At 53.9% G+C, this 69,541-nt stretch overlaps 2 protein-coding genes, 1 long non-coding RNA gene and 1 other non-coding gene across 9 annotated transcripts in view; 1 reads left to right on the top strand and 3 right to left on the bottom strand.

Annotated features, from left to right (window-relative positions):
* The window catches only part of CSF3 (colony stimulating factor 3), a 7,600-nt gene extending 3,216 nt beyond the window's left edge, over positions 1–4,384 (top strand). Inside the window, exons 3-5 of the mRNA XM_032788931.2 lie at positions 312–419; positions 1,347–1,493; positions 1,956–4,384. Of these exons, the coding sequence (XP_032644822.1) occupies positions 312–419; positions 1,347–1,493; positions 1,956–2,129 (429 nt within the window). The 3' untranslated portion in view covers positions 2,130–4,384. The remainder of the gene's footprint in view (positions 1–311; positions 420–1,346; positions 1,494–1,955) is intronic.
* Positions 1–4,444, bottom strand: part of LOC142045810 (uncharacterized) — a 20,976-nt gene extending 16,532 nt beyond the window's left edge. Inside the window, exon 1 of one of the 2 annotated variants that reach the window (XR_012654684.1) lies at positions 4,377–4,444. This is a non-coding gene — a long non-coding RNA (uncharacterized LOC142045810). Of the gene's footprint in view, positions 318–4,376 lie in introns of those variants that run through there. The other variant, XR_012654683.1, reaches the window with a different exon arrangement.
* A 12,677-nt stretch (positions 4,445–17,121) lies between these two features.
* Positions 17,122–53,560, bottom strand: MED24 (mediator complex subunit 24). 5 transcript variants are annotated; one of them, XM_075059701.1, is made up of 27 exons: positions 53,482–53,544; positions 52,745–52,883; positions 47,467–47,549; positions 46,847–46,885; positions 43,660–43,733; positions 41,377–41,600; positions 40,601–40,712; positions 39,650–39,800; positions 39,047–39,160; positions 37,866–37,913; positions 36,284–36,366; positions 35,013–35,099; positions 34,391–34,502; positions 33,490–33,632; positions 31,550–31,587; positions 30,732–30,814; positions 27,456–27,634; positions 27,041–27,140; positions 26,048–26,223; positions 25,330–25,594; positions 24,821–25,002; positions 24,215–24,308; positions 23,685–23,784; positions 20,381–20,461; positions 19,655–19,803; positions 18,420–18,760; positions 17,122–18,293 (listed from the first exon to the last, which is right to left on the bottom strand). In XM_075059701.1, exons 2-26 carry the CDS (start codon positions 52,872–52,874, stop codon positions 18,644–18,646), a joined length of 2,964 nt encoding a protein of 987 aa, XP_074915802.1. In that variant the 5' UTR covers positions 52,875–52,883; positions 53,482–53,544; the 3' UTR covers positions 17,122–18,293; positions 18,420–18,643. The 5 variants fall into 5 exon arrangements, with proteins under 5 accessions (XP_074915802.1, XP_032644810.1, XP_032644809.1 ...); XM_032788919.2 differs by having other exon boundaries at positions 17,122–18,760; positions 53,482–53,560; XM_032788918.2 differs by having other exon boundaries at positions 17,122–18,760; positions 53,509–53,548.
* On the bottom strand, positions 31,119–31,226 carry LOC116829930 (small nucleolar RNA SNORD124). The gene has a single exon (XR_004374838.1). It is a non-coding gene; the product is annotated as a small nucleolar RNA SNORD124 (small nucleolar RNA).
* Positions 53,561–69,541: the final 15,981 nt, after the last annotated feature.

Here is a 69,541-nt window from a genome sequence, read left to right as displayed (position 1 = left end):
TGTTGACTCATATTCAATCTGTGACTCACCCTCAGATCCTTTTCATACCACTGCCTAAATCCCCATTCTGCAGTTGTGCATTGGATTTTTTTTTCCTTCCTACGTGTAGAACTTTGCATTTGACTTCAGTGGGTAAAGTTACTCGCAGGAGTGTTTGCAGGATTGGGGATGGTGTCTGGAACCCATCCCGGCCATCGCATTCTCACCATATACTGGGGTCCGGGAACAGCAATCGCCAGCTCTTGCCGAGGCAATCCTTGGCTTATAATTCCCACCTCCTGACTGTACCTTTTCTTCTCATCCCACCTCAGTGCACGACCCTCCAGCTCTGCAATGAGGAGGAGCTGATGCTTGTCAAGCAGAAACTGGGCATTTCCCAGGCCCCGCTGGATCAGTGTCACAGCAAGACCTTCCAAGTGGTGAGTGTGACCGCAAGGGACTACAGCAAGGGTGGGGGGAGGGCAGGAACGATCCTTGGGCTGCGTCCTAAGGGCCCGAGCTTGTTCTCACCGACAGAGGAAGCCAAGCTCCCAGTGGCAGCCGCAGGGTTGGACTGACTCTAGCAGCAGGTCTCTGCCTGTGTCAGGAGTGAGGATCAGCTCTGACAGGGTGAGAGGAGCAGCACCCTGCTGTGCTTCCCAGCCCGGGGGCGAAGGTTCTCAGCTTTGGCTTCTCTCCAGACATGGCAGCCTCCTCTAAAACAATAAGAACAGTGGAAGCACTTCAACCCTTTTCCTCTGCCAGCTTCCCAGAGCCCAAACGCCTCTCATGGCTCAGCTGCCGGCATCTTGGCTACATCCAAAGCTGGGCTCCCAGGCCGCGGCCTGGCTGTTAAACCCAACCCCAAGAACAGTCCAGCCCCGGGCGGGGGCAGCGAGCTAGAAAGAGGCGGCTTCCTCACAGCCCTGGCAAATGCTGCTGCAACTCAGCACTTCCCGCCCTCGGTGATCCCCAGCACTGGCCCGGCGGCGAGGGAGGGAGAGGCCCAGGTTCGTGCTGTCTCACTGAGCTTCATGGATCTGTCAGCCGGGGCTCTGGGGAATCACCAGTCCTTGCAGGGTCTTGAGCTCAATAGTCACGTTTTCCAGCCCTGCTCTACATCCATGACTCGAGGGGAGCCCCTGGCAAGGAAGGAGCCCCAAGGGAATCTCCGACCCCTGGGGGGGGGGGGAACGGCTGCCCCTATGCAGTTACAAGTAACCCATTCCGTGCCGCACGCTCACCAGAGCCAAGGTGTTTTGCTGGGATAGACACTGCACAGGAAACTTGATGCCAACCAGGTCACTAAAGAGCTAACATCCCCACTCAGGCCTCCTCTCTCAACTCCTTCCTTCTCGTGCCCACAGGATGCCTGCTTCAGCCAGATCCGAGACGGGCTCCAAATCTACCATGGCCACCTCGCCCTCCTCCTCCAGCTCCTGCCGACTCACTCCAGCCAAGTGGATGCCCTCCGGCTGGACGTCTCGAACCTGTCCACTAACATCCAGCAGCAGGTACACCGCTTTGCCTGCTCCCCCGGTGGGTGGGACCAGGCCCTCGGGGTGGGGAGGGGGCAGGGCCCCTGGATGCAGCCAGAATCCTGGAGGCCTTCACCCAGATCAAGTGGGTCAGGTGGCAAGCCAGCCAGGGCAGGGCCTGGCAGCAAAGGTGAAGCCAATCCCTGCTTGCCATCGCCCTGCTGCATTCCCAGGCCTGACGCGCTTGGCCGATGCCGACAGCCTGTGCGCAGGATTGAATAGGTCGGGGAGAGCGACCCACCCTCAGCCTCACAGCTGGGCCTCCAAGGGTGCGGAGAGCTCGCCTCCATGCTGGCCCTGACCTGTGTCTAGATTGAGGCTTCAGGCTCCTTTTGCCAGCACAGTCGCCTCAGAGCAGGCCCAACCTTCCCCGGTTGCGTCAGGCGCTGGCTCCGCTGGGCTTCTGCTAATGCTCCTTGCCGTCTCCTGCTCCCTTAGATGGAGGATCTGGGTCTGAACACGGTGACGTACCCCAAGGCCGAGGGCCAGGGCACCCTCCCCAGCCTCTCGTCTGACTTTGACAGACAAGCCAGCGGATTCATCATCCCCGCCAACTTCAAGCGCTTCCTGGAGACGTCCTTGCGGGCCCTCCGCCACCTCACGCTGGTGTAAAAGGCACGGGGACGCACTTCCCCCACCGCAGCCTCCGGCCCAGTGTCAGCGCCTGAGAAGCCCCGTGCCTTGGGGAAGCTCTGGGCTTTGATATCTAAGGGGGAGCTTTACGGAGGGGGAGGGTGTCTCTGAGCCAGGGGAAGGGCAGCGTCTCCCAGCCGGGGATACTCTGCTCATCCAGCCTGGACTCTCCCTTATTCCCAGCCCATCTCCCACCACCACCACCACCACCACCTCCACTCTGCAAAGCAACCACCAAGGCTCTTAACTATTGGACTGGGATATTAGCAGCAGCTGCCCCTCCCTCTTTGGGTCAGTGGCAAACTCTGCCCCAAACCCTTGTTTACTATTCCCCAGGGTTTGAGGCTGGCATGGTTCTCTTTTAGGGTGACCAGATAGCAAGTCTCAAAAATCAGGACGAAGTTGGGGGGGGTAATAGGTCCCTCCATAAGACAAAGTCCCAAACACTGGGACTGTCCCTACAAATTCAGGATATCTGGTCACCCTACGCTATTTAAAGGTTATTTATTTCTCATTTGTGAGCTTCACCACTGGTTGATGCATCCACGCATGCAGCCCCAATGCAAACACTGCCCGGCTTATTTAATATTTATCACTATTTAATATATTTATAGGGGTTTGCAACCTGGTGGGAGAAGTATTTAAGTGCATCTGGTTTATGATATGTTTTTAAAGTCAAAATCCATTCCCTTTATAACGAACCGCGGGCATCAATCTCAAATGTTTTGCAGCATCAGCAAATCTAGAAGCAGGGCTTGGGATGCTGGCCGTGCATTTTTGTGTGCGTGCCCAGTGTACTTACTGTTTAATATTTAAACAAATGAGTGTCTCCAGTACCAGATGTTTGCTCTTTGGTAGCTGGACCAAGCACATGGCTGGGAGCCAAAAGTTCCTGGCCCAACTCCCTGTGGGATCTTGGCTAACAATCAGTGCCTCAGTTTCCCCATCTGTCAAATGGAGGATGCTAATGTTTACCTACCTCACAAAGCTGGTGTGAGGCTTAATTTTCCCTTGTCCAGCCAAGGGCAAGGTCTGAGTGAGTAGGATGGTAGAGCACCTGCAGAGAAGGGTTTGCTGGGAGCACTCGGCCACTGAGCGTGGAGAAGCCTGCGCTCTGGAAAGCCTCCAGAGCTTTGGATTAGGCCCCAAGCACGCAGTGCACAACACAAGCCACTTCGCTTCTGGCTTGAGCACAAGCCTGCCGGGCGGGTGGGCGGGCAAATGGATCAGGGCTCCTGGGTTCTATTCCTAGCTCACCCACCAACTAGCTGCATGCCCTTATGCATGTTGTTTCCCTTATCCTTGCCTCAGTTTCCCCATCTATAAAGAGGGATAATCCCCTTTATCCTCAGATGAAGGCACTTTAAAATGGCATTCTCCTTCCTGGCTTGTGGGCAGTGCAGAGACAGAATTGGCTAACATTGTTTTTGTTATGACAGCGCATTAATGCAAAACGGATTATTATTATTTAACAGACTTGGCAGGAGGGCAGGCTCCTTAATTAGCAAGGTCCTTGGCTGGGGAATTGTTTATGCACAGCCATTCTCACTGAATGACAGGGAGGTTTCCAGCTCACCCTCCCAGAAAACCAGCTTTTCTGTAACTTTTCTTATTTATATTTTTCAATCCACTGTTCCTCCTCATTCATCCATGAGATTTACATTTATGTCAAACTGATTTTATTTATTATAATTTAACTTAATGATTGATATCTTAATTCTTACTATTAACTATTATCACTCCTTTAATTTCAAATGATTTTTTGCTGAGAATGGCTCAGACCTGACCCCTACCAGACTTCTGCCCGGCTCAAATTCCAGCTACCCTGAATCCACCCAGTGTGGATTGGACTGGAGGGACTGGCATTGCCTGTATGTTTCAAAGCTGTCACCAACAGACAGCCCACATGAATTTCAATATAGATCACATTGTACTAGAGTAGCAGAGACTGTGCAATTCTACCTCCCCCGATGATCCAGATGAAGAATGTCCATTCTTGAATGGTTGGCGTTTAATTAAAAAAACCAAAGGCAAGATCTTCATTGACAAAATTCTGGAGTTTTGCCTAACTAGCTTGGCGAAATGCCCAGCAGAGCCCGATATTCTGTAATTATCTTGAACTGGTTTATATTGCAACGTGTTCTATTTATTACTGTGACTGGGCTTGGCTCAGCCCAAATCGATTTGTATTTTTATTTAAAACAGAGAAATAAAATATTTTGGTACCTTCTAAAGCAGATATGTTTGGCTGAATGTATCAGGAGGCGGGGTCCAAGCGCTAGCCAGTCCCTTATCTAGGATGATGGCAGAGAGGCCCCCCACGGGGTTAGTTAATAATTCTCTTCACTTGTTCAAAGTGCTGAGCTTCACGCCAGCCTATAGAGCCCACAGGCCTGCCGCCCGACATGGCCCAGCCATGAAGAATTAATCGAATACTAAACGCAAACTGCACCTGAGCGTAACCAAAGCACGAGACGCAAGGCCTGTTCGAAGTTTAACCCTTCAGCCCATGAGAGAGCTGGATGGGGATTTTCAAAGGGGACTAAGGAGTTGGTGCCAGCCCCCAATGGGATTTTGACACCTTTGAAAAAGTTCAGGGAGAGCTCCAGCCCACATGGAAGGGAATTCAACAGCTCAAGGACCGGTCTGGCTCCAGGCACCAGTGCACCAAGCACGTGCCTGGGGTGGCAAGCCGTGGGGGGCGGCTTCGGCGGTAATTCAGCAGCGGGTACACCGAAGGCGTGGGATTGGCGGACCTCCCACAGGGCACCACCGAAAGCTGCCTGACTGCCATGCTTTGGGGGGCATAGGAGCCTGAGGAGATACTACATCTCAGAAGCAGGGAGGGGAAAGCTGTCACCAGACCAAGGAGCACTTGAAGGAGATAAGAATCTTTCTCACATCCTCTGCAGTACCCCAAATCCTTGTCCCCCCTCCTGAACACCCCTGCTCTTGGAGCATCTGCTCAGAGAAGGGGTCCCTGGATCTGGAGCGGGTGCTCCCATGGCTCCATGCAGCGTGACAGGGTGAGAAAGGCAGAGCTCTGGGCCGAGGAGCTGGGGGGAAGCGTGGGAACAAGGCTCTCTCATGTCCACCAGGGCAGAGAGGGTGCTGGTCCCGGTCCCACTCCCACCTCCTGTACATGGTGCAGTGCTCAGCTACCCGGGCTCAGGACAATGGGCTCCACTAGATCAGCTGGGATTGATAGGTTCAAACCTGATGCTCCAGGCATTCAGCCCCTACTCTTCCCTGTCGCCAGGCCTGGGGTCTGAACCCACCAGGTGCCAGGGCCCTCAATTCCCATCACGGTCAGGGAGGGCAGAGGGAGGCAGCACTTCCCAGGAGCCCTCTGGGCTGAATGGCACCACAAGCCTAGGGCCCCCCGGCTGCCGCAAGCCCATCTCCACCTGTGAAATACTTGCCTCGAGTCCAACAGGCTTCAGCTCAGGCCTTCGAGCTCAGCGCTCCCTCCACTCTATATGGGCTGACCCTCAGCTCACCATAATATCATCACAGCACCCAGGAGCTGGACCCCCTCCGGCCAGGCGCTGTCCAGACGCCGAACAAAACCATTCCGGCCCTAAAGAGCTGATCAGCTAAGTACAAGACAAGAGATGAAGATAGCCAGGGGAGTGCAAGAAACCAGGGAGACCGTACTGGTCAGCGTGGCAGGTAGGGAGCTTAGCCCCAGCAGCCTCACCCAGTTTTTGCAGACCTCCTTCACGCCTCGGAGAGTTTTGCAGGGGAATTTGAAGGTGGGTATCGATCGGGTGCTAGTTTGAAAAGATAACAAGTGGGTGACAGAGGCTGATCGGAGGGGGCAGTCGACAGCTGGATGGCGAACGAGAGGAGGGGACGGGGGAAGCTGTGAAGACGAGCAGCGATGATTTGATGTGATGGAGAAGGGGAAGCTGGGGTGGGATGCAAAGAGAGGGGAGACATGGGCAAAGCAACGGGTGAGGAGAACGATCGGACTGGATACGAGCAGGGCCAGACTTCGTGTGCCTACGGCAGCCCGCACTGGAAATGCCATGGTCAGGGCAGGCTGCAAATGGGAGAGCAGATCCTCCCAAGACTGGTGGGTAATGCTGAAGTTAAACTCCCCAACCAGCCACACACTGTGCTCCTGATCCCCCTGTCACGGAGTCCCCAGGCAATGCTCTGGAACTGCTCCCCACAAAGCCAGTCAGGACTTTGAGGAGCCTCCTCTCCCTTGTTCAGGGCAAGAAGCTCACATGTCTTCACCTCCTGGGTCTCTCCTTGGAGCATTCAGCATCCTCTGCCACTTTGTGCGCTTCCCACAGCGAGCCCACCCCGGCGGGGTCCTGGGGAAGCCACAGGGTCCTGCACCCCCTCTTTGCAGTCAGACGTGACTCTCAGCCAGCCAGTAAACACAGAGGTTTATTCGATGGCAGGAACAGGGTCTAAAACAAAGCTTGTAGATACAGCGAACCGGACCCCTCAGTCGGGTCCATTCTGGGGGGCAGTGAGCCAGACCCCCACATCTGCCCTCACTTCCCATCCCCAGCCAGCTCCAGACTAACAACCCCCTCCAGCCCCTCCTCTCTGCTCAGCCCCTTTCCCAGGCCAGGAGGTCACCTGATCCCTTTGTCTCCAACACCTTCAGTTGGCACCTTTGCAGAGGAGGGGCCCAGGCCATCAGTTGCTAGGAGACTGAGTGCCAGGCATTTAGGTGCACTGGCCCCTTGCTCTGCAGCAATCACACACCCTTATCCCACCACCTAGATACTTAAGAACTGCCCAGAGGACACTGAGGCACCAACACAGTATTCAGAGAAAACATTAAGAACATTCCCAGTTCGTCACACCCCCACACTGGTCATTGAGAAGCAAAAAAGAAATCTCACAGTCCCCTTATTGCATTCCAGTTCTCTGGCTCCCAACCAGCACCTAGGGCCAGCACAGACAGAAGTGATTTAAAAACTCTGCTCACATGTACAAAGTGTTCTACTGACCCCAAAGGATCAGCCCCATTACCAGGGCAGTCTAGGTTTGGCTCTTACCCAAAATACCAGACTGCCAGCCAATCCTTTAGGGTCTAGAACTAAAGATTTATTAAAGAAAAAAGAAGAGGAGAGATGTTAAACGGTAAAACAGTCACATGCACACAAAGACTTCAAAGTCCATAGATCAGGTTCTTAGCATTATTGGTGAGTTCGCTGACTTGAAATTCCCTCTGGAACCCACCCACAGCTTGGATGGGTCATTCAATCCTTTGTTCAGAGCTCCAGTTTGTAGGAAGGTTACTCCAGAGGGAAGAAGCAGGACTGAACTGAAGACAAGAAGGAGGCCAGAAGACAAAATGGAGAAGATGCAACTGCCTTTTATAGTCTTTTGCCATGCAGTTTGATTTCCTTTGTTCCAAATACAAGCTGCCCCGCACATGGCTTGGAAGCCTTGGAGTTCTGTCCATTGGCACGCCCCCTCCCGCCCCCCACTGGTCAGCTTGTAGCTGATGGTCCTTGATGGGCCAATCAAGCAGGCTAGAAAGTGCTGATGCCAAACTGTCTGGGGGTGTCATCCAGAAGCATAACACAAGTTTTGAAATACAGGTATAATCCACAGTACAAAGGTGATACAAACACAAATGAGATCGTCATATCTGGCAGATAACATTTCTGCAGATATCTTACATGGCATATCTGGCATAACTCACTGCAATTTTACAATATTGGTATTCATAATATCCTAAAGTGTCCCTCAGATTCCATTCAGCGTCACATAAGGCGTGCCCCAAATCTCCACTCAGTGCAATCAGAGCCAGCCAATCCAGCGACTCGAGAGCTGAATCAGAAGCCAACAAAAAAATAACAGGACAGGCTGGTCCGTGCCCCCCAAGGGGTCTGCTTCCCAAACCAGTCCCAGAGGCACCTCCATTAAGTGCAGGTATGGCAAGTGACCTGGCCTCTGCCCCCCACCCCACCTCCTGACAGCAGAATGACTGCACCTAAAAAATCACCCGCATCCCCTCCAATACGCTTAATGGCTGGATCAAACTGTCGGGGGTTGAAAACAACCTTCAGGGGACTGGGAGGCTGATCTGGAACGATGTCCTATTCTGCTGCTTGGCTCAAACCCTAAATAATCAATCAACATCACCAACCACAGTCTGCAAAAGTCTGGAACCAGCTCCGGCACCAGGATTGGTGTGAAAACCATGAGGTTTTCTTAAAAAAAATAATATAGCACGAGGTTCTATTTAATTGACCTGGGTTTTAACTCTAGGTGCACTCGGATCATGTTTTCAAGCTACTCTCCACACCACAACAGTTAGAGGACTTGGGCCCAGACATGAGGAACCTGTGAGCATCTGGACTTTTGACTTTTTTTTTTTTTTTTTATGAAAGGTGAGGCTCTCCCATGGTCTCTCATCTTCAAGGACCGGGACTTTACGTGAAACACCAAATGTTGGGTGATTAAACACAGCAGTTTAATCACAATGCCTAGCTCCTGGGCTGCACCCCCCCAATCCTAAAGCACATCACAAAAGCAGAGTCAGGATCATTAGCCCTATTTTTATAGATGGGGAAACTGAGGCACAAAGGGGGGGGACACACAGGTTAGGAGACTGCTGCAAAGGTGTGACACGTTATCTACAGCCCCACCACGCAGAGGGGCTTTGGACTCTCTGGGCACTGCACAGTTAGGCTGGGCAGCAAACAGGCCTCCCCAGCCATTTCTGCTCCCCCTTGGACACCGGTATGAGCGGACTCCTCAGCAGCAGCTCTGCCTCGGCCGCCTCAGGCCTCAGCGCAGCTCCAGGGGATTAAACTATTGCAGGCCAAAAAAGTCAGCAGGGTGGGACGACCCAGAGCAAGAACCAGGGAATGATCAAGAGGGAGATGATATCAGGGCCAGGCTGCTGCCCGGGCATGTAGATCCCAGTCCCCTCGGGAAGGCCGCCGGGATGCACATCTAGCAGAGGCGGGAGGGTTTTTCCCCTGGGAAGCGGAGAGCTTTCCACTATTGCTACACTTCTGCCTGACCATGGCTCAAGATAAAGGCAAGAGGGGGACTCCCCTGTCATTATTCACCAACTCCCAGCTGTTGGGAGAGCTCAGAGAGACCCCAGGGCTGATTCTATGGCCCAGCTAAAGACAGCCCCTCCTGTACGGTCTGGACCACCTGCCCTCCCCCAGGGCCAGCCGGAGGGGATGCAGATAAGGGGATTGCTCCTCTGCCTAAGCCTGAGATCACATTTGCATTTGAATCTGAAGCAGACCTCCTAGGATAAGTACCCCCAGGCCTAATGCTAACAGAGGTTAAGGCCAGGAGGTCTCCCTCAGTAGGACCCGCTTCTAACACAGGCACCCTGCCCTGAGCCCAATTCCGTGTGTTTGGTTAAAGCATCTCTGCCAGAAAGGCAGCCAGGGCTGGAGCCACTGTAGCACTGCGTCCCGCTGAACGGAGCCGTCCGCCCTGGGAATCAGGACAAGCGACGCAGGAAGCGCGGCTACGCCAATGAGACGCTACCCTGGGTAGCTGCAAGCCCCATGCGAGAGCTTGGCAGCTGCGACACAACACCATCCAAGACCGCCTGGCCAGAGCTGTCCTGCCACCCGGGGGAGCCCGTGAACTCCGCCATCCCCGGAACCGACAGCTAGGGGCGGCTCTAGGTATTTTGCCGCCCCAAGCACAGCAGGCAGGCTGCCTTCGGCTGCTTGCCTGTGGGAGCAGTGGACCCTCCCCAGGCATGCCACCGAAAACACCCTGCCTCTGCCCTCCCGGCAACCGGCAGGGCACCCCCCCATGGCTTGCCACCCCAGGCACACGCTTGGCGTGCTGATGCCTGGAGCCGCTCCGGCTGACAGCCAACTGCAACCAGACATCACCACCACCACCGAGGAGTGGAAGAAGATCGTCATGGTGGAAGTCACAGTGCTGTTCGAGAACAGGACCCCGGCCTTCCACGATGCCCAATTTCGAAAGGTAGAGAAATACACCCTTGTGGCCAACACCTTGAGAGCCAAGGGTTCCAGGTCCAGACACACGCACTGATCGTCAGAGCCTTAGGCGCATGGGACCCCAGTAACAAGCTAGTACTGAGCGAATGCAGAAGGGGTCAGCGCTACGCTCAGCTGATGCGGCAATTCATGGTGTTGGACGCCATCAGCTGGTCAAGGGACATCTACATAGAACACATCACCGGCAATACCAGGAAGGACGAGCTGGAGGCCAATGAAAAGCGCAGTGAGGAAAGTATTTGTTACTTTCCTGATGGAGTGTATTTTCTAAATGGAAAAGCAATCTAATTCTCAGTTACTGAGGGACAATCTCCACTCATTGATATATTTTTCTTCCCACAAGCAAATCTCTGTACAACTTTTCATGAGGGATGTACCAGAGTACTTGGATTCTAATTTCTAAACTGTATTGTTAAATCTCTTCACACAAATTTGGTTTTTGCTGATTACGTACTCTATGTATCAAGTGACTTTGTATTTGTGGATAATCTAAGCACCTTACCTAGATGTACAGACACTCTTTCCCCAGCCTCTGCATTTTATAATATTTAACATTAGCCTGAATAACATTTTTAAATCTAAACCCAGAATCAAGCTCCTCCAGGATTCACATGACCTTGAAGGTGCCTACAATGGCTGGGCTCCTATGTTGTGGCAGTGAAAGTTCCCAGCTACCTTTCTGCCTCTGACCATGAGCGCTCCAGCCCCAGCTCCACCCCACCACAGGCTGCTGGATAAGCCCCAGAGTGACACTCGAACCGGGGTGGATGGGCTTTCACCTACTTCCCTCCGGGCCAGACCCAGTGAGCATGCACCAATCTCACAGAGCGGATGAGACCCCTGGGGCGAGCTTGCACACACCAGGTAGCAGTGGCAGCAGGAGCAGCTGCCACCCAGTGGTTAGCTTCTCAGCTGGGATGTGGGAGACCCCTGGTTCATGTCCCTCCTCCCCCAGAGAGGAGAAGCAATTTGAACTGGGCTCTGCCACCTCTCAGGTGAATGCCCCAACAATGGGGTGAGGGGATCATCCAATGCAGGGCTCCTTCATGGACTCCTGCTGGAGCTGTTCCACTTTGGATAATAAATCATAAAAAGCCATTGGAGCACTCTTTCTAAGAAAATTAGGGAGAGTCCAGAGGAGAGCAACGAAAATGATGAAAGGTTAAAAAACTGTGGTCCTTCAGTTTTGAGGAAAGACGACTGAGGGTGACCTGATCACGGTCTGCAGGTATATTCATGGCTGATATAAAGAGAGTGGTAGGAATTAATTATTCTCCGTGTCCACTGCAGGTAGGACAAGTCACGGGCTTAATCTGCAGCAAGGGAGATTTAGGTGAGATATTAGGAAAAACCTTTCTAACTCTCAGGGTAGCTAAGCTCCGGAACAGGCTTCCTGGGGGGCTGTGGAATCCCCATCACTGGAGGTTTTTAAGAACAGATTGAGCAAACATCTGCCAGGGATGGTCTGGGCTCACTTGCTCCTGCCTCTTGAGGTCCCTTCCAGCCCGTTCCTATGACATTAGTGAACTACTGAGGAATACTGATGCAAACAGGAAACATTTCTGCAGAAGAAATTCAGCCCCCAGCCCTGTCAGGTTCCTGTGCTACAACAGCTTTTCCATCGATTGCAACATCTCTCTCGGAAGCCTCCCACAAGGCCCTTTAGCACCTGTCAGTGCACAATGGGCACAAGTTGCTGGGTCAGCACCATGGCACACACCTCTACTGCCTGGACTAAAGGAGTAACTCCATCAGCAGGCAGCAGTGGTAGACTGGTGTCCTCAGAGAACAAAGTCATGTGGGGAGGGACATAACATACAGTTACCTTACAACTACTCACAGCTCTACCACGTGGCTCCTTAAAACTGCAGGGGGAAGGGCTTGGCCTGGTTTCAAATAATGAAATTTACAAAGTAACCCACCAGTAGGTCATGCCCCTGCCTTCTCTTCTGCTGTCACTTTCAATTTCGGTCACATCACGGGTTGGCATGACATGTGGGGGACTCCAGCCCAACAAATTCCTCTTTCACTACTGCTGTGAGGGGGATTTATTTCAGGAGTGGGCTGGACTAGTATGATGGTCACAGATCCTTGTTTTTCATCAGTGGATATTCAAGCACTTCAACAAAGGCGGTCAGGCTCATTATCCCGATTTTACAGATGGGGAAACTGAGGCAGGGGATGTCTGGGTTGTCAGGTACATTACTGACTCTCTGCATAGCTTGCGCTGTCACTTCAGCTCTCTAGGCCTTGCTTTCTCGTGTTAACACACACACATAAGCTTCATCACTCTCAACAACCAGCAGCTGTCCTGTGAGAGCTCAGGAGTCAGTCCCAAGGTAACATTACACGTTACCCCTCACCTCACCAGAAGATCTGTTGCCTTGCAACAGCTCGTACCAACAGTGATGTCTGGTCCCCAGGCCCACGTGATATAGTTTCCCTAATCTCAAGTAACGGGAATCCCAATGGCGCACGGTGATTTTGCTCCAGAGGGAGATCCTGCCCCAGCGGACTGTGGTTTTCCCCATAGAAAATCTTTCCAGTCCCACCAAGGATGATTGGGCTGGCCTGAAATAAGTCCACTCCCCCACCTGGCAAAAAGCTGGTCACTCTGACTGGGGTTAACACTACCATAGGCTCTCCAGAAGAGATATGGACGGTCCTCTTGCGTCACTTTATGACGGCATGGACTGAGCTGACATCTCTTCCTCATTCCTGCTCCTGGGGTATTTTGTAGTTACGATTCTCTCCCCCAATTCCCTGCATTACAACAACAGCTACTTCCCCAGCTACCAGAAACACTTCCCCTCATCCTATGATCCTGCCACAACCTCCCCCAGACTCCCCTGCTGTAGGTGTTAGGTGGGGAGCATGACACAGGGAAAGTGATGCAAGAGTCTCTATCATTCACTGTCCCATGAGCAAAGGGTTTCCTTTTTTAAACGTCCCCCACCACACCCTCGTCATTTTCCAAACCCAGTCAACCCTAGTGGAAATCGGCTCTGAGAACTGGAAACCCCTATGGGGCCCTTTAAACCGCCCCTTGCTGCTGTGGCATGATGGATTCCTGAAGTGAGTGTGTTCCACTACTTTGTTCAAAGTCATTTTTAAATGTCCCAAGCGCTAGGGTTCCCATCCCCTTGCTGGGGGAGATGAACCCAGGTCACTGCCTGGACAATATTGCTGATGGCCACAGTTCTTTAGGACACATACAGAGATAATGAGCTCATTCGTTCATTCCCCCACCCTCCCCACTTATCAGCATTTACAGGAAATGTGTTCTCCAAACCCTGCTCCCTTCCCGTCAGGAAAAGCCGGCTGCTTGCCACTGAGCTGCTGGGATTGCCCCACTTTGGGCTGCGGCTGCAGCGGCTCTGGAGGCCCTTCCAAAGCAGGACAAATATTTGCAAAACTAGCAACGGTTGGGTTGGCGGCAGGATGGGTGTGTGCCGGGGCGGTCAGAACAGTTTGCTTTGCTGCAACGATAATGGGGCATAAAAGGGGATACCAGGCAGGACAACGTAGAAAGCTGTCACCTTAGAGGGGGGAGTGGCCTCTGCCAATAGCCCAGGGCAAATGCTTTAGAGGAAGCCATAAAAACCTCAAATGGACCTGCCTGTGCAACGCTGAGCCATCCACAGGAACTGTTTGCTCCCACCAAGTCCTAAAACAGGAGCGATGGGTCTCGTTCCTCTCCTGCCTCTCAAGATGCTATGCTGAGCCATTCCTGTCTCATTTAAAAGGTGCTGAAGATAAGCCTCCTGCAGCAGGGAGTTGCACAGGTTAACGGTACATTACCCAAGAGCAGCGCCCGTTATTCTTGTATCACAGGAAAAAGAGTAGCCGGGGGAGGGTTCATTCCTAGCCCACCCCCCAGGCTCCAGGAATGATATGTCATCATTACACCACATGCCAATGAGCCCTATCAACCATTTCGCAGCCCTCTCCTCCCTTCGCTACGTCAGCTGGCAGGAGTCTTGCTCAACCGCCCCGAGTGCCTCAACCACTTGAAAGCCGCCGCAGGTGACTTACGAGCCCCCTTTATTGCTGCCCCGCCCCCCTGAAAAAATGAGGGTGGGGTGAGTCGCTCCACATTACGTAACGAGGTTACATCAGCCCCGGGCTAGATGGCGCTGCTCTCTGAATCCACTTGGCGAAGCCAGCGGACAACAGCCCAGCCTGGTTGCTACACACAGTGGAGCTGGCTCGGCTGGGAAACCTGCGTCCCAACTCTCCCTTTATCATTCCTTGTTAGCCACAGGCTCTCCTACCCGGACACAGTGTTTTTTCCCTGACATCGCACAATGACTGTGGGCTGGTGGGTGGGGCCATGTGACAGCCAAACAGGAAGGAAATGCTCATCAGGCTTCTAGGACATGGTGCTCCCTTACCCAATCCCACAGGAGCCAAGAGCCTCTCAAGGAAGCTCTTGAGCTGACTCTGCAGCCAGCCATGCTAAGGCCAATGCAGAATCCCAGGCGATGGCAAGATGCCCACTGGTTTCAAAGGCAGCTGTTCTGCAAGAGCAGTCGCACTGTCTCCCTAAGCACAAACGGCCACCACCGGTTAGAGGTGGGCAAACCTCCCATGGATTGGTGAATTCTCGGGGCACGCTGCCTGCTTGCTGCTAGGGGTGGCAGGCATGGAGCAGAGCAGGGACTGAGGCAAAAGCAAACTGCTAGTGAGAAGGTCCTTGATCCCCACTCTCTGCAAACTCTGCTTGGCGAGGCCGATTCCGAGATAGGAGTTGAATTTCCCATGCAGGGCTGCGTCAGAGGTATGTTCTGTTCCAGGCTGTGCTGTCTCAGCAATGGCTCACTGCCTGAATCAGACCGTGCGTGAGTCACATGGGGTGTTCAGCAAGGAATCCCAATGGACGTTTCCCAGCAGGAATTTCCATACATTCTTTTTAATGGAATTGCTTAGCGGTGAATCCGCTTTCCAGGCATGTTGCATGGACATTGCTTTGCATGGAAAGGTCCCTACAGCAGGTTCCAGAACAGGGGTCCATCTTCTCAACTATGGTACAACCCCATAGCTGCTGAGGACAAACTAGAACGACAGACCCAGGCAAATGGACGAATTCGGAGATTCTACTCATGGCACTGATGTCTTTGGTCAGGTTTGCGCCAGCTGTGAGCGGGAATGGAGATCATTAGGAAGGTAGCTTACAAGAGTCAGGTCGTGCCCTGAGCTAGCCCCTAGCTACTCTTCCCAAAGATGACAATGCTGGTGAGTGCCAGAACCGCCACCTGTATAGGGAGAGTCTCTCGCTGTAAATCTGCCACCCATCTGACCAGCAAATGGCTGCAGAGAACAAAGAGGAATCTGTCAACCTCCCCCGGCTTGGGTAACACTGCCCAGCCAGCCAGGTGCTAACTTTTCACCTGCCCACTCAACAGGCAGTGGCTAGCTAGTTTCAGAGCCAGGATCTGCGGCCTGACACAATAAGACAGGATTTCTAGGTTAAGGGCCAGCAAACACAGCAGAGATTTGTAGAAATTGGCCAGAGGAGAATCTAACAGACCCTCCCCCAGCCAGCAGCATTTGCACTGGGGCAGCCATTAGGCGTAGACAAGGATTGGCACAATCGGCACAGCAGTTCACTCCAGTTTCAAGCAGGTGTCAATGGTGTCTATCTGTACTAGGGGTCTGCACCGGATCAGCTGCACTCGCAGCCGACCACCACTGGCTGGCATTGGGCTGAGAGCCCCGTGTCGGGATAGTCACATGGCAAGCTCCACCTTGCACTTGAACCTAGGGCACACAGAAGGGCAGCTGGGATGGATCAGAGCCTGGGGACACAAGGAACTTAAGGGGAAGGGCCCAGTTACAGAGATGCTAACAGGGAGAGCCAAGTGTTAATGCTAAAGGAGCCCCTCAACGACCCTTCTTTTCAATTTCCTGTCTCAAGCAAAACACGTGAGTGAAGAAAAGACAAATCAGCAAAAACTCAGCAAAGCCAACCGCTCCCACTCAGCCTGTCAGTGATGAGATAATACGCCAGGCAACCCAGCACCATCGCAGTCTGATCCGGCCCAGGGCTGGGTGATCAAAAGGAGCATGCGCTATTTACTCCAGGCAAAGGACTTGCACAGAATCAAAGCTCTGTTCTCACAGCAGCACTGCCGAGCGAGTGCTGTAACAAAAGGAACTTACAATCATGGTCACACTCACTCATTCACAGGGGTTTCCTAGGATAGCTCAGTCCAGCATCCCTGACTGCTACCGAGAGTCAGCTGGACCCTGACCCCAGTCCTTCCAGCAGCACGACATGCAGTGGTTATCAGAAGCACTCTCCCCAGGCAGGCTCACATTACCTTTCAGAGTGCTCTGGCTTCCAAGCACTAGTCAGAGCTATGGGGAAGTCTGTTTGTATCCCTAGGAGAGGGAGGCAGTTTTGGGGACTCTACTTCACTCTATGCACAGATCTTGTTCTCTCCTTAGAGAGGTCTTTTTATTTTTAAAATCAATCTTATATGGAAGAGTCATGAACTGCAGATCTGAAAGCAACAGGAATGGATAAAAATATACAAAACAGAATCCAAAGGGAATTACAGATGATACAGATTGAGATAATGCTGCTGCCTCCGGGGTGGAATGCAGGGCAAGACTTCAGTACGGGTAAGAATCCTTTCTTCTTACAAGCAATGTTGGTTTCCTCTGGTTGGGGAAGGCAAGCTCCGGACTCCCTTACATTAAGATTGAATTAAATCATTCTACCCTGCTTTCCCATCGCGATGCATTCCACCGGGAGAGGGGAAAGGGCAGGTTTTAGGCTGGCTTCATGAACAGCTGGAAAAAGCAGGCAGGCCCTGCAGCACAATAAGGCTGAGTTATAGGAAGGGGGAGAAAAGCACTAGGCTGAATGGAGGAAGAAGCATTTGAAAGTTGTAAGGTGAGCTCACGCTTCATTTTACTGTATCTCAGAACTGCTAGTTCCTTGGCGACGGGAGAGAAATGCCACAGAAAGCGATCTGCTCTTGGGGGTTTATCGTAGGTTTATTTAAGCCCATGGTACAAGTCAGTCATAGCACATGACAGGCATCTTACAGGGTGTCAGAAATACACTGGCCAGCAGAAGGGGAACAAGCGTTTCAACCTATGAAGGGGCGAGGGCAAATTCCGTGCTGAAATCCCCCTTCTGGCATCACATGGGATGAACCAGCAACGCCCATGGACTTGAACTCAGCTTGTGCCATGTGGCAGAAGCGAGTTTGGTTCATCTCTGCCCAGGCTCAGCGAGGGCATGTACTGCGGAGCTGCAGGGATATCTGGATTGAAAGGCAGCACCTAGGGGGCATCGGCAGAGGGGCGTGGGGAAAGCGGGCCCATCAGCTAGCTGGATCCAAGACACAGTACTATTTGCTGTCTTCCACAAGCGCTAACTGGCGCCTCTTCCCCCTGCGACAGAGATGCCATATCTGTTCTAGCTGCTTATCTTAGCAAAACTTAGGAGACAAGGTAAATCTAGCAAGGAGCCCTGGTTCAGAGCAGTATTCCCACAGGAACCTGTGCACTCCCTGCCGACACAGGGGCGGGTGACGTTATGCGATGGAGCTAATCAGAACAGGAGAGAAGCATGAATTGTCTGCTGCAACGTTTTGCCTGCAGAGCCATGGTGGTTGCAAAGTTGGACTTTGAAGACTCCCAAACTAGCAGAGGATCGTGCCAGAGAAGGCTACAGAAGAAATCACCACAACACTCCCCTTTTTTATCTAGCAATACCAGTTATGCATCCCCTATAGATTTAAAAATACCACTTCAGAAACCCCTGGGATCTGTAAGTCGCAGCAGGTAGCACCTTTGCTACAGATAAGATGTCGTGTGGCTGCTTTTCAGTTGGGTGTTTGGAGATGAAGGCCCCTGATACATTTGTTTCAGAGTCACCGGTCCACGGGTGAAGCGGACAAAGCTGCACGCACTGGAGGCAGGAAGGCGTTGAGCAGCCATGGGGTCCCTGTAGCCATTCGTCAGCTCTGGGTCCCGTGTGCAGGACGTTTTGCTCATTAGGAGTCCAGGACTCAGTCACAACTCCACAGACTCAACTGCAAATGGAGAAATATCCCCGCTACTAGGTCCCAGGGAAATCATCAGTCTCTTGAGATACCACGCCTTAGCACAAAGGCTAATCGGAAAGAACCGAGCATCTGGGCTTTATGAGAATAAAAAACTAGGTCTTAAAACTTTAGGAAAAAAGATCCTATCAACAGCCAAACAGCTTTCGGCATCAGATGCCGATAGGGAACCACAATCCCACATGGGCCGGAGAGAATGGCACCTCTAACATGTCTAGTGCTGGGGAAAGCTGCTTCTCCAGCCACCCAGGCTGTTCCTGCGAATGAGGCGCTGCTAGACTCAGGGTTCACTGCAATGGTGCCCCCCCGGCACGGAGAACAGGCAGGATCCATGCAGCCAGAGACGATCCATTGTCCGCTCTTCCTAGCTCTCCCGGCTTCTGTCCCGCCTTCCCCTCACACAGCATTGCGGAAGGGGGAGCCGTGTTCACAAAGCAGCAATGGCCTTGGCAGCCACCCGGCGACCCAGGGGCAAGCTGAGATCCGTGATAGCCAGGACAATTTTGGGACTGGACATGGTGGACACTTTCACCAGCTCTGACACCTGCCCAGAGAGAGGGGAGGAGAAAAACAGATGCCTCAAGTCAGCGTTGGAGGCATCACTGGTCTGGAGAAAGGGCTCAGAATAGCACATGTGCAATAGCTACCAGCATGCAGGTCACCTGAGCCAGATGGTGGGACATGAGTCAGACTAGAAAAGGGAGGTGTTGCCAGCGGGTCAAGATACAGGAATCTGAGCCCCAAGACAACCTCCTGCAGCTGGAGGCAACTTACGGGGCTGCTCTTCGGTGCTAGCAAATCAGGTTCTCATAACAGCTGCGGCGTCTTGCCCATCTCTAGAGAGTCCCATCAGAGGATCTCAAAGCACTTTGTGCCTCACAACCCCCTGCAAGGTGGGAATTAACCCCATTGTTCAGAAGGGGAAACTGAGGCATGGGAGCAGGCATGCTAGGTGCCCAAGGTCACACAACGAATCACTGGTAAAGCTGAGAACAGAACCCAGATCTCTCGATTCCTAGCGCCAGGCTTTAAACCACAAGACCAACTTTGCCCCAAGCAATGGGACTTAGCTGCTGTAACAGTTTAGCCTTCGCCATTAGGCCGAGGCCCAGGATATTGGCAGGAGACGCTGCCCCGTATAACAGGCTTCCCCGAGTCAGTCAAACGCCAGCAATCACCCAAGTCACCCACGGTGCCGCTACTAACCCTCCACCTCCCCGAACAGCCCCTCCGCTCCGTCGCGGGGAGGCGTGACAGGTCTGACTAGGCCTCTTGCTGTGCCACGCTGCTCCAGAGGCAACCAGTCTGCCCCCCAGTTCCACGCCACAGCAGCCCCAAGCTCAGGCACTGCAGAGTGAAGCGGGTGGGTCTGCCATGAGGGGGGCTGGGTCACAGATCTCAGCAGGGACTGCGGAGCAGGAGCAGGACCAGAACTCACCATCGTGAAGGGCATGAACTGCAGGATGCTCCCACGGCTGCCCTGCTCCAAGCAGTCCACGCACTCCTCCATGAACCACTGGACGAACTGGGTGTGCGTGCCGGCTGTCTTGGCTCCCAGGATAGAGGAGATCAGCAGGAAGAGGTTCGCTGGGGAGGAAGGGAAACGAATGGGTATTTGTAGCCTCAGGATTGGCAAAGGGCCAGGTGGTACTCCAACCCCTGGGGACTGGGGTCTCCTTCCAAAGGGCTGGGGTGCACCAGGCTCACCCACTCATGGGCACTAGCTGTATCAGGGCACCTGATTCTGCCAACACTGGCTCATTCAGCACCAGAATGGCTTTACAGCAGGAAATGTACCAAACCCCTGCGTTAGGGAGACCAGCCAGCGCTCTGCTGCCGCCAGTGGGACGGGATCCATGCTGCGAGCCTGCCACGCAGGGACGCAAGCCAGGCCCACGTCGAGGGGAATCAACAGGAGCAGTGACTATGAAAGCGCCCAGTTCAGAAAGAAATCTCCCTGGGGAGCCCATACACTGCAACTGACCAGGTCCGTCACAGCACGGCAGGGGGTGGTTCCACCTTCCTCTAATGCACAGAGAGCTGCCGGCAGGACACCTGACCTGACAGGCCATTGTCTGATCCAATCCAGGCCTACGCTCCTATACAGCCCATGCAAGCCTCCTTATCAAGCCTGGGGAACAGCTCCCGTTTGGTTGGGACTCACCAAGGACTCTGTTGAGAGGGTCCCTCATGCTGACGGTGTGAAGCTGGGAGGCAGACAGCGAACTGCTCATCGAACGATCTGCTGCGGAGGAGAACACACCCTGGTCAGGAGGGCAGCTGCAATAACCCCACCGTGCACTGCACTCAACCACAGCTGTTGACCTTCCACCCTAGGCAAGATCAGGGACTGCTGCCCCTTCCTAATCTTAACCCCGCAGGACCATGGAGAAAACCAAGCCAGACAAGGCTCCATCCCTGCAGAGAGGGACAGCAGAAAACTCCTGCTATACCGAGCCTACCTGCAGGTGTGCTTTGCTCTGCCACTTGAGGGGTCTCTTTCCACCCTCAATGGGGGGGCACATGTCTTCCCCAAACCCTCAATTTTGTCTTTAATATAGTGATACTCAGACCTCAGTGGTTCAGGAGCCAGATTAGTGATCAACATTATGCAAAAGTGCCACAGTCATGTGAATGATTGTCTCATTTACTACAATCCTACGTATTCATATTTAAACAGTATGACAGGAGAAATATTTAGTTTTATATATGCAGTGTGTATATATAATTCTTACAGGAAATAAGTTAATATCATAGTGCAAGTTGATGACTTAATTGGTTAATAACACAGTAAAAGCACCCTGGCTGTGTGATGTAATTATCAATCAATCCAAGTTATTTACCCGTGCTGCAAAGAGCCGCAAGAGACACACAAAAGAGCCATTTGCGGCTCTCCAGACTCAGTTGGAGAATCACTGCTCTGATACAATCAAAGCTTTCCCAGCCTTTGGGGGTGTTTGGATCCAGGGCTTTGCTCCGGCCCATCAGGCAGAAAGGTGAGCTAAGAGGTTCGGAGCAAGATCCAAAGCTGGTTCCAAATGTGAGGTGTTAAGATGATCTCTGAAGACAACATACATGTGGATTTGAGTTGCCATGTTAGTCCATTGCAACACTGGGGTAGGAGAAAACTTGTTTCTGCTACCACGCTCGAAATGCAGACCTACAGACACACTGTTTGCACTCATCACCTGGATTTCTATGTTGATCACCACACCGGGTGGATTCATTATTGCCCATTGGCTCCTATCGTTAATATTACTGTAGGTCAACTGGACGTATCACAGGATTTTTGGCATTCTGGGATTGGACTAAAAATGCCACGGCTAATTTTTGGATACATCACTATGCTTCACTGCTGTACAAGCCCAGATATTTATGGTGCTTTCTGAAAGAAAGCGAGGCAGGCAAAGCTTAACAGTGGTTATTACAAAGATGTATCTGTCTTCATTTCCCCAGCAATCCACGTCTGATTTGGTTTGAATAATGGCTCTGAGCCGACACTCAGTAAAATCATGATTAACGTAAAGCAGTAAAACATTTACATAGTGCCATTTGTGCAAAGTACTTGACAAAATTAAACTGATGCACATCTTGTCCTTACGGTTCACATCACCAGCACTGAAATCAGCCAGCTCTGGGGTGGAACACGGCAGCTGTTTAACAGCCTCACAACAACAGCCTCACAACAACGCTACTGACCACTCATTTAAATGTCATAATTGGGGACAGGGGGGGTTCATAGACACGTTGGGCTGAAAGGGACCTTGAAAGGTCATCAAGTCCAGCAGCTGCGGTGAGGCAGAACCAACTGAATCCAGACCATCCCGGACAGACATTTGTCTAAACTGTTCTTAAAAATCTTCAGTGAGGGGGAGTCCACAGCCTCCTGTGCAAGCCTGTTCCAGAGCCTAACTGCCCTGTTCTTTAGAAGGCAGAATTCTATCATCGGCATTGAAGTGTGTGACCAAGACACCAGAGTTTAACACTGCAACTCTCGGGAAAAGGACCAACGGGATCTACACTAGCCAAGGCAGTCTGACCCTCGTGTTTACATCTCACGCAGGACCGGACAGGTAGCTAAGAATGCCAATGTAAAGCATATTCCCCTGCAAACTGCTCGAGAACTATGAGTAAACTCAGGAAGCAGGATTTCCAAATCACTGCTCCGTCACAGCAAATTTTCAAAAATTCTACATGGTCATGGAAAAGGGGAGAAAAAGGTACATTGAAAGGAAGAACAGGAAAGACAGTGAAATAAGGGGAAAACCGCACAGAAGGTTGTGCATGTTTAAACAGCAACAAAACCATCAGAAACCCCCGGTTCAAAGGACACGTGCTGAAAGGAAACCACTCAACAGATTGATAGGCTAGAGAACTGCAAGGGCATTGCTGATTCACTGCAGACGAATCTGAGCAAGCATATTTCTGACCTGTAACATCCTGCTATATATAAGCCAAGACCCCAGAATGCGTTTCCTGTTGGATCTGTCGCAATGATTATTCATCCATACACCAGTAACAATCAAATGTTACATTACATCGAATTCTTAAAATTAGCTTCATTTTGCTTCTTTAATGAAGGCCACAGCCAAGTGAAGTTCCACACATGTCCATTTTTACCTGAGCAGTACCAGTAATGTCAGCTCCTGCCGGGACTAGTTCGGCTGGAGCACGTGGTGGGGGTCTCTGATGCTGACAGAGAGCTCTCCTGCCCCTTACGCAAAGGGCAGAAGTGATGAAGATTATCAAAAAACGCCCGTGTCTCCAAGTGCATGTGAGACGTTGAAGTTAACAAGCAAGGCGGCCTTCCTAACACTTATCGCCACCCAGGTCCTTCATGGATCACAAGGAAGCAAACTTAGGTACAAGCCCAGCCCTCGCTCCTGCTTCCCACCTTTATGGCTTCAAGTCATAAAAGCCTCTTTAGTGAAGTCTCTAAACCTTCCTCAACTCCTCCTCCGTCTAATCCGTGAACTGGGGTCACGCCGCATCCCAGCCGTTGCTTACGGCTTTCTGCAATTCACCTCTAAAGATATTGTGCAGTACCTGCCGATCACTGTTAAATAACAGCTGTGTTCCAAACGAGAGGTGCACTGCACCGCTGGGCACAGAGAACGCTGTAAACCCACTGGTTAGTCACACTACATAGAAAGCCTGAATCCATGAAGTGCCGAGCACTCTCCACTCTCAGCCACATCAGCTGCACAGATCATGAATAAAACGAACGCTTTGCATTGATACAGCAATTGACACGTTCAAGTATTAAGCGATTAACCCGTGAGGCAGGCGGGTCAGTATCAATAGCCCCAGACCAACCAGAGGCAATGAAGTGATTGGTCGAGGCCAGGTATCATCCGTGTTGGAAAGGCAGGAATAGAAGCAGGGCCTCCTGATGCCCAGATCCCCACCCCAATTCCAGCCCCCAAGTCACATGGCCTCTGGGAAGCTGGTGCCAGAACTTCACTTACTAGGGCTGGACAGAACATTGGGATCCTCCTCGTTGGAGCTCAGCAGGCGCATGAGCTTGGACGGTTGGGTGTCGTCCAGTGGGAACAGGCTAATGTAATCCTGGGGAGGGGTAAAGCAGAAGATTCAGGCCTGGCTGAGCTGGCGCTCACTGCGCATCCCCAGCACCTCACAGCCGCATCCCTCCCTGGGGGCAGGGGGCAGCACGACGGGATGAAATCAAGGGCAAGGCGTGTGGCCAGGTGGGGGATTTTAACCCGCAGCTCGCACGGCAGCAATCGGAGGTGTGGTCCAGCTCCATGCGGAGGGATCACCGCACACACGTGTGCGTGCGAAAACGGTCAAGCGAATGAACTTCACCAGCCAACCCCAAAGTATCCCCGAGATGGCAGCCTTCCCTTTATGAGAAAACCAGCTCTCTCGAAAACAACCCGACTTCCAGCCCATCCTGAGTGGCTGCTTAAGATGGGTTTGCCCAGATGTGCACTGTCCACAGGATGTAGATCCATGCACCGCACATACACACATGTACCTCTATGTCCTCTCGGTGTCTCTTCTTCTGCCTGGCTGATGCCTGGCCCTTGTTGTGGGAGGAGTAGGAGCTCAGGGCGCACCAGACAGAGAGCCTAGCATGAGAATCACGGGAAAGGAAAGCAGTGTGAACTGCAGGGGGCGGTTTCCCTGGATTCAGTATCACCTCAGCAGCACGGCAGACGGTGCTCAAGAGGATCTGGGTTCCTGCCTCCGTGGCTGGTTCATTGTTTGGGGGTAGTGTCATCGTCAGCATGAGCTTCCCAACATGACACAGCACCTTATCACTTCCCCCTAGCCCCCACTGCTCTACCCACTGAGCCCCCCATACACAATCCAGGAGACTTCCTGCCTCCTGCTAGCCTGGCCAGATTTGCTTAGTCATTGCTTTGAGGGAGGGAGACGGTGTCGAGAGCAGGGGGACGGGCAGCAGGATGCCTGGGTTCTATTCCCAGGTATGCCACTGACTTGCCAGGAGAGCATGGGTCACCTCCAGCAGGGATCCTCAGTCCCGCCACCCCCCCGCTCTAAAAGCAGGACTCGTAACGCCGGCGGTACATGTCTGTCAAAGGGCCCCGGGCTGAGGCAGGCCGGGCGGTTCCCTTACTTGGCAAGGGCCTTGCCAGGCGGGTCCATCAGGGTGTGCCACTTGGAGGAATCGGTGAGCAGGCTGGGCAGGATGTGGCCAAGCAGAGATAATGTCAGCTGCTGCATGTCCAAGCAGAAGATGGCGTAGAGGAGCTCCACGGCCCGCAGAGCGTGCTCCTTGCGGGTTTCCTTCAGCAGCTCCTAGGAGGAGATGGTGGGGGACAAATCAAGGAGTGGGGAGTGGATTGGCAGCCCTGCCCCTATTGCCAGGGATATGGGGATCTCTGGAGGCCATGGCTGTCACTCCTGCAAGCAACAAACGTTACCTGTACGCAGCAAAAGGGAGGCAGCGTAATGCAATGGTTAGAGCAGAGGTTTGGGAATCAGAACTCCTGGGCACTATTCCCCACTCAGACATCAACTTGCCACTTCCTCCAACCCCCCACCCATTTGTGCCTCAATTTCTCCATCTGCAAACCTAGCACCATTCTACATACAGCCTCCTTCCGCCCATCCCCCAGCATGTACCTTGACCAGGTTGTTGCAGAACCAGTACACGCCCCCCATGTGCAGCAGCGTGTCGAAGATGTGAATGGAGCGACTATCGACCCAGCCCTTCTCCAGCACCTTGGTGAACACACCCATCAGGACCTCCTTGATGGGCTTCTTAGGGGGCAGCAGGTTCCAGTAAGGGATGGGGTCCGTCCCCGTGGAGGGGAACCGGATCTGCGTCGCCGTCTGCTGCAGGACGTCGGCGCACATGCGCTCCAGGATGGAGCTCATTATCACCACGCTGGGAAGCGAAGAGACACACGGAGGGGGCTGAATGAGAGGGTGCCCCGCACCCACACCCTGCTCTCTGCAGACACCTGCTTCCTGCAACATCCAGTTTGAGATTTAAAGCTACAAGAGGCAGGAAATCGAGCCAGGGTGGGAAACTTCCATAGCATGGCTCACCTTCTAATGGAGGGACTGGCTCCTGGCCAGCTCAACTCCTCCCCTGCCATTCCAGATCTCCCTCTCCTGAAACATCCCTGGGGCAAGAAACATTTGGAAAACACTGATGCTTTTTGCCTGCAGCAGCTGGAGAGGAGGAGCAGCCACCAGCTCCATGCGCCCAGCCAGAGCATGGTCATTCCCTACAGTCTATTCATCAGAGTTCTGCCCAAGCTAGTATTAGATGCCTCTCTAGTAACAGAGCCCCCTCCCCTCCAGAGACAAGGTCCCACGTGACCGCCCCGCTCACCGCTCGTTGTAGAACTGCAGCGTGTTCTCGCTTTGCAGGGACGTGGCCAGCTGCCGGATCATCTGCAGCGACTTGTCTCGCTCGTCCAAGCCCAGCATGCGGACATGGGCCACCAGCCAGGCCATGGTGCACACGGCCATGCTGCACACCTTCCCTTTGATGTTATCCGTGATTTTCTGAGGGCGAGATACAGGCGGGCAACTGAAGTTCTGTGCACAATACAAATGCGGCCCCACCCCTGTTCCAAAGACACCGTCCAGTCTCATGTCGCTGGGGGGTCCTGAAGCAAAAGAGCCAAATCCACCCCGGGTGCAACTCCATCCATTTCAGGGGAGTGGGTCTAGCCCCAAAAGCTTGGACCAGCCCCTTGGAGGCAAGTACTGAAAGCAAATGGTCATATGCAGTGTTTCTACAGTGATCTTTCTCCCCAGACCGCAGAGCACTTGACAGAGGGGACTAGGGTCAGCGTCGAGATCCCCCAATACAGATGGAGAAACTGAGGCACAGAGAGGCACGGCACCTCGCCCCAGGCCACAGGACAGGATTTTGTACGTGTCTCCCCCTACCAAAAGGGCTGGATGTTTGTTAGTTTCGAGCTCTGCAGGTGTAAATGCCTGGTAGGGAGAGCTCCCAGAAAAGAGCAAAATCTGGACTCCGCAATGCAGGACAAGGGAGATTTGGACTCGGTCCTAACCGAGAGTTTACACCTCCATACAACTTCGCTGGCATTAGACACTTGGATTGTGAAGGCTGGTACCACTGAGCACATGACACACGGATCACACACATGGTGAGCGGTGAAATTCCAAACATGGTTTCTTTGTGTTAGCTGGAGGCTGGTGAAAGATGCTGGATTGGCTGTTCTAGAGACTGACGTCCCTGTTTACCAAACCCTTCTGGAAACAACCAGCCCAGGGAGGTTTGTGCCTCAGCTTTACCCCAGTGGGGAGGGCTCGCCTAAGGTGCCTGGGGACGAGCCAGCGCAGCAGCTACCTGAATCGACTCGAAGGTGAGCACTCCGTTCTCCCAGGCATTGAGGATCTCCAGGATGGCCGCCGAGATGCTCAGACATGCCTCGTGCCACTTCATTTGCCTGCCGGGGGGGGGCAGGGGGAGAGGGGAACAGAGGGAAAACTGGTCAGGGGCATAGGATACCTTTAAACGCTCACACACCGTGACCACACCAGCCCAAAAAGGCAGCTCAAGTACTGGCGGCAGCATGGGTCCCACGGGCAAGCCACGCTGCTGGCCCTCAGCCTAGGCTGGGTTCTGGTAGCTGTTTGAGAGGGGAATGGGCTCAAGCAAACTGCTCAGCTGGGAATCTACCTCAGCCCAGGCTGGAGTATGGGTGGGAGTCGTGTCCCCCCCCTTCGCCCCCAAACACACACACCCCGCACACACTACGTACACCAGCTTCATTTCTGAGGAGCTGTTCAGCAGAGTGACCAGCAATTCCACCTTGGTCGAGTCAGGCCGGAAACAGGGATGATCCGGGTTGAGGATTTTCCCCTCCTCCGGCATGCAGGTCTGCATCCAGGTCTCGAAGAACGGCACCTCACCAGTGGGGTTGGACTCTGAGAGGATCACCTGGAAAGAGGCCCCAAGCAAAGGCATCCTAAGAGAACAAGGAGCAGCCCAGCCAACACACAGCTCACAGCTGAAGCAACAGCAACACACAGTGGCCAACGTGGCTAATGTCAGGGGACTGTTCCTGATGGAAAGGCAAATCCCCATGGTTCTGAGGTGAGTTACTCTCTGCCCTCGAAGTGTCACTCTCCCACGGGATTCTCCTTCCCTTCCTGTTGTGCTGTGCACAGACTGCAGATTCCACCCCAGAGGTGGCTGCATTTCTGTGACAGAATGGAAGCAGACCCTGCATCAGCCTCTAAAAGTGCTCTTTGGAAGGCAGACATGACTGCCACCGGGACCTGGCGTATCTGTCCCGAGCAGGGGTTCTTGTCTGGCCAACTCCTCAGGTGTAGAATGCCCCCACGCCCTCCTAGGGTGCGTCCCTTGCTTCCCTACAAACCAATCACTCCAGGTCCCTGGTAGTGTTTTGGGCCAAGGACTTCCCCACCACACCTGTGCACAGGAAATCCCAGCAGCGAGGAAGCCAAGGATTGCAGAAGCCGCGAGGTTTGCATCAGGCTGGCCTCCTCATCTCGGTTTGCTGGTGTGTGGAGCCTTCCCTAGGACCCCCAGTTCAGTGACCTGGAGCAGCACCCTGCAGGCTCTCACAACCCAAGTTTGGAAGCAGGGCTGGGGTAGGAGCAGACAAGGAGCAGGCTCTGCTGCACTGCAGGTCAAGTAAAGCATGGAAATACCAGAATGCAAATCAGCTGCAATGCAGGTGAGTGCCGGGGACTCCAGCTGAACCAACCCACAGCACAAGGTTAAACCAAAAGAAACCTGTCTAGGGAGGAGTCACGCCCCCCAAAAGAGCTGTTTCACTAGCCACCCAATTCCCCTGCCCAACTATCTGCCCCTTTTAACATTCCCTGGAAGCAGATCTAGGCATGTGCGACACGCCAAAAGACTGAACTGCTAGGCTGCAGGCACGGGAAAAGCATCTGCACTGTCTTCCTTGCCACTGCTGCTTTATTAGCTGTATGGTACCATCACGGGGTGCCTGTAGTCCAACCCTCCACACGGCAGTTTGGCTTTTCGAATCTCCAAGGGGGAGACATGGCTGTGAATTTTCCTGTTCAGAATACAGGAGGCTGCTGCCTGGGCTACTGGCTGGATTGTGCACTGACACAACGGAGCGGGGTTGGACTGTGGAGTATGGCTGGCTCCCAAGCCACAGAGATTCAAGAATACCTGTATATTTCCCTACCGAGTATACAGGAATATTCCTGCGCACTTCCCTAGCCCTCTACGACATCACAAACAGTAAGCAAGGCCCACAAGCCCCTGGAGAGACACTTTAGGATTACTTTAAGCAGCACCAAAATGCAGCCGCCTCTGGGGTGACACACCAGTGCTGTTCAGCAGAACCCAGCCAAGCTGCACTAGAGTTTAGGATGGAAAATAATTAACAACAAAGCCAGCTGAAGTCACAGAGTGTGTTTACTAGCAATCCTTCATTCCTTTCCATCCCTTCCCCCAAGGGATCAACCAGGACCTTCCAAACATAGTGAATTAATTCTCACCACACTCCTGAGAGGTGGGCATTAAAGACTGGGAAACAGAGGCAGAGAGCAGGGAAGTGGCTTATTCAAGGCCACAGAGCGAGTCAGTAGCACAACCAGAAACAGAACCCAGGAGTCCGGACTCTCCTGTCCTAAGCGTTATCTGCCGTAAGTTAGAAAAACGAAGGTAGAATGAGAACGTGCCCAGGATAGGGTGGTTAATTCCCCAAATACAAACGTGTTTAATAGTGGTGAGAAAGTTCCCTGTAACCACCCCTGGAGCTGCTCATTGCTAGAGCTGTCTGTATGGTATTCATACAGGCTAGGACAATGCTGCATCCTTACCCAACTGGGGCCCCTCGGGGCAAATGGGTGAGAAACAGACCGCCCCCGCCCCCAGAATCCAACAAGCACATGGACATAGACAAGTGACAGAGCTTGAGCCAGGTTAGCACCTTCTTTCATGAGGTCAACAATGTTAATTGTAGTTGCACAGCGCCCCCAGGTGGGCATCTTTATATATTAACCTTTGCCTGAATATCAAAACTAAGCAGGAGGACACAGGATCAGAGATGGGAAGAGACGTGGTCGATCCCTGAGCCCGTCTCGCCAGAATTTAACCCAGACCCAGCTCTAGGAAACAAAGCAGGAGTGGGAGGGGATGGTTTTTTCTATCTCCGCCTCCTGTGATGTTACAAGGTTACACCAAACGCCCGCACTTTGTGGGTCTGACAAGTGGCAGGGGGCGCAGGAATGTGAGAGCTGCGAAGGAACGGGCAGGTTAAACCAAAGTCAGGAGTGCCCATTGATTTTCACAGGTTCACAGGCTTCAAAGCGAAAAGGGCTGGCTGTGGTCATCTGATTTGACCCTGCAGAACACAGCCCTAGAGCTCAGCCAGAGATCCCTGCAGCAGATGAACCATTCTGTCGTGCCCGATAATGGGGGCGGCCTCAGTTTGGGGGCGCCCAGCCCTTTGATCTGATTTTAACAGGTGCTGAGCACCCGCAGTTCACTTCAACTGGAGTCTTGGGTGCTCAATGCTTCTGGGGAGGGGAAAAAAACCAATCAGGCCCTTGGCTAGCAGCTGAAGTCAGCAGCCACTGACAGACGTTTGGCTGGAAGTTAATTTCATGTATCCATTGACATGAGAGCAGAACAGCAGTCACCACAGCTACCAGGACTCACGCTCTTTCCAAACCCAGCCCTCTCTTTTCCAAGCTGAAAGGAAGCTGGTGAAATGAAATGACCAGATGATCTCTGCACAGATACCCGTAGGGGGTCACCATCTGTGGCAATCAAACCCACCACCTTTGGATCCTAAGGCAGAAGCTTCTGCCGCCCAAATGAAAAGACCCAGCTCCGTTAGCCGCACCCTCTATGTGATCCAGCCACTAGAGGGGCACCGAGAGTCACCGTGCATTAGCCTGGGCTGTAGACGCGCTGTACGGTCTGAGCTCTTGTTTATTCATCCAGAATCTCCTAGCTAGATAGCACAAGCTCAGGCTTCTCGGAGATGCCAGCCCGCAGAGTCACACGGACGGGGGGAGCCTACCTCAGAGCCGTAGGTCTGGGCGACGTGGCACAGCATGAGGAAGGAAATGTCGAACAGCAGGGCCCTGACGGAGGCGGCTTTGGCTGCAGAGGAGAAAGCAAGCTGTTACCGGAGGAGCTTTCCAACCCCAGCTCACCCAGCTCCTTCCCTCGAGGCCCCAGTGGGATGCTGTGGAGGGACCTCCCCCGACCTCACTGCACTGGCGCATGCTGCCTCCCCTGGGGCCCCCGGCAGTCCTACTGGCAGGGAGAGCAGGGCAGTGCTCACACCGCCCAGATCTCCTCACCTGACAGACCAACACTTCCACAGGCCTGGAACTGTAACTAATCCCCACCCCACACCCTAGGCCAAGAACCTGCTGCTCCGAGCCTGGAGCTAAGCCTTCCTGCCAGCCAATGGAAGGTCAGAGTATTTCACATGTTTAATCACATGCAAATATATTCAGAATCCTTATCTTGGGTCCTGTGCTCAGACATCATCCCTTCCAAAAAGGGAGAGGCTAAGGGGCACAGGTAGCAGGCCAATCCCCTCTCCCCTCTCCACCAACCCCCCCAGCACAGAGCCCCCTGACCTGCGAATGAGCGGGGGACGAACAGCGGGGGCTGCAGGGTAATGCACATGTGCTACCGGAGAGGATAAAGACCCTCAGTGAGCCCTGCACCCTGCCAGAGTGAATCAATGCCCCCTTGTGCAGGCAGCTGGGACAGTGCTCGCTACTGCTACCCTACGGCATTAACCCTTCCAGACCGGGGGTGCTCTGTGAACGGGCCTGGCACAGCTCCTCCACACTCAGCAGTAAGGGGCCATGTCACACTTACAGCCTTCTCCACTGATGTGCTTGGTAAATTCATTCAGCCTGAAGAGAGGTGAAGAAAGAAGCAATGAGGCCCCATAGCTGTGGGTTCGGTCTCTGTGGCTGGTGAAACTGAAACCGCTTTATCCCCAGAGCAGGGCAGGCTGCCCACGCACGCTGCCCCCTGCCAACCCTCCTCCACCCTCGCTTGCCACAGTAGCTCAAGCCCAGCTGGGGCCCTATCCCCAACCAGCGCCAGCCTCCCAGTTCCCACCAGCTCCTTTCTCTGCTGGCCCCATGGTGCAGACTCAGTCTAAAGATGGAAGCGGAAGGAGATCAGACGCTGGGCTGGGACTCTGTAGGTCTGGGTTCAGTTCCCAGCTCAATGATGCGTCCTCTCGTTGCTTCGTCTCTCAAGGTCTCCATTGTCCAGGGTCCTTGCTCTCCCCCACCCTTAGTCTGCCGGGTCTGGTTAGCCTGGGAGCCCCTGCGGTCGGGACCGTCTCCCTGTGTCAGTGCAGCACACCCTGATCTCGGCTAGGGCCTCTAGCTGCTGCTGCTCCAGCCATCAATCCTAGCAGAGTAACTGCACGTACCACATCTGCCCTGGGTGCACTGAACGGGGCGGAATCCAGGCTAACACAGGAGATGGCACACTGCACATTAACACATGCACACCTGTTCTAAGAAGCAGGCACTAGATCAGCCTGACCCTCTATCACGCCCCAGCTGCATGTGTGCAAAATAAAAATGACTCCAAACCCCCAGCCTGGGTTCTGCCCAAGACTGGTCTGATGATAGTAACAATTCTCAAGAATGATTCCAGTGGACAGGCAAGGCTTTAACATGTCGAAATAGGAAAAGGCCCTGCTTCTGTATATTACTGTAATGCTCGGACATCCCGCTTTGGATTTTGCTGGGTGCTGCACAGAAAGCTAGTGAGACGCATCCCTCTGCCCCAGAGCTCGCAGTCTACATTAGGAGCGCTTTGCTGCTCCAGGAACACCAGTACATACACACCAGGAAATCATGGCTAGTGTGGACACAGTTAAAGCTGCGCTTTCCTGGTACAGTAAAAGTGCCCCGCACAAACGAAACAGGCGGTATTGGTAAAAGCGCAGCGTTGTCAGTAGAGCTGCGTCTACACTAGGGGCTCCTGCTGGCACAGCGAGGCGGTTCAGGGATCACATCCCTGACTGACGTAGCTACCCGGGCAGAATTTTGTAATGTAGACATTACCAAAGGGATGGAGGGGAAACTGAGGCATGGAGAGGGGAAAGGACTTACCTAAAGTTGCACAGCAAGTCCATGACAAAGCTGGGAATAGAACCCACGAGGTCTGACTCCAAGTGTATGCCCTGCCCACTGGGCCTGAGTGCCTCAAGTTGGCTTAGCACATGCACTCCCACATCAGCTGGTTTTAAAGTACACGAGTGCAACCCCACAATTCTAGCTCGCTATTTTTAATGCACCATCCAACACCACAGCTTTTCCCCTGCCCTCCTGGGGACAGCGAGGAATTGTAGCAGGGCTGTTTGGTTTTGATATCATGCCAGGGGCAGGTGGATTTTGTGCCTGAGGTGTATGTTTCCAGCACAGGGGCTAACAACCCCCTCGCATAATGATCTGAGCTCTGAACATCTGCAGACCCAGCCAGGGATTGCAGAAAAGCACCAATTAAAGACATGTTCTCAAAGCACCACAGGGCGCTTTGGTGTACTGCTCCCACTGCCAGCCGAGGCCAACGCACGGCCAACACCGGCTGCATCGCTGCACCCATCACGTGAGAGAACACAAAAAACAGATCCATCAAGCCTTATCACATCTCCTGGATGTTTGTGGCCACCTGCTTCCCTCATTTCGCTCAGAGGTGGGAGGTCAGAGGCACAAACATGTTACACAGCTGCCACGGCACCTTGCGCCCAGTGATAACCCAGCACAGACAGTGTCTCTGAAGTCACTCACTTGATGAACTTCCGAGCAAAAGATTTCAGCTTCCCCGTCGCTGCTGCAGCTGCCAACAGCAGATCCAGGCTCTTCCCAGACAGCATGTGGCCCAAGACGCCTAGTAGCCCCTCGGGGGATTTGGAGTGATCTGCATCCATGGTCTAGTGAAAAAAGGGGGGGCGGGGAACAAAGCAGTTTTACAGTGTTATAAAGCGGCTGTAGAACTCGGCACGACTGGAGCTCTCTGATTGGCTGTCAGTAACACCATATGCAAGTCAGTCATCATCAGACGCCACGTGAGAAAACGAGCGAGGGATCAGACCTGCCAGACAGGGCTCTAGCATTGCTCAGCCACCACCCAAGGAGAGCTGTAATGACCCATAATCCACCACCGCTGCGGCTCAGGTGGGACCTGCGGAACAAAATGTACTTGCTGATTCAGAAGCTCGGGATCCTACGCACTCTTGGGGAGCGTGACAGCCATAACAATTCAGGGAAAGACTGCGTCTGCCTGCGTGAGCTGTGTGCGCGTTATCCAGAGAGAAAGGAGCTGGGAGCAGGACGGCTACAGAGTTCTCTGCCTGCAAAGGCCTGAGTCATGCTGTTACAGCCCAATGCTTTAACATGCTGCATAAGGTCACTGCTTCCAGACACAGCTAAAGGAATGGTTTGGCATGGGGAACAGCCCCTCTGACTCTTACTGCCACTACAGCGGAACAGGACAGCAGTAAATACCAATGGCGCAGCATAGGGCTGCTGGCAGCCAGCCGCCCCCAGTGAGCCTGCCCCCAAGCCTGGCTAGAGGCACTGCCTTTCCCCCAGTACTGGGAGAGAACCTGGAGCATTATGGCCGCTCACGAGCGATCAAGGGTCCCAGGTGTCCACAGCAGTCTGGGACGGGGGGCACTGGGGAAGTTACCTTGAGGATGTTGGTGACAGTGGGCTCGGCTCTCAGGATGAGCCCCGGGTTGGGCTGGATGTTGGCATTCTCTGCCGATTTCAAGCGTGGCGCATGCTCCCGGTCAGCCGTCCTGGGGGGGCGGGAGATATGCACGGAGATGAGGGAATCAGAGAGGAGGAGCCCCTCTTCCCCCTGCTTTCCAAACAATGCAATCCCCCACTCCCTTTTCCAAGAGGGTCAGGGTTAGTACAGCCCGTGGGAATGCAGCACCCACGTCCCTCCCACGTAGGGAGCCTGTGGCCAGCCAGACCAGCAGATCTGAGCCGAGGAGGCAGTTCCCTGGGTCGACAAGGCCCCCTTCCCTCCCAGTCCCCATAGTGTGCTCAGCAGAGACCAGCAAAGACCTTTCTATTCAAGCTGGGACACCCAGGGTCTTTTAGCCCCCATGTCTCTCTGGCTGTTCCTTTAGGGTTTTGACGGCTGGTTGGATCCAAGCTGTCCCGTTTATTCTGCTGTGAGGAAGTTAAGACACTCAGAGCCCCCAGAAGCCAGTGATTCCCCAGGGGGAAAGGGATGGCAGCAAGACCCAGCTGCTATCGATGTGCGGGGAACTCCCGAGGCAGCAGAGCTGGGGACCTACCGTTTGGCGACCAGGTTGGTCATGTGGGCCTCAGACAGCAGTCCCTGTTTGCTGCACTCCTGCAGGAGCAGACTAGTACAGTCACAGCTGGAATGGAGAGAGATGGAGCTAAGGGCACAAGGAATCCTACACACGCGTGCGCTCACTGACCCGCGTTAGGGCGGGAGTGGGAAAGCAGCTACTTCAGAGAGGCCAGAGCGTTCCTGCTTCTGACCAAAGCCAAGGAGATGGCATTGTGAAGTGCGGGGTCAGGACTCTGGGGTTCCAGGCCCACTTTTAGGCAGACGTTGGGAGCCCAGTGACTCAGACAAGAGACGGACTCAGAACTGGGTTCTCTCTTTGGCGGTGTCAGGTCACTGTACCACTGGGTACGTTAGTTCCGTCAGCACAGAGCTAACAATATTTACCCACCTCACAGAGGGGCATGCCAGCTTGTGTGTGTGTGTGTTTGTAAGGTGCCTCAGAAGCAGAAAGCGTTATTAACATGGGACTCAGCTGTTAAACACTGGCTGGTGGGAGGGGAAATGAGGCACGGGAAACATGGGGAGAGAAAAGCTGCCCTCCAGGCTGTACGCCAGCCTCATGACCAGCCAGTGGGAAACATGTCGGCAGCTGTTCAATACCGCCTCAACGGCTACGAGCAAAGCCAGGACGCTGAAGGCTGGGCTGGGTGTTCTGCCACAGATCCAGTGCTCAGAAACCAGGGATTAAAAGTGAAATTGGATCCAAGTTTTCAACTAGGGCTTCGTCTACACTACCCGCCGGATCGCGATCGATTTATTGTGTGTAGCGTAGATGCAATAAATCGATCCCTGATCACTCTCCCGTCAACTGCTGAACTCCAGCTTGGCGAGAGGTGGAAGTAAAGTTGATGGGGGAGCCACGCCACGAGGACGCAAAGTCAGTAATTTTAATTCGATCTAAGAAACATCGACTTTAGCTACGCTGTTCTCGTAGCTGAAGATGAGTATCTTAGATCAATCCCCCTCCCAGTGTAGACCAGGCCTAGGGATTAAGCCCAGGACACAGGCCAGTTTACCCATTTAGGGCTGTGGGGCTCCTCCGGCATGAGGGACATGCTGTCCCTATGGTTCTGTGTGCAGCTCAATGGAATCCAGTCATTCCCACGGCACTGAGGAGGAGGAGGAGGAGGAGGAGGAAAGACCCTGCCCACAGCGTACAGCAGCTGTGCCTTTCCATATGCTTAGGCCCTTTCCCCTGGGTGCTCCGAGGTCAGGCGCAGACACGGGAGGGAGGGAGGGAGGACTCACTTGCATCGCTGATCAGCTTTGTCCAGCAGAGGGGTGAGTTTCAGCAGGAACTCAAAGGCACAATTCACGTCCTCGGTGAAATCCTGCAGCCACACAAGCAAGCAAGCACTGGGTCAGACCTCACTTCACAAGGTACATGAGATTCTTTCAGCTGAAGCAGCAAAGCCACTTAGAAACTTGGGCTTAATTCTTCCCCATCAGCTGAATAACGCTGCACAACTTCACCCTGGTGGACCAACAGAGCGTTGGCCAGTCAGTGACATGTTAGCAAAGGGACGGATTATCCCAGGGATCGGCAACCTTTCAGAAGTGCTGTGCCCAGTCATTTACTCACCCTAATTTAAGGTTTCGTGTGCCAGTAATACATTTTAATGTGTTTAGAAGGTCTCTTTCTATAAGTCTATAAAATATAGCTAAACTATTGTTGTATGTAAAGTAAATAAGGTTTTTTAAATGTTTAAGAAACTTCATTTAAAATTAAATTAAAATGCAGAGTCCCACGGACCAGGACCCAGGCAGTGTGAGTGTCACTGAAAATCAGCTCACGCGCTGCCTTCAGCACATGTGCCATAGGTTGCCTACCCCTGGATTATCCTATGGTGCGTTTGGGACACGGGAAAGGCTGGGCAGCCAACTCTGATATTCAGAGGTGCTGGCTCCCACTGAAGTCACAGCACTGCAGGAACACAATCCTCAGCACCAACAGGAGCTGCTGACACTTGCCATGAAAGTCAGGCCCCGACCTCCGTTCAGGTATCATAAGCTGATAGCCACTGCTCCGCAAGGAGAGGGAGGAGATCCTGAGAAACAGGCTGGGTTGGTGCTTTACTGTGGAGTTCCCACCCCTCGAAACAAAATCCCCCACAGCAAGTAGAAGAGCAGGGATGCATCCCCGAGGCCAGGAGTGTGGCTTCTCCCCTGGGGACTTCTCATCTTTTAGACTGTAAGCTCCTTGGGGCAGGCACTGCCCTTGGCTGCACGGCCCTGATGCTGCCGAGACTTACACACATGCTCATGGTTACGGACACGAGGGGCCCTGCTGACCAATCAGATCGTTCCTGGTGCAAAGCTGAGCACGGGCCTGTGCCTCTGAGGGAGCGAGGTCTGTATTTGTAGTGTCTAGAATAACAGGGCCCCAACTGGCTGGGGTGTGTGTGAGGGTTTATACAGAGCCCCTGCTGCAGCAGGGGAGGACTCTGGTACGGGAGCCACACACAACCCCAGGCAGAGGAGCAGAGTTTCAGCAAGTCCCTGACATAGAGGGAGGTAGGAGGGTGGCACTGAGGAGCTGGGGGAGGGATGCAAGGAGCCCCTGGTGTGTACAGGCTCAGACAACACAAGGTACAAAGCACGTGACCTCCCAGGCTATTAGACTGTAAACTCTTTGGGGAAGTGACTGTACAGCGCCGAGCACAATTGGGCCTCCATCTCATGTGGTCCCTGGGCACCTCCATTACAAACATGATCTCTGTGTGTGTGTGGGTGTGCGTATTGTGTCTGTACACACACACACACACACACACACACACACCTCCGCACTGTAAATGATCAATACTAAACACAAACAGTCACAGCAACTCACCTTCTCTCCCTGGGGATATTTCTTTAGTTTAACCAGAACCTGAGGAATCTGAAAGAAAGTTTTTTAAAACAGTCAGATCTAGCCCAAGAGATCCTGGGTGCGGAGACTCAGGCTCATACAGCATGACACATGGCTCCCACTCAGTAGTCATGGCAGAATACATCAGCCCTAGAGGATACACCCCTCAGAGCTGCCCCAGTGATCAATCTAGTCAAGGCCCTGGGACCATCTGTTCCCAAGGAAGGTGGGAGGAAAACCCCCTAGTGGACATTTATGGAACGACCTGCACAATAGGGAAGTGTCACAGTCCCCATCACTCAGAAGCCCCCCTCCCCCCCCAATTCCCTTCACACTTGTCAGTCCCAGTGGAGATTACAGGGGACGAGATGGAGGAATACGAAGCTGTAATGTGTGGAGCTTGTTGTGGGGAATCAGTCACCGTCCTTTTTATTTTTCTTACAAAGAGCGGACAAGAGCTGGGACAGGGGATCCAGGGCCATCTGCTGCTATTTACTTTGGGGACAGGGGAAGAAAGAAGCTGAACACACAACCTTTCAGTCTGCCAAGGACAAAAGAGGAATGTGAAAAAGCAACAGCACCAGGGGCTTAACACAACACTTACCTCCCCCTGTGATCTAATCCAGAGAGTCACTTAGCATTTATAAGGCATTCTGCAAGCATAGCCCTCCTGGAAGGCTATTGCTCCTGCTTTACAGATGGGGAAACTGAGGCGGACATGGCCAAAGCAACATGGTAGTGCTAAGAACAGAGCCCAGGTCTCCTGGCTCTCAATCATGCATGTTAACCACCATCCCCACATTGCACACTGGATCAAGTCAAGCTGATGTCATGTCCCACAAGGGCGCAGGTTCTCCATTAAGCCAAGATCAACCGTTTCCCAAGCCAGGAACAAAGTGAGACGAAAGCTGTTTTGCAAAACTAAAATAAGCCCAACAAATCAACGTTTGATGGCTTGTGTAAAGGGATGCTGCCTACGGGCTCAGCCTCCGAGCCTGCAGTTTAACATGCTCTGTACAGCTGGGGCATGAAAAGGGTCCCCGGTGGAGGATACAGTGGGAAAGGAGAGATAATTGCTGTCCCAGGTTTTGACACTCAGCAGGGTCCAGGCAGGGACAGACTCTGGGTTCTCGGCAGGGGCGGGATGCATGACAAGGAGTTACCTTAAGGAAGGTGAAGGCCGTCCATTTCAGCTCCTCCGTCCCCTCCGGGGACTCGATCAGGCCCACGAAGCAGGCTTTCCAGATCTCCAGCACAAAAAGCGGTGAAGGAATGCGCTACAAGTGGGATGCAAAAGATGTCAGACCCAGAGAGTTTAAGGTATGCCACCCACTCCATCTCCCACCCTATTGTGTGGGTCGTCAGCGGGGATCGAACCTGGAGCCTCTTGATTTAAAAGCAGGTGCCTCTGCTGCTTGAGCTGGAAGAGTAACTCCATTCACCAGAGGCACAAGCAAACTCGTACACGGACCAGCCAGACCCACCCAGCACTAATGGGAGTCTTGCACAATGGGATTTGGAGGGAGTTGTACTTCCCTGCATTTCTGTCCGAGATCAGGGGCCAGCCTCAGGCTCACCCCCTCTGGTGCAAGCCGGACACCAAGACGAGAAGTGACCTGCCAAGGCCAGACAGATTCAGCACCACAGCTGGGATTAGAGCTCACAAGGCCCAGCTTCTGGTCCCACTAGGCCACGCTGCCTCTCTGAGTCAGGATTCGCTCAGGATTTCCTCAGGGAGGAAACACGCTGCTGCTCCTTCTCTGTACCTGCATCCGCTTCACCATCATCAGCTGTTCCACGAGAGGCTGGGTCTCTCCCGTGAGGTTCATGGTTCCTTCCAGCAGCACCACGGCATGCACGGTGGGGAAGCCGGTTTTATTCAGCTGCTCGGAGTGGGCCGAAAGCATGGTGGGTATGCTGCAAAAGAAGAACATTGGTAATTGGGGAAGAGGCTTGGGTGATGGGGGGGAGACCCTACACCCACCAGAGGTCAAGGTCATTGGGTTTCAACCCTTCTCTATGCTGCTGCCACGTCTGGGTCAGGACAGGCGACGGCCCTTAGACTCTTCTCTGGTTTGACAGATGAACCTTTAGGCCCTGGCTAGGTCATTGGTGTTTAACTCCCTGGGCTTGGCCACGTGGGGAAGTGAGTCCAGAATAAGGTCGGGTGAGAGTTTAAAGACTCTGGCTAGCTCCCTGCATGGACACTCTTAGTACCGAACAGAGTCCACGTGGGCCTTATTCCAGAATCGCTATTCCGGCCATGTTCCCATGTAGACAAGGCCAGAGAGTTAAAGGGGGCAGGGCTGCTGAGGGGGTACCATGAGTGGGGCTTCCAGCCTGGGACTCAACTGAGTTCCACCTAGCCCGGCATCCTCCTTCCTCTCTGCCAGCTCCCAACCCCTCCATCAATTCGGGGTGTGGGCTGCAGAAAAAGCTGTACAATGGACACAGGAGATGCCTGCAAGAAGTATGAGGCTCTCTGACCTCTTGGGCTTCTTCTGGCCAGCAGCAGAGGAGCAGGGACACAAACAAGGGCGAGAGCAGAGCCCACAGGCATCAGCCAGGAGCCCTCCTGGGATGTGCCAAAGTGAACTGCTCGCTCATCCCCACAGCTACCCCTGCTGTCCCAGCCAACAGGCAGAGCAGGTGCATGGACCCCCCCTACACATACACTCGTCACCCCAAGCGCCCGGAAGGCAAAACAGTGGGGCTACCTCTTGATCAGGGAAATGCACTCGTCCGCTTGGCTGCGCAGCTGGGGATTGCTGAGGCTGCTCAGATTCTCCGCCAGTTTGATCAGCGACTGCTCTATGGCGCTCCACGAAGCTGGAAGGAAAAGCGGGGGCGGGAAATGTAAGATTTTCAACGTGGAGATCCCAGGGAGTATATGAGAGTCCCGGTGGGTCTGTACAGCTGAGAGGTCCTGGCAAGGGCTGGCACTTGCCTAGGAGCTCAAGGGAGTGGGCAGCCAAATCCTGTTGGATTTCAATGGGAAAGAGGTGCCTGTGGAAATCCCAGCTGAGATCTGTACTGCCTCAGAATCGCTCTGGGACACAGCTCAGCTTTGCATAGCACCCTCTCCAGGGGTGCCGGGGAAAGCCAGACCGCAAGGGAGCCAGTCTGCAGCAGCCATTAGCTCCCTCAGCCCTCATGCTAAGACTACTCTTCCAGGGCAGCGGGGACTGGAGGGCAGGCAGCGTGGGTGCCATGTCAGGGAGCAGGTGGCTACAGCGATTTACACAGCAGAGGAGCGGGTGTTGGTGCGGCAGGGACAAAGAGGGCTAAGGGAGAAGGAAGCAGTGATGGCAGGGCTTGGCTGAGCGGGGTAAAGGAGAGGAGTCGAAGACGATCCCCCAGGGGATGGCAGCAAGAGGGAACAGGGAGGGAAGCTCAGGAGTTCATGTTTGGCCATGGCAGAGACACCAGTAAGACAAGCCAGGTGAGGGGGTGGGACGGACAGAGCTACACCGGTAATGGCCCAGCGACATACACGTCTCTTCCAGCTTGCCAATGTGAATCAGGGCCCGGTTTTTGGTGCTCCCCAAGATCTTCTCCAGCCGCTCCAGGCACATCTTCAGCTGGTTCTCAGCAGCCAACTGGTCCAGCATCTCTTTGAACTTCTCCGTATAGAAGGCCGTGCAGCGCAGCATCCAGTTGAGGGCGCTCATCAGGGCCCGGCATAGGCCAATGCACTCCTCCGCTTTGCCATGGCAGCTGAGGGGGGGGGCAGAAGAAAAGATTAGGTTGGAATGTCTCATTATGGGACCTTCCCCTTATTCCAGCTAGCCAGGTGTCCCCATCACTGCAGCATCCAAACACCTAATGATCCTACAGTTAGGTCAGCTTAACTACATCCTGCAGGGCTGTGAAAAAATCATCCCCTCTGCAACGTAGTTACACTGACCTAAGCTCTGGTGTAGACACTGCTAGGCCCAGGAACTAATTCATCCATCAACTTAGTTACCACCTCTCGGAGAGCTGGATTTACTACAGTGAGGGAAGAACCCCGTCTGTTAGTGGAGGAAGGGTCTGCACTACAGTGGTGCTGCTGCAACGTTTCAAGTGTAGACGCACCCAAAGGAAGACGCTCAAGGTCCCACAGGGAGCTTGGGAATTGACCCCGAACATCTCAAGGCTCAGCCCTGCACCTTAACCACTGGACCATTCTTCCTCCTATTCATGTGGCTGAATTTCATCCACCTGTTGACTGTTTTTCGCTCCTCAATTCGCACAAAGGACTTTGTCATGCTTATCACCTCCAGTATGGCTGAAAAATCTCACCATCTCGGGGTCTTCCTGGCATCTCTGGGCTTTTAATTACAGCGATACTTTTCTAAGCCCCCAGTTGAATTATCTTGCCAAAAATGATCAGCACTGATCAACAAACTACGAGGTGGGAGTTCTCCTTCTGGAGCACAAATCAGAGGTTTGGATCTAATTAAATGGAGGATCAAATTAACCGGGGACTGGATGAAGCGGCCAGCTTTGTATTCGGCCAGCGGCAGCTCCTTGTCAACAGTTGGTGACAAATTAATATTAATTGTTGCAATTCTGCTTCATGAAATATAAGAACAGCTATTTCTGCTTTCCTACCCCATCTATTCACTCCCCCTGCACACACCCAGCTCAGCAATATCACTGCTGCCTTTAAACAGGTTTAGTTGGGTTTTAAGGTAAACTACAAGCATTCTGGGTTTTCCAGAAACTGTTTACTGCCCTGAATCATCAATAGAAGATCAGCCCCTCACTCATTCTCTAGACACAGTCTCAGCAGCATCACAGCGAACGCCTACTGACTTGCACCAACACAAATGCTCAAGGTTGCAAGAATGGCCTGCTGTGTTCAGAGACAGAAGTAGGAAGGGCTGCAACAATGAGGTGCACTGGCAGTGCTGGGTGTGCGCAGCCCAGGACCACGGAGCAGGAGGAGCCGCAGGTGAGGACTCAGATGCAATAGCAGGGATATAATCCTTCACATTGAGGGGTTTAAGCCTACCTCTAACTACTGGGGCTGAGGAAGAATCTTTCTGTGGAGGCAGGTTACCCCATAATGCCAGATGCAGGGTTTCTTGTACCTTCCTACAAAGTTGGCACTGGCCATGGGCAGCAACAGGACACTGGCCTGGGCAGGTCACTGGTTTGAGCCACTCTGGCAATTCCTATATTCCCTATGTTTAGCGCAGCTGTGTGGGGCGTCCAGGACGGGACTAGCAATCAAGGTGCACAGGCAGAGCTGAGGGAAGAGACCTGCCCAGCTCCTACATCAGGGGTTGCCAAACTTTTGTTTGGCATGACCCCATTGTAATGAACCATTTCCTCCTGGGACGCCAGACAGCAGGACAATGTCATTTTCAAGAGCAAAATGGCATCCTCTGCAGAATGTGACCTCGCACACACCATGGACAATGCCATTTTGTCCTCCATGCAGCGTGACCTCATACATATGGTGCGTACGAGGTCACGCTGTGCAGAGGATGCTACTTTGTAGAACAAAATGGCGTCCTCCATGCAGCATGACCTCGCATGCATCATACATGTGAGGTCACCAAGTGTCATCCTCTGTACACTAGGGATCACTGCGACCCGACTGGCTGATGGCATGATTCCATTTGGGGGTGCAACCCACAGTTTGAGAACCGCGGTCCCACGTATCCACTACTCCTGACTTGTCAATGTTATCGATCTTTGCCTTTCAGGGGCATTAAAGCAACTCCTCCCACGGCGTCATCACACAGCCCTTCAGAAGGGAGCAGCAGCAGCAGCAGCATGGTACCTGAGCCGATCACAAAACATATCCATGATCTCCAGCAGGGACTGGACGCAGAGATCTCGGGAGAAGTCATCGAACTACAACACAGGAATACAAGGGGATTTTAAAACCAGACGCATTGAATACAGATCTCGGTTTTTAAACAGATACTTTAAAAGATCGTCTGCATCCCACTCTGGGATAGGACAGGGCTCCCAGCCAAGAGTTTTTATTGGCAGCTCGTTCACAGCTACTCAGAAATGAAGGAAGTATGAACAGGAACATTGTAGGCAAGACACAAAGTAATTCTACCACTCTACTCAGCACTGATGAGACGTTCTGGGCACCAGGCTTCAAGAAAGATGTGGACAAATTGGAGAAAGTCCAGAGGCGAGCAACAAAAAATGATGAAAGGTCTAGAAAACATGACCTACGATGGAAGAGTGAAATAAATGTGTTTGTTTAGTCTGGAGAAGCAAAGACTGAAGGGAAACACAATAACAGTTTTCAAGTACATAAAAGGGTGTTATAAAAAGGAGGGTGATAAATTGTTCTTCTCCACTAAGGACAGGACAAGAAGTACCGGGCTTAAATTGCAGCAAGGGAGGTTTAGGCTGGACATTAGGAAAAACTTCCTGGCAGGGTGGTTAAGCACTGGAACAAATTACTTAGCGAGGTTGTGGAATCTCCATCATGGGAGATTTTTAAGAACAGGTTAGAGCAGTGAATCTCAGATCTCAGTGGTTCATCAGCCAAGTTAGTGAACAACAGTACCCAGAAGACCCACAATCATGTGAATTCATTGTCTCATTTACTATAGTACTATCCAGATGTAAACAGTATGACAGGGGAAATATTTACATATATTATTCTCATAGCAAATAAGTCAATAACTTAGTGCAAGTTGATAATTTAATTGGTTAACAACACAGTAAAAGCACCCTGATTGGTTAATAATTAAATCACTCAGTGTTTTAATATCATGTACTGCAAAGAGCCGCAGGAGACACATTAAATAGCCACTTGCGGCTCAGAAGCCTTGTCTGACTATCACTGGGTTAGACAAATGCCCACCAGGGATGGTCTAGATAATACATAGTCCTGCCTCAGTACACTTGACCCATCAAGATCTTTCTAGTCCTACATTTCTATGATTCTAGGTCAATGTTTCTCAATGGGTGGGTCGTGACCTGCTGGGAGGGGATCATTAAAGGCAGTCAGGGGACCACCAAGGGTTGGAAGTTTTATTACAATCTAAAGCAAAGAAAATCTCACTCCTCCACTGCCCACATGCTCTTACCCTTCACGTGATCTCTGTCAACCTCAGAATATATGGAGACGTACCTATCTCCTAGAACTGGAAGGGACCCTGAAAGGTCATCGGGTCCAGCCCCCTGCCTTCACTAGCAGGACCGAGTACTGATTTTGCCCCAGATCCCTAAGTGGCCCTCCTCAAGGACTGAACTCACAACCCTGGACTTAGCAGGCCAATGCTCAAACCACTGAGCTCTCCCTCCCCACAACCTAACCTCTTGACTCTCACACACACAAATAAATATTAAAGTATTATCATCATTGATCCTTTCTTCCCTTTATTCCTACAGTAAAGATCAGGTAAAAGCAGCAAAGAATCCTGTGGTATCTTATAGACTAACAGACATTTTGGAGCATGAGCTTGTGTGGGTGAATACCCACTTCTTCAGATGCATGTAGTGGAAATTTCCAGGGGCAGGTATATATATGCAAGCAAGCTAGAGATAACGAGGTTAGTTGAATCAGGGAGGATGAGGCCCTGTTCTAGCAGTTGAGGTGTGAAAACCAAGGGAGGAGACAGTGGCTTTGTAGTTGGCAAGCCATTCACAGTCTTTGTTTAATCCTGAGCTGATGGTGTCAAATTTGCAGATGAGCTGAAGCTCAACAGTTTCTCTTTGAAGTCTGGTCCTGAAGTTTTTTTGCTGCAGGATGGCCACCTTAAGGTCTGCTACAATGTGGTCGGGAACTTACTCTAGCAACAACTAGCAATCTTTCATATGAACTATTTATTACCCATAGCAGCCTATGCTGGGAGTGCATTTCCCTCTGTCACTAAAACACAACGTCGCCATGGACAGATTTTCAGAATGGTTCATTGCCCAGTAAGAATGGCCAGACTGGGTCAGGCCAAGGGTTGGTCTAGCCCAGTATCCTTTCTTCTGACAGCAGCCAATGCCAGGTGCTTTAGAGGGAATGAACAGAATGGGAAATCATTGAGTGATCCATCCCCTGTCGTCCACTCCCAGGTTCTTGCAGTCAGATCATGGGCGACTCTATGTATTTTGCCACCCCAAGCACAGCGGTCAGGCGGCTTTCGGCAGCGCACCTGCAGGAGGTCCGCTGGTAATGCGGATTCGGCAGCGCGCCTGCACCTTCGGCATACCCACCGTCGAATTGCTGCTGGAACCGTGGGATCGGCAGACCTCCTGCAGGCATGCCGCTGAAGGCAGCCTGACTACCGCCCTCACGGCAACCAGCAGGCTGCCCCCCGCAGCTTGCTGCCCCAGGCACACACTTGGTGCGCTGGTGCCTGGAGCCGCTCCTGCTAGGGACACCTAGTGCATGGGGCTGCATTCATGACAATCCTGGGCAAATAGCCTTTGATGGATCTATCATCCATGAAGAGCAGGAGCTGCTGGATGCTGAGTACTTGTGAAACTGACCCTTCACGTGTAACCTCAGGCCCTGGGACATTTAATACAAGTTACACTGGCTAAGATGTTAATACTGATTCAAAGAGAAAAAACAGCAGTCTCTGGCTCTGCCACTGCATTAACTGGCAGCGCTACATCTCCACGTTGCTAGTTTTAAGTATTAACCCCGGATTCCCACACCATTGCTGGAGTGGTCGACTGCTGTGAGAAGGACGTGCCAGCATGTGGTTTTAAACGTGTCATACCCACGTTAGATGGATTAGACTTTTAAACTTCTCTTGCAAGGAACTGTGTGCAGTTTCCCAAAGGAAAGGCAAAGTGATCTCTTTCCATTGATGGTGTACAGCCTGTTCCACAGGGCAGGGACATAGAAACGTAATCTCTTCGGTTTGTGCCATCTGATCATTGCTGACTCAACAAAGGATGTCACTTCCCGTTTGACCTATATCTGGCAGGAGTTAGTGGGACAGAAATGGATGCATAGATTGTAGGTTAAATGAAAGACAGCATTCGTCAAGATCTACCTTACTGATGGCCGTCAGGACAGTGGAATAAGACACCATCTAGGAACAAAAAAGACAGAGCAAGAAAGTTATTAGCTAACATTTTAAAATGCAATTGCTGTTGCCAAGGCATAATGAGGTCATTTTACAGCTGCGCTACTTGTCTCTTAAAACGGGGCTTTGGCAGTGACCCAGCACAAATTTAAAGAGACATTTTTAGGTGATCATTGATTTGCTTTACACAAACTTCACATTAAACTACAATTTTAAATAACAAGCTAAGGAAAGCAAGAGTGTCTGGCAGCTGAGGAACTGTCTAGAGGGGAAGGGATCTCTATGCTCGCCTCTAGGCCATCATCAGAAGCTTCACTGCTTTGGCACGTACTGATCAGGGGGACACTCTGCCACTATCTCCTTGCAGAGGAGAGAAGCATGATCAAGTACCACACTGGGAGACAGGAAATTCTGAATTCCAATCCTGGCTCACACACTGACTCTCTCTGTGGATCTAGGCAAGTCACTTAACTTCTGAACCTTGGTTTCCCGGAAGCAACAGGTCCCCTAACTCGGGGTTGGGAAGATTAAATTCCTCAGTGTCTGTAAGGCACTTTGAAAAGGAGAAGTGCTGTGGAGGTTGTTACCTGGGAACTGATTGCATATTTCAGGTACGACAAGATCAGTGGGTTGGGTGATGGGCCAATCATGGCCTGTTCAAGGAGAGCTTCTGAAATGAAAACAAGAAAGGCCGGAGATTTCAGTTCAGCTAACACATGATCTCTCATTGTCAGCACATCCCACAAGCAGGAAGGGAGACATAGAAAATATTGCTGATCCCAAAGATTTAGCACAACACCTTCTTTAAATTAAATCCTACAAGTGTCCATTCCCAGTAGCAGAGGACAATAAATAACTTAGGAAGCATAAAGTATCCTGCTGCTAACTCAGCTCTTGCAGAGAATCTTGGGCCCTTCTTAGACTCATAGCCTTTAAGGTCAGAAGGGACCATCATGATCATCTAGTCTGACCTCCTAAACAACACAGGCCACAGAATCTCACCCACCCTGTCATAAATAGATAGCTAAGGGTTAATGTTTCTTTTACCTGTAAAGAGTTAACAAAGGGAACCAAACACCTGACCAGAGGACCAATCAGGAAACTGGATTTTTCAAAGTCAGGGAGGGAATTTTTGGACTCTGAGTCTTTTGTCTGTCTCTCAGCTTGAGAAGCTTCTTTCTTCTTCTAATTCTTTCTGTCTCCAACTTGTAAGTACAGGTAGAAAAACAATATAGGCTTTTATGTTGTTTTTGGGTGTATTTACATGTGTGTAACTTGCTGGAATGTTTCAAATTGGATATCTTTTGAATCAGACTGTTTATTCATATTTCTTATAAGCATAGCCCTGTATTCCATCTTGTTACAGAGAATATGTTTATGTCTTTTCTTTTCTTTTTACATTATAAGCTTTCTTTTTAAGATGTTTGAGGAGTTTTCTCTCTGGGGTAGTTAACTAGAGGAACAAGGAGGGAGGGAGAAAGATTTCTTGGTGAACACGTAGTTGGTTAGATCTACGAGAGGAATAAAAAAGCTCTGCAGCACCAGGGATTGGATAAGTGGCGAGGGGAAATGAAGAGAGATGAGAATCATTTCTTTGTTTCCTTGCTTTATTTGAGGTATAGTTGTCTCTTTGTGGAATAAAGGAGACATGCTTCTTGGTATTGTGATGTAAAGAGATTGCATCAATACTCTCAGGTTAGCCCAGAGAGGAAAGTCTGGGTGGGAGAGAGAGAGGGGGAAGGGAAGTGGGTCATTTCCCTTTGTTGTGGCTCAGGGCTTCTGAGTCTTGGGGTCCCCCAAAGAAGGTTTGGGGAGACCATAGGGGGCCAAAACCCTGGAATTTTTGGATGGTGGCAGCGAGATCAAAGCTAAGTTGGTAAGTAAGCTTAGAAGGGTTCATGCTAAGCACCCAGATTTTGGACGCTAAGGTCCAGATTTGGGAAAGAGGCTTATGATACACCCAATCTTGTAATAAACCCCTAACCTATGTCAGAGCTACTGAAGTCCTCAAATCATGGTTTACAAACTTCAAGGTGCAGAGAATCCTCCAGCAAGTGACCGGTGCCCCATGCTGCAGAGGAAGGTGAAAAACCCCCAATCTGCTCTGAAGGAAAATTCCTTCCCAACCCCAGATATGGCAATCAGCTAAACCCTGAGCATGTGGGTAAGACTCAGCAGCCAGACACCCAGGAAAGAATCATCCCATGTAACATCCCATCACTTACTTCCAACTTACTGGGGCCCAGTGATCTGGGAGAAAACCTCTGCTCACACACATCTCTTGGCTGCTGCCACAGTTGGGTGGCTTTTGCTATTGGTTCCTGAACTCTTCAGGCCTGGCAAATGGCCCTTCTGCTGAGAATGCCCATGCACTTTTGGCACCCACTTCCCCTGGCAATCTGCCAGTGCCTGGATTTGGCAGCTCACGGGTGCAGGGTATGTGCTATCTGTTCAGTCAAGCTTTTAATTGATCATTTAAACTACTGCAGCAGAGCACAAAGGCTGTCTCACAAAGACAGACCCATATTTTACAGCATTTGTTTTAATTAGTCTGAGGCACCCAGACGCTGGAGGTGGAAGCTGCCGTTTGGGAATCTCTAAATAAGTGCATCCTTCACTTTCTTGGAGGGCAACTGCTCAAAAATAATGCACCAGTCTGAATCCCCAGACAATAATAAATTGCAAGCACTGAATCAGAATTGTTGGCTGCAATTACGGACACTGGGAACCAAACGCATCTTTCTGCTCACCAGAGAGAGAGAATTCTAATGGTAACTTTTCCCCTTCCTGTCATCCTGTAACCAGGGAGCAGGATACAACCCAGGTGAGACATTACGATCCATCGTGTACGTATCACTGCAGCTCCGCCAGGCACTGGGGCTGTTCTGGTATCTCATTGCCAGATATTTTCCTTTGGTCTTCGGATTTGAAAGCAGTGTCTGAATGTTAAAAACAACCCATTCTAGGGCTAATGCACAGGGGTTTAAAGGAAATCACCTCATCCAAAATTACAAACAAGGATGATCATCAGAGCTATTCCAAGTGACAAACCAGTCCTCCCTGGACTCCTGCAACCCTGTCATTATTTGTATTAAGGTAGCGCTACTAGAAACCGCAGTCGAGACCAACGGCCTATTTTATGCACACCTTTTAAGAGACAGTCCTTACCCTACACAGACAAGGCAGGCAGTGGGTGAAGAAAATACAGGCTCACAGCGAGGGGAACAGACTTGCCAAAGGCTGCACAGCAGTGACAGAACTAGGGCTAGAACCAAAGTCTCCAGAGTCTGCTTAGTGCCTTTCCACTGCCTCCCACCTCCCTCAGGTCAGCCTCTTCATAACAGGGAATCACTGGTTCACCTGGGCTGCCTCATTTCTACACAAACTCTACAGATGACAGAGAGACTCTGTTATAATTGACATGTGCCAAAGGTTTCAAATCCAGGAGCCTAAAGTCAAGCTCCTGCATGCAGATTTCAGCAACCACATGGAAGTGCCCTGAATGTCAACAATTCTGAATGGCTGCAGTTCCCCTGCCCCAACAGAGCTGAGTGAATGTGGCTAAATCTGGACGTAGACGCCTAACTTTAGGTACCTGGGTTTGAAAATAGTAGCCACCGTTAGGGTGACCAGATGTTCCAATTTTATAGGGACAGTCCCGATTTTGGGGGCTTTTTCTTATATAGGCACCTATTACCCCTCACCTCCTGCCCTCTGGTTACCCTGGCCACCGTGCCCAAATGGTGTTAAATATGGTCAAGGCCTAGAAGAAGGCAGAATCTCTGTCCTGAAAGAGCTTATCATCTAAGAAGATAAAGTGCAGACAAAGGAGTGAAGGCAGGAAACAATAGGCAGAGAGGAGCGTAGGGCTGGGAGGAGCAATACACAGCCGCTGGGGGTGGCTGAGCTCTGATTTGGGTTAGTCTCTCAATATAGGTGCATTTTTACAGTTATGTTTTCAGAACTTGAGGGGGGGGAAAGAGGTTAGCTATATCCTATCACAATGATATCTGAAGGATTTTTATCTTGGGACTGATTTGCAGTACACAACAGTTATAAGTGGTAACTCAGAGTCACAGATCTTCCATTTGGATCATGTGGTACCCAGTAAATTCCTTTGTATGACAAGTATCAGATCATGCAGGTCTTTAAAAACAAAAATCTATTCACCACTGGTGAATGGGAAGCTTTCTATAATTAGGGGAGGGGAGCACTAAATGATAAATTTCTGCAGCTCTCAAAACACTACCTTTCTAATTCTAGTAGATGTAAAGAACACACGCCAAATATAAATACAGCATCGTATTCCTGAGCCTGCAGACTGCCTCAGTGCCGCTGCTGCTGCTCAGAGCTTTTCCAAGCAGCAACACAGCAAAAATAATAGAATACTAATTGTGAAAATAATCATGGCCATTTTACTCTTCTGCTGCTCAAGATGGCTAACAGCAGAAGCAGAAAAAGGGACAGCGACTGTAGCAGAAGAATACACCCTCTGCAGCAGTTGAGAAGATGGGGTCAGGTAGAGTAGCAGATATCTCACTTTACAGTAGGCTTACAACTGGAGGGCAAGCAAAGCGGAACTCTTTTCCATCCCAGCAGGCAAGGTGAGGCTTCAAAATTTAGCAACTACCCTCTAGCCAGAGAGTGAGATTACAAAAATGGTACTCTCAGGCAATGTCCGGGCATAACATTACAGTACCTTCCTTCTACCCAGCAGGTTTGAGCTGGACTTTCCACCCACAGCCTTGGGACCTTACTGGTGTCCCTGCAATCCAGATTCCACGCTAGTCCTCTGGCCAGTAGGTGTCTGGTAAATTCCACAAGACTATGTTAATGAACCAATAAACTTTTGAAAGGAATAGAAATGGGATCTCACAAGTGAAAGAGGTTCCCCCCCCTCACTAAACAGAAAATGGACTCAGAATGGAATCGCATGTGGGGAAGATATGATCTTAGGTTATGGGAGAGCCAACTCTCATCTAGCATAATTCAGACGTTCAATCCAGTTCTCCATGTTGGTTTGAATGGGGAATATTTCCTTTGAAAACCTCTCCTTTATATCAACTCAAGAACAAGTGATTTGTGTTAGTTTACACAGAGCTTTTAAACACACACCACATACAGGAAAAACTAACAACATGTTACCATAATTGGCATAAAAGCCTGGCAATTATTTTACCTACGTATACTCAGCAAGTACCACCACTTAGCAGGATTTGTGTCAATCTCCCTTCTTGAACTGGGATGAGAAAAGCAAATTCTAATAAGATCTGTGGGTCGGAAGATGCTTTCAGTTTCTTAATAAACAATAATCCCTAATGTTTATAAGAACAGAAATACCTAGTTCCTATACAGCGCTTTGTATCCACAGATCTTTAAGTGCTTTACAGGGGAGATAAGGATCATTATCCCCACTGAGGTACAAGGGGATGCATAAGGTCTCCAAGCAAACCAACAGCACAGCTGGGAAGAGAACCCAGGTCTCTTTAGTCTCCATTTAGTGTTCTATCCACTAAGCCAACCTGCATCTCCCAGTGTCAGTAAAAGCTCAGCAAGTTATTTCAGCCAACAATCGCGCTATATACCCCCCTCTTCCTAAGATTTACATACTTGGCTTTAAGCATGAGTGGCCCCCGTGAAGGACTCCACATGTGTATAAGTCTTTGGAGGGCAGGAGCCTTCATTTCCAAAGTTTACTGTTGGGAAGTTTTTCAGCTCTGATAACTAGGGCTGAGAAATAACACTGAACATAATACAAATGCTGTGGTTTGCTTTTCCAGATCATATGTTTGTCTCCCTTTGTACCACGGACATAACACAAGCAGATATGTGCACCCAAGCAATCAAACAAAAAAAAACCCTGACCTGCCAAATTAAGTATGTCCCACGTGGCTCCTTTGGGGAAGAATTTCTTCATGTTTATGGCCCACTGGTAATCGCTCCACCGCTCTTTCCAGGCCTGGAGAATGGCCTGTTTTAGATTGACAACCTTCATCTTTCTGTTCTGAAAGGAAGAGAGAAGACACAGCAGCTTGTTCACAACAGCATTTTGCACCCAATCCTCTCACAGACTTAGCTCCCCCGCACATCGCCCCTGGGGCTCTATAAATTAAACATCTTTTATTTCTATAATAAAAGATTCACTTAGAAGGAGGTAGGGCAGCCGGTTCACACAGGAGGCTGGGAGCCAGGACTCCAGTCCACCGGTGAGAGCAGGAGCAAAGGCTCCTGGGTCCTACTCGCACTGGGAGGGAGCACAGGGTGCTGGGGGGCAGGACTCCTGGGTTCCCTTCCCACTCCCAGATCTGGGGAACACGTGTGCCCCAGTGTTTACAGCACGGGAATGGGAGCCAGGACGCCTGGGTTCTGCTCCCAGCTCTGGCAGGGGGCAGGCTCCTGTGGCCAGAGGTGGAGGAGTGAAGCCCATCACCCCCCCAGTGGGGACCCCAGGGGGCGGGGGGGGTGAGCCCGCCCCCTAGTAGCACCCCTTGAACCTGCTTGTGGGGGAGGGGCAGCCCCCCTGGAAAGACACCCAGGGTCTCTCCACCCAGGTCCCCCCCGGGGCCCCCATCTGGAAAGACACCCGAGGGGGGCGCTCTCACCTGCCAGCCCTCGCACCCTAACAGCACCTCCTTCCGCCCCTGGGCCCCGCCATCTTGGCACCCACCAACAAGCCCTCCACGGATTGGCTGGAAGCGCGCCGCCCGCCGCGGAGCTCGCTGGGAGCGGTAGTTTATTGAGGCTGGCTGCTCGAGCCTGGGGTGGAGGCGTGTTTAACGCCGGTCCCAGCCAGAGACACCGGAGCCGCCTCTCTGACGCGGCGGGTGGGGCGGTGCTATTTTCCAGCCTTTAGAAAATGTAGGATTTCTTTTTTACTGTTATTTGGGGGTTATTTATTGGTGCCCCTTTGCCAGTTAGAATCTATAAAAAGACATTTGTGCTGCCCCCCCCCCAGCAGCTTGTGGAGAAATGGGGCTGAATCCCGCGGTGGGTGCCGCAGCCAGAGGGGCTGTGACCTGCCCCCATCCCACCCCAGCCAGGATCAGCATGCATCCTTAATTACCATTTACGGTCATGTGCGCCAAGTGCCAGGCACGTCCCAAACACCCAGGAAGACTGGCACCTGCCCACCCTCTGAGGAGTTGTCTCTCCTCCAGTCAGTGGGTTTCAAACCATGGCCCCCGAGTAACAGGCTGGGCACTGGCGTTGGCTTTGCGCAGAGCTCTGGGCAGGTGGGGCACTGCGGTTGGCTGGGTTCCCCTCATTTCCAATGGCTACACCATGTTAAATGATGCAACATGTTTAATAATTCACTCAGTGTTACTTTCCCCAAGCAAGCAGTCACTCTTAGCAGCCACAAATTTCAATATCCGTAGATTCAAAGGCCACAAGGGACTATTGTGATATAGTCTGACCATCTGTGTAACATGGCCAGAGAACATAAGAGCAACCATACTAGGTCAGACCAAAGGTCCATCTAGCCCAGTGTCCTGTTTTCTGACAGTGGCCAATGCCAGGTGCCCCAGAGGGAATGAACAGAATAGGTAACAGAACAGAGCATCCCCAAATAATTCCTAGAGGAGCTGTCTTAGAAAAAAATAAAAATCCAAGCTTGATTTTAAAATGGCCAATGATGGACAATCCCCCATGGATGTGATAGGAACTGGGAAAGGAGATGGGGGCCAGGCTTTGAGCAACGGGAGGAGAGATTTCCTTATACCCCCCTGTCTGTATCCATCTGTTGTCTCTTATTTTATACTTAGATTGTAAGCTCTTTGGGGGAGGGATTATCTCCTTCTGTGTCTGTACAGAGCCCAGCACCATGGAGGGGTGGTAGGGCCATACAGATAATAAATACGATGAGGGAGGAAGGCTATCCACAAGAGGGAACATTTGGGAGACGCTTTCCGAAATAAATTGGAATACTCCAGTATTTGCATCAATCCCTTGCACCTCTCTCTACTTACTGCAAATACAGAGGTACCGTTCTTTCGTTCTCTGGGACAACTGGCAGGTTTGTAAGGGGAAAGCTCTCTCTTTCCAACCTGGCGCTCACATCTCCAGCCAAGCCCTCCGGCTGAGGGAGGCCATCTGAAGGGGCAGGCCTGGCAGATGGTTTTGGATCATCTTCATTCCCTTCCCTGTCTCGAGGGGAGGTGGCAATGCTGGGATGGAAATGCTCTGCTACTGCCACATGCACAATCAAAATATTTGTGCAAAGCCGCAGATTGACTCATGTGCGGGGACCCATTGTCTACGTGGCTTCACCAATCAGATCAAGGCAGCGTGTTGCCTCCCTGATCAGGCTCAAGCTGGGACATGTTCTCCTTGGGAGCTGCAGCTGTGTGTTCAAGGAGGAGCTGCAGCTGGCAACCCCGGCGCTGAAGACAGAATCAAAGCCACCTTCTTGGCTACCCGCTCCCAGGTGCATCCCAGCACAGGCTGGCTTCGGGGCTGATGGGCACCTGATTCATTCTTCATTCCCCAGCCCCAGCCCCTTTGCTGTTTGCTGCTTAGTTGGGGCTCCTGGTCAGAGTGATTTGGGGAGGGAGGGTTGACTTAGATCCAGGATGACCCTGTGATTAGGACAGTGAATTGGGACTCCAAAGAGTTGTGGGGAAAGGGGTGTCCCTTCCTGTGACCTGCTGCGTGACACGCTCCCTCTCTGGGCTGGTCCCCCCACTCCTAGTCTAGCTAGACTATCAGCTCGTTGGGGCCGGAACTGTGCACAGAGCAGCCTCGGTCTCACTTCTGGCCTCGAGGAGTTGCTATTAATACACATGATCCTCCGGCACCAAAGCCCGAGCCCGGATCCCAGAGGGCTTAAGCTAGGGGAGACTCCCCATTAGTTATTAATGAGCTAGGGGCCTATGACACCAGTTGTGTCATTCTGATTCAGTCCAGTAGGGGGCAATGGTCTTTCTCTCTCACACACAGCTGATTAGTGCAGCCCCTTCCAGATGTCCCCCGAGCCCCACAGCTGCATTTCGCCAGCGGGGCCCATCCCCAGCCCCGCAGTGGCCTTGTGCCCCGTAGCAGGCTCCACAAGGGTGCACCTGGATGGTCCGTGCCCGCACACCCTGCTCTTTACTGCAGTGGAAGCTGCACGGGGGAACGCTCTGGCCTTGCGGTAGCCGAAACAGGGAACTTTCCCCCCAGGATAGCGGCAGCGGGAGCTGCACTGAGTTCTCTCTCCTCTCTCTCTCTTTCCTGGCATCTGTTTCTCCCCACAAAGTGCCACCCACCTTCCTCGGCTGGCTGGCTGGTGTGCCCAGATCACCTGATCCCCCTCCCACAAAACCCAGTGTCTCCCAGTCACGTGCCCTGCACTCGCAACAGAGAACTGTGCCATTCGCCGTCTGCCAGGGTAATTGGGCAGTGGCTTGGAAGGGAACCTGGAGGAAAAGCTGCGTTCCTGGCAGCGTTAACCCAGTGAGCTGCCAGCTCCATGTGGGCGCTCTGCACTTACATGGCTGCAGATATGCGTTGGGCTGGGCCAGGCCAGGCCCTGGTACCGTGGGCGTGCCAGTGAGGGGGGGTGGCCCCTCTCTGCAGTGTTGTCCCTGAGGAGCCTGCATTTCAAGCGTGCAGAACACGCGCCGTTGGCTGAGCGAATTCCACCCGGCAGCAAGGCAAAGTCAAGAAGCAGATCGGGCCCAGCTCAGAATCAGGCCTGGGTTGTGATGATAAGGTCCCCGGGAGCAAGTTCACAGCCTGGTTTTCAGAGGTGCCGGACACCTGACACTTCTGTTGGCTCTGGCGGGACCTGCGGGCGCTCAGCACTTCAGACCCTGTCTCTCTGCAACGACAGCTGAAGCCAACCGAGTCTGACCTAGTTCCCAGCTTGGCCGTAGGAGCAGTGGACTGAGCTGGGGGCCATCAGCCAGGACTCCTAGGCTTTATTCTTGGCTCTGCCACTGACTCCCTGCATGACCTGGGGCGAGTCCCACCTCCTCTGACCTGCACTTTTCCCATCTGCAAAATGCTGACAATGCTGCTGGCTGATCGCTCCCTTTGTGGAGCACTGGGTGTCTGGGATGAACGGCACCATGGCCGTGCACAGCACAGCAACCAACCGGTGGGCGTGGCTGATTCACCAGTGCCCCCGCTGGATGGAATCGCAGACTTCTTGGCTGTGTGTCATAGGCCCTTCACCGCTGACAGAGATTCCCCTTGAGCAGCCGTGCAAGGGCTTTTCGTGCTGCTCTGAGATCTAGCCCCAGGCAGTTCTGAGTCCCCGTGAGCTATCTAGGAAGCTCCTTTCTCCCATGAAAGCGGCAATTCACCTCTTCGCCTCTCTTTTCCTCTCATGTGGCTGTGCAATACATTGTTCTTTTTCTTTCCCCAGTGGCGGGGAGCAGGTGACACAGGCTTAGAATAATGATCAGCCCACATGTGGTTTCAGAAACCCTCTCTCTTCCCTCCAGGGTCTTCCTCTGCTGCCCTGGGACACCCCGCTCCCTGCTCAGCCCACGCACAGAAGATGGAGCAGAGCATGGCTGGGAGAGCCTGCGTAGGGAATCCTCAAACAGCCCTGACCGTCCTGCAGGCTTGGCCTGGCCTGTCTCCATTCACTGCACATAACGTTGCCTTGTCCCCTTCTGCTTGTATGACAACACAACCCCAAGACCCGCCCAGGGCCCTGCCGTGCCGGGCAGCTCGCAAGTGGAGAGGCTGCCCCGACCCAAGTGCTCACAGGCTGACCTGGCGAGTGTTGTGATCTCCCTGTTCCAGAGGGGAACGGAGGCACAAAGGACTCCCCTGAGGTCACGTGCCACGTCAGACAGAACCCAGGAGTCCTGCTCAGCACGCTGCTACCCGGTCCCATAATAACCCAGCTCAGAACGTGCCATTCTGCAGCGAGGATGTGAATACGGGACCCAGTCCCCAGCCACAGCAGGGCCGTCCTGGGCAGCCTCAGCGGAGAGGCCTGTGGCGATGTCTCGCCTCGACCTGGGGGGCGCCGGCAAGGCTGGGGGACGCCGGCCCTGCCATGGCCTGCACTGCCCTTGCCATCAGCAGAGGGCACCACCCTCCCGGGCGGCTGAGCCTGTGCCCAGGACTGCAAGCACCAGAGCAGCCTGGATCTCTCCAGGGGGCTGAGGGCCCAGCCCCGTTGTGCTGCGATGTGAAGGCAATACCCTGCTGCCTTGGGTTAGGTCGTTACCTCGCCTGGAAAAGCTGCTGCTGCTGAACAGCAGGGAGGGATGGGGGGCCCTGCGCCCCGTTATGCCAGGGCCCTGGCCTGGCTGCCCCCAGCCAACGTGGAGTGCCCCTGGGATCCCACAGGGGTACAAGCGACGGCCCTGGCCTGAGGCTCTGGTATACACCAGCTCCCGCCGCAGCCTATGGGAGCCCAGCCCTGCCCCAAGCTGACACCACGCGGGCACTGCCCGCACATGAGCAGCTGCTGCCAGTGCCCTGGGGGGGCTGTAATCCACAGTGTTACCCCCCCCAAACGGTTCCCAGCCGAGGGATTCTGCACTATGGCCAGCAGAGGGTGCTGGGCTGCCCCTGGCCATCCCTGGCACCCGGTTCATTGTACGTAACCCCCTGCACCCCAAACCGCTCATCCCCGCCCCCCCCCCCTAGAGGTTGCATCCCCAGTCCAGAACCCTGACACTCTCCTGCACCGCAACCCTCTGTCCTAGCCCTGAGCTCCATCCCAAACCCCTCATCCCTGGCTCGTGGGCATTAATTTTCTTCATCTGGGTCGCCAGAAAAAAAAGTTTGAAAACCACTATGTTACATGAATCCTTGTTTGAGCCAATTTGGCAATTTTCACATTTCTGTGCAGAAACTATTTTTTCTCCTATAAAAGACACACTGCAGGAGTGAAATGTGTTTAACTAGGGGCAGAGCATTATGCAGGTGAATTAATAGAGGAGGGAGAAGGGAAGCCAGTGTTCTGACTTATCTAGATGACACAAACACCCCAACTGATTATTGATACGCTCTGAAAAGCTCAAGTCAGATGGCAAATCCTAGGAGAAGTGAACGGAATGTAGCATCTCTATCCATTACTGTCCAGAGTTGGGTTACTGGCTAATAGAGCTGGGAATTGACAAATCAATTATTAAATGAACATGCGGCATCTGTAAACCAGGCATGTCACTCCAGTCAACCCCAATCCTGACCCGCAGCCCCCTGCTATCCCAGCAGCCACCCCCCAGCCCTGGGCTCCCCCCAGCCCCCAGCTGTACTAGTGCCCCCTATTCCTGACCCACAGCCCCCTGCAATCCCAGCACCCCCTGCTACCCTAGCGCTGGGCTTCCCCCAGCCCCCAGCTGTACCAGCACCCCCCAATCCTGACCTGCAGCCCCCTGCAATCCCAGCACCCCCTGCTACCATAGCGCTGGGCTTCCCCCAGCCCCCAGCCCCCAGCTGTACCAGTGCCTCCCTAGTCCTGACCCACAGCCCCCTGTTACCCTAGCCCTGTGTCACATGGATCTGCTGGGTCTCCAGCCAAGTTCAGCAAGTACATTGCTCCTCTGTCCAGCGCTAAGGGCAACCGATCTCCTGGCTGTGCCATGTCAATGGCAGGTTGGAGCCCAACGCCTGGTTAAGCCAGGACTAGAAGAGGTAGTGAGCAGGTGCCCCCGGTGCTTCGCCCCACTCCACGTTCTTTGCCAGGCGGGGGGGGGCAGATTTTTACCCCAAGTGACACTGGCTTTTGGTCCCTTTGTTGTACAGCTTCTGCTCCGGCTCCAGGACTGATTCGCTGAGCTGCAGGCACCAGACAAAACGTGCCCGGCTCTGCCCGCGTGGTGGCAGAGGGACCCAATGCCAGGAGGGATCCGTGCTGGGGGGAGAGGCCATGGCAACGGCAGGAGGAGCTGAAGCAACAGGGAAAGAATTTCAGAATAAAAGGGGCGCCAGGTGCCCAATAGGGGTCCCCCCTTCCCCACCACACCCTTGGGCCCCTCATAGCTTTGAGGGCAGCTGGAGAGAGAGAGGAGAGGGAATAGTTACTCAGGATCCTGCATTTATGGGAGCACCTCAGGATCTCAAAGCGCTTTGCAGAGGTGGCACCGTATCACTGCTACAGATGGGGAAACCGAGGCAGGGGGACTCACCCTTGTGGTCACAGTGGTGGAGGTGGGTGCCCGCTAGCACCACAGCCGGGCACAGGAGTCCTGCCGAGACTTATCCCTGACCCCGCCCAGCGGTGCTCAGCTTCAGGGATGGAAAAGGCACAGCCCCATGAGCCAGCTCTGGTCTCACCCAGGAGAGAGCCCGTCTGGGCTGATGCGGCCCGGCCACTGGCTGACCCACCAGCCCTTTGGATGAAAGCCATCCCGGAGCATTGGCAGCCTGCGAAAGATCCAGGGTCCCAAAGCCCAGGAGAGGGCCGGGGTCAGCAGCTTGGGAGCAGCTGGCCAGCGTCAACCGTCTTCCGCAGAGTCAGCAGCCGAACGACTGGGGGCCGGATGCGGAGCCCGGGGGTAAAATATTTGGGTCGTTTACAACATCGGCATCAGAAACAAAGCCAGAGGCATCGAAAACGCAAAGGGCCTGGAATCTTTTGTTCCCAGTGCAGGAAGGATGAACAAAGCCCTCCTCAGAGGGCTGCCAAACGACACCCACTAGTGCTGGGCCCTGGGCCTGGCTGCTAGGGGGAGACACCCCCCCCCGGCATAGCGCCCCCCAGCATGGCTCTGGGGTCAGCCCCTTCTCAGAGGGCAGAGCGCCCCCTTTCCAAACACCAACCCTGCTTTCAGCTGCCCCTGGGGTTTCCCTGGCTGCTCCCTCATCCCAGCACTGAGCCGGTCCCCAAGGTGTGGGGCTCGGCCAGCCCAGGCTCTAGGGGGATGAGCAGTGTTGAGGTGACCCTACTGGAGAGCTGTGGCTGGGTGCTCGGGGCAGCACCCATTTCCTGGGGGCGCTGCTCCCGTTCAGCACGTCGCTCTAGGTGGAAATTTCCCTGGGACCCGTCGCACGTGGGGAAAACGCCTCCTCAGCTCTTGTAGCCAGCAGGGTGACACCCCCCCTCACCCCAGCCCCATGCGGGGTACCAGCCAAAGGGGCTGAAGTGGATCTGGCAGTGGGGGAACAAGGGGTGGGGTCCTGGGCTCATTCCGGGGGCTGGGATTTCCCAGCACTAACCAGCCAAGAGGCGTTGGGAACGTCAGTGTCCAGGTTGGGGCGGGAACCAGATCTCTGAGCCTACCCGAAATAGATGCCAGCTATGGCCCCTGGAAATGGAAACGGTGACCCTCAATCCTGACCCGCAGCCCCCTGCTAGCCCAACCCTGGGTTCCCACCACAGCTCTGCTAGTGCCCCTCACTCCCGACCCGCAGCCCCTGCTATCCCAGCCCTGGGCTCCCCCCACAGCTCTGCCAGTGCCCCTCAATCCTGACCCACAGCCCCTGGGCTCCCCCTCCGCAGGCTCTGCCAGTGGCCCTGACAAATGCACTGACTCGCGGTAACCTCAGCCCCTGCCCCCAGCACTGAGGCAGTGAAGGGCACCTCCCCCTTCACTGAGACTTCAGCAGCAGCGGCTGCAACTCCAGGTGGGGGGGAACAGCACTGGGTGGGCTGGGAAGTGGGGGGAAGGGGTGCTGGGTGGTTGTGCTCCGCTCACACAGTGACTCAGGGCTCCTGGGTTCTATTCCTGGCCCCAGGGGGAGCAGGAGAAGGAGCAGGGTTGAGTAGTAGGGAGGGAGGGTGTAACTCAGGACTCCTGGGTTCCGTCCTCAGCTCTGTCACTGACTTGGCGTGTGACTGTGGCTCAGGAACACCTGCCATTGTGAAGATGTTTTGCCCCAGCCAGACACCTGACCCCTGCTCCCACGTGCTCCGGGGATAGACGAGGAAACTGGGACAGGTTCACAGACTTGCTCTCTATAGCTGAGCTGGGAATAGAACCCAGGAGTCCAGGCCCCTCAAGTCTAACCCAGCAGGTCTCACTCTTCTCCCAGAGTCAGGGACAGAACCCAGAAGTCCTGGGCTTGGTGCCTCAAGCCCAAGCCCTGCTGGAGGTGGGGAGCAGAGGACAATCCTGGGAGCCAGCAAGGCCCGTGGGGGGTCCCTGTCTCCAGGGTCCATGGTCAGGATTCTCCATCTTTCCTGGGGGGCCCCAGCCTTTCCCCATGATGCTCAGCCTCCCATGTCCCAACTGCAGGCCTGGTATGGGGGGTTGGGGGGGAAGAGGGGACATTTGCCACCCACCTCCATGATCTTCAAGGGCCTCCAGATTATTGTCAGAAAGGCCAAAATCACCGATCCCAGCAAAACCCAACCCAGCAGCCAGAGCTTTGGCCCCAGGATTTCCCAGGTCCAGCAGCCCCTGGCGTGTCTGGAGGGCAGGTTGTGTTTTAAGTAGCAGCATCCAGGGACCCAAAGATACCCACTGACCCCCCAATAATGGGGGCCTAGAACCAGCCCTGCTCAGAATGCCAAGCCCTTCCCCAGGGCTCAGATCCCTCTCACCCCAAGCTGAGCAGGGAGTCTGGGTGGCAGGAGCAGATGGGACATTATGGGAGCCTCTCGCACCCACAGCCCAGCTGGAGCCTGCCTGGAGCGATGGAGCTGCATTGGGGCCAGGCCCCTGCACTCTGACACCCCCAGCCACCTTGCAGCCAGTGCCCCCATGCCTGGGGTCGTCCCCGGGTTTGGGCCGGACAGTACTGGGACAGGAGAGCTGGTAGCAAATGGGTGTTAGCCTGGATCAGCACATGGGGCTGCGCCTGTCACAGAGAGGCCCTGGTACCTGGGGTCCTTTTCCCAATCCTTGGGGGTGTTTGCCCCTGTCTCTTAGTCAGACCCCAGCAGGGCGGCTTGCACCCAGCCTCCTTGAATTGCTGCTGGTGGCTGGAGAAGTGGCTTCCAGGCTCCACCCCAGAGCGGGCCGCAGCGACCCCGGTGACGTAGGGGATAAGAGGCGCCCCTGGCATGGCAGAGCCCTGTTCCTTCCCCAGCTGTGTTCCTGGCCCCACTGGGCCATGGCAGGGAGAGGGTCGGATGCTGGAGCCTTTGTCTCCCAACCCGGCTCTGGCTTAATTACAGGCAGAGAGCGACCCTGCCCTGAGAAAAGAGCTTGTTTAGCAGCCTCCTAATGAACCTGTCTCCCGGGGAGGCGCTGACCCCACTGAGACCCAATTCCACACCACGCTCCACTTCCCGGAGCCGAGGCCACGCCGGAGGAATGGATCAGAGACGCAGGCACACAGCAGCTTCCTATTGCAGTGGGTGAACTGGGGTGGCCACAGGCCTATCGGCGCCCCTCAGTGCCAACCCACAGCCCCCTGCTCTGCCAGCTCTGGGCTCCCCTACCCCACAGCTTTGCTGGTGCCCCTCAATCCCGACCCACAGCCCCCTGAGTGTTCCATTTGCACCTCCCCCAGGCTCACACGTTGGGCTGCAGTCAGGCATGGGGTACCTGCTACCACACTGGGGGCGGGCCCCGTCTCTTGCTGCCCCTACCCTTGTGGGGCACAAGCAACCGTTCATATTCTAGAGCAAGATGTGTGTTCTAGAGCAGGAGCGCCTGGTTATTCTAGAACAGGGTGCATCTACAGACGTGTTCTAGCGCAGGTGCCTGTTCTAGAGCAGGAAGGGCCTGGGGCAAGTTGGTCTAGAACAGGGGAGGCAACCTATGGCACAGGTGCCGAAGGTGACACGCGAGCTGATTTTCAGTGGCACTCACACTGCCCGGGTCCTGGCCACCGGGCCGGGGGGGTCTGCATTTTAATTTAATTTTAAATGAAGTTTCTTAAACATTTTAAAAAGCTTATTTACTTTGCATACAACAATTGTTTAGTTCTATATTACAGACTTATAGAAAGAGACCTTCTAAAAACGTTACAATGTATGACTGGTACGTGGAACCTTAAATCAGAGTGAATAAATTAAGACTCGGCACAGCACTTCTGAAAGGTTGCCGACCCCTGGTCTGGAACATTGATGTTCTAGGGCAGGACATTCTAGAGCCAGGGAAGGGTTGTTCTGGAGCAGGGCATTCAGGAGGCCTGTATCCCCGAACCTTCCCCTCCCTAGGCAGTGAGGAGCTGAGGACCAAGCCTGGATGCGGTGAGCGGTGCCTGGCCCCTCCAGGCCCCTCCACCTCGGAATAACTCCCTGAGGCTCCAGCCAGGGCCATGCCATGCCCAGATCCCCCGCCCACCCGCCAGGAATCAAATCTCAGCCCAGGTACAGGGGCAGGGGAGGCGCCAGGAGCTTTGCCAGCCAAGGGGACGTCTGCTCCAGCAATCGCACTGATGAGGAATAACAAAGGCCACTTAATTCCCAGCGTTAATTATTCATCCAGGCCCCGCGGAGCAGGGAGCCACAAATCCCCCTATGATGGAGCTGGGATTAAGGGGATTTGGGCAGTGCCTTGCCGGCTTGTGGAAGTGACTCCCGGAGAGGGCAGCAGGCGCTGGAGGAGCCTGGGTGGGTATTAATAAGGAGAGATTTCCTGTGACCAGGGCTATGCACTGGGCCCTCGGCACGTCTGACAGCTGCAGGCCGGGGCGGGGGGGGGGCTGTAATGGGACACTTGTTCTTCCCTGTCGGTGGGGCGCCGGTTCGAATCCCGCCTGGGGTGGCGGAGAGCAGAAGGCAGTGCTGTCCAACTGCTCTACGGAAGGACCCAGGCCCCAATCCCAGTGCGGCTGGGATGGGATGCCAGGGTGGAGGGGCCACGCAGGCGGCAGCCTGGCAGGCCAGGTCTAGCTGCAGCGAGGTGGGGACCCTGGGGGTGAATGAGGCTGCAGGAGCCCATGGACAGCAGGGGCAGGGAGCTGGGAAGCTGCCCTTCCCCAGCCTGGCCGGCACCAGGGGTCACGGGCAGCCGGTAGCAGGGCTGGGCAAAGAGCTCCTGGGTTCGTCCCTGCGCCCAGCCCTCAGCCCGCTCTGCCCACTGCCCAGGCTGCCACAACCCATCACGCTTAGGGTGTCTCCGCAGGAGCAAGCTGCCTCCTCCCACCCCCGCCTGGGGAAGCGCTGCCCTGCCGGGGTCCTGCTGACACCTGCACCCACCGGGCGACAAGGGGCGTGGGGGGGGGCTGCAGTTTGGGATTGAGGGGCACGGGCAAGGGGGCCGGAACAGTTCCTAGTGGGTTGGGGGGATAGCTGCCAGTTCCCTTTTTAAGAATGAGGCCCCTCCCCCCACAGCTGGGAATGGAGCTGAGGCATCTGCGGGGAGGAATTCATGCTTCGGGGAGCCCGTCGGATTCTCAACCAACGTCCCCCTCCTGGGACCAGCCTTGGCAGGGAGCCCTGGACCAGCTGCATCCAGCCCCCCTGGCAGACGGCGATGGGCTCCCACGGCCCAGGCAGGGCAGGGCTCCAGCCCCGTTCTCATCCTCCTGCAGACATGGGGAATCCAGTCCCATGGGGAGCTGGAGCCAGCGGGGTCCCCCAGCACCGCAGGGGTTAATGGCCCTCCCCACCTGGCACCGAGGAGAGGCAGATGCTGGGAGCAGCCTGGGGGCAGGGAACAAGGGCTGGCCCTGGGGGCAGGGGGCGCTGCCCAGGGGCCCCGGGATCAGGCATCCCCATGCTGGAGATGAGTGATGGGCGAGCGAGCCCTTTGCCCCCCAAGTGGCTGGTTCCCCCAGCCCCTGGTGCCAGGCCTGGCAGAGCTGCCCCAAGGAGACAGAAGCCCCCATGTGCCTGTGGGGCAGCTACAAAGAAGTGTGAGGCTTACTGTGTGCAGTGCATGCGGGGCCTAGATCCCTGCTCAGGCTGGGAGCCAGAGTTTCCAACACAGACCCCAGTCCCCTCCCAGAGCCGATGATGGAACCCAGGAGTCCTGGCTCCCAGCCCTTCCCCCACAACCACTACTCCCCTCCCGGGGTCGTTTCCCTGAGACTAAACCCCACATTCAGCGGCCCGTATTGTTTCTCTCGTCCTTGGCCTGGGAGCCGCGGTGGGGAGCTGCAGGCACTGGAAGAGATGACTGGGGGCAGGGGGTGAGGGGGGCTGGCTGCAGTTCCCACCAATGCAACTCCCCTGGGCTGCAGTTTATTGGGTGTGAACCATTTCCTTCCCAGGATGAGTTCCCAGCAGGAAGCAGGGCATGCTGGGCTATTAGTTGTCCTCCCACCCCCAGGTGACCATGGGCCCTTAGGCAAGGCCTGCTCTGCTCTGTGCCTCAGTTTCCCCGTGCAAAGCCAGCCTCTTGGCAGTGGCATGGGTCACATGCCATTTTACACCTTGTTTTACAAATAGGGAAACTGAGGCACTGAGCAGTCATGGGACACACCCATGGCTGAGCAGTTCATCGGGCAGAGCTAGGAAAAGGAGTCCTGGCTCCCAGTCCCTCCCCTCCCCCTGCCTTTGCCCCATGCACAAGCTGTTGTCTGGTTCCTGGCACGGCTCCCCCAGCTACAAGCCCCAACAGCTGATCCACCAGGCATTGTGCAACATCCTGGGTGGCTTCAGGACAGAGAAGCAGCCGGCTCCATACAGATGCCAGTGCCACGAAAACGGCCTGTCCCGTCAGGGTGCCCTAGGTCTGGACATCACTGGGCACGGGCGCAGCCTGGCTGCCCAGAGCCACAGTGCAAAGCATGCTGGGAGGTGCGTCAGTTCTGCTCCCGGGCATGCTGAGCCTGGGGGGCACCCCAGGCCCTGTGGGGAAGGGAAGAGACATTGTCTTCTGCAGAGCCACCCAGAATCATCCTGCTCAGGGTCTCCACGTCACCAGCGTTAGCCAAGCAAAGTCAGGGAAACTGAGGCACAGAGTGGGGGACACGACCTCCCAGGAGCAGGGAACAGAACTTGGTAGCCCGGGCTTCCAGAGGTGGCTGGGAAAGTGACTCTCGAATGGTGCTGATGAGCAGCTGCTAGGCCCCACCCCAGAGGTGGGCGCATTCTGGGCGGGGTGGGGGATCCCTCTATGTTTGGGGATGGTTTGGCATGGATGATGCAGGACAGACGAACTGTTCCTAGCCCTGCCGGCTGGTGGAACAGTTGAAAGGGGAAGCAGCTACTTCTCTGCCTCCTGTTTTACCCCGTTTGGTGGATCCTTGCAGCAGAGGAAATTGCCAGAGGGACCCGGTGGGGATGCGTCTCTCTGCAATCCAAGATGCATTCGTCTGGAACAAGCTCATTAAAATTTATCCTGCAGCTCGGCATCCACAGGTCTGTCTATATATAGTCTGGGCCCTGGTGGAGCGGCCGGTGCAGACGGGGCTGCTGGTTCGGTCAGGAACCGCGCTGGGGATTTTAGGATCTGTCCCCTGAGATCTGAGCCCACTGTGGGTGATAGGAACAGTGACCGTGGCCCCACACCTCACCCGACCTGCAGCCCTCCACTAGCCCAGCTCTGGGCTCCCCACAGCTCTTCTGGATGCCCCTCAATCCCGACCCACAGCCCCCGCTAGCCCAGCCCTGGGCTTCCCAGGCCAGTGTCCTGTGCCAACCTGCAGCTGCACCCAAAGCAGTTTGGAAAGTCATCAGTCTCCTGTCCCAAAACCCTGTGACCTCCAGCTTCCAGCCCCCTCCTCTCATAGACATCACCCCTCCTCCAGCGGATGCTGCCCTAAGGCCTGGCCCATTCCTGCTGAAACCAAAGGGTCCTTTGACGGACAGCTGTTTATCACCTACTGGGGGCAGGTGTCGTCCCTGCTGGTATCTAACTGGGCAAGAGGGAGGCTGGGTTTCTGGGCCTGAAACACCTCGGCACCAGCCTCAGGAGTGAATTTGCAGTGACAGCGAGTGCCAGTCCACAGGCTTCAGGGCCAGAGCTGAGGGGCAGGGCTGTGGTCAGGAGGGAATTATCTTTCTCTCATCCCTGCCCTTATGGGAGGGTGTCGAGCAGAGAGGGTGCTGGGAACCAGGACTCCTGGGTCTATTCCCAGCTCTGTTCCCATTTGAATATGGGTGGCCCCTTCACCACCACATGCCTCAGTTTCCCCCTTCTAACATGGGGCTAATGATACCGCTCCACCCCTGGGGGTTCAGCTCACCAGTGCAAAGTCTTTTGCAATCCATGCAGAGGAGACCTAGGGGCTGGGCTGGGATGAAGCTCATTGGGGCAGCCCACATCCTGCGGGGGCAGGGCAGTACATGCTAGGGGAGCCCTCGGGACACCGGACTCCCTCTTGCCTTGCTGAGCAGGCCCTTCCCCAAAGGATGAGCTCAGCACCGGCTGGTCCCTTATCACAGCCAGACGCTGCCGCAGACGCAGATTATTTGCAGAGGATAAAGTGTACGGTACAGCAAGGACTCGCAGGGGGGAAGCTGCACGGCCTCACTCCCACACTGGCTCGCTGCCTCCAGGGCAGGGAGGGGGCTGGAGGACTGCCACAGCCCCTGTCAGGAGAAGAGGGCACCAGCATCCAGCTGCCAACCTGGTGGTGGGGATTGCTAGCAATCCCTGAGCCCGCCCCCCTCAGCTGGACCAGGAGAACCCTCAGCCCGCTTCCCAGGGGGACTCTTTGGGCCTGCCGGCAGGGGCAGCATCCCCTGCACACAGGCAGGTGGGGATGGGCGGCAGAGACCAGCCCTGTGGGTGACACGGTGCCAGGCTCCCCACCTGCTCTCTGGCAGAGGATCCATGCCAAGCTCCTGCCCCTGTGTGGTGAGTCATGGGAGGGAGGGTGGCTGGACACCCATTGGTATGAACCAACTTCCCAGGCAGGGCCTCATTACCTCCTCCTGGTCTCCCCCATTACATACGGGCATCCCCGGAGTGCGCTCCCACATGCCAATCCACCAGGTGACAAGGTGGCACTGTCCCTTTAAGGGCAGGCATTCTGGGACTTGTAGTGCCCAGGGTCCATTCCCGGGTGGGAGGAGCTGAAGCAAAGCCTGCTGGGAGAGGAGACAAGGTATAAAAGCGAAGAGCTGGGAGTGTGTCAGTCCTGTGGGTAGTGGTACAATCTGTCTGGTGGGGTCTGGGACAACCCCCTTGAGATGCTGCTGCCCCTGGCATGCCCTGATCCAGGGGGTGGGGATCTGGGGGTGTTGAGGGAGGTGCAGAGCTGTGTTGGGGGGGTCTGCTAAGCAGATTTGCCTGCCCCAGGAGGGGAGAACTAGTGCTAGGGGTGAGGTGTCAGCACTCCCTGGGGGGTGGGGGGCTGAGCCCAAGAATGGAGATTTGGGGAACGTCCCCCCCACCGCACACCTGGCCTAAGGCTGGCTGCAGTGAGTGCTGGCATCTGGGCCTCCGTCGCTTCCCTGGCTGGACTGAGCGGGGAGGCAGGTAGCAGAGGTGGGGGAAGCTGCCCAAGGGCAGGGGCAGCCACCCTGGCTGTGGCATGGGTGGTGACTGGCATCCAGGCTGGTGCACCACTGAGGGACCAGAGCCCAGCAGGCAGGTGAGGGACCCCTGGTTACAGGGACCCCGTCTCCAGCACAGCTCCTTACTCTCCCTCCCGCCTCTCCACCCCCTCTCTCCAAGGCTGAATTGCTGCTGACTCAGGGGCCCCGGAAACACAGGGCTCTTTGCAATCAGGGCTCTGGTCTCTCTGACTCAGGTGACTGCAAATCCTGTGTTAGCCTCTCCCCTGCCGGGCACGTCCCCACAATTCAGCCTGGCCTGGCACTCAGGGAGGGGCCTGGGGCTGCAGAACAGGGAGGGCAGGGCAGCCCCCTCCCCTGCTGTATCAGCCTTTTCTCTCCTCCCATGCCCCTCGAGTCTGACCCCCGTTCCTGGCTGTGTCAGCGCTGCAATCTCCGTACCCCTGGTGCTGCGGATCCCTTCAAAC

Source organism: Chelonoidis abingdonii, chromosome 21 (genome assembly GCF_003597395.2).
Source record: "Chelonoidis abingdonii isolate Lonesome George chromosome 21, CheloAbing_2.0, whole genome shotgun sequence".
Classification (NCBI taxonomy): Eukaryota; Metazoa; Chordata; order Testudines; family Testudinidae; genus Chelonoidis; species Chelonoidis abingdonii.
This window is presented reverse-complemented; position numbering and strand designations above follow the sequence as displayed.

Bases quoted from the DNA above. Each gene is read 5' to 3' on its own strand.
- MED24 (XM_032788919.2), bottom strand. From the start codon at position 52,874: ATGAAGGTTGTCAATCTAAAACAGGCCATTCTCCAGGCCTGGAAAGAG. The intron at 36,367-37,865 runs GTGAGTTGCTGT...GTGTGGCTGCAG, and splicing joins AATATCCCCAGGGAGAGAAG to GATTTCACCGAGGACGTGAA. The intron at 27,141-27,455 runs GTACGTAGTGTG...CCCCCCCGGCAG, and splicing joins TCCTCAGAAATGAAGCTGGT to GCAAATGAAGTGGCACGAGG.